At 34.8% G+C, this 72,089-nt stretch overlaps 5 protein-coding genes and 1 pseudogene across 5 annotated transcripts; 3 read left to right on the plus strand and 3 right to left on the minus strand.

Moving 5' to 3' along the window:
• Positions 1-6,384: 6,384 nt before the first annotated feature.
• Positions 6,385-10,206, minus strand: LOC18052065 (probable leucine-rich repeat receptor-like protein kinase At1g35710). Its single transcript, XM_024190672.1, has 3 exons — positions 8,712-10,206; positions 7,404-8,339; positions 6,385-6,677 (listed from the first exon to the last, which is right to left on the minus strand). Exons 1-3 carry the CDS (start codon positions 10,204-10,206, stop codon positions 6,385-6,387), a joined length of 2,724 nt encoding a protein of 907 aa, XP_024046440.1.
• A 21,122-nt stretch (positions 10,207-31,328) lies between these two features.
• LOC18052066 (MDIS1-interacting receptor like kinase 2) lies at positions 31,329-33,506 on the minus strand. Its single transcript, XM_006445921.2, has one exon. The coding sequence runs from the start codon at positions 33,504-33,506 to the stop codon at positions 31,329-31,331; it is 2,178 nt and encodes a 725-aa protein (XP_006445984.1).
• An 8,853-nt stretch (positions 33,507-42,359) lies between these two features.
• Positions 42,360-45,893, plus strand: LOC112100831. The gene is made up of 3 exons (XM_024190673.1): positions 42,360-42,791; positions 43,017-43,073; positions 43,251-45,893. Exons 1-3 carry the CDS (start codon positions 42,360-42,362, stop codon positions 45,891-45,893), a joined length of 3,132 nt encoding a protein of 1,043 aa, XP_024046441.1.
• A 6,893-nt stretch (positions 45,894-52,786) lies between these two features.
• On the minus strand, positions 52,787-56,143 carry LOC18052067 (annotated as a pseudogene).
• A 4,962-nt stretch (positions 56,144-61,105) lies between these two features.
• On the plus strand, positions 61,106-63,276 carry LOC112100832 (the record flags this gene model as incomplete). The annotated part of the gene is made up of 3 exons (XM_024190674.1): positions 61,106-61,708; positions 62,108-63,153; positions 63,273-63,276. Coding segments are annotated over 3 exons (1,653 nt in total), but the record flags the coding sequence as incomplete, so codon positions are not given.
• Positions 63,277-67,151: 3,875 nt separating this feature from the next.
• Positions 67,152-69,392, plus strand: LOC112100833. Its single transcript, XM_024190676.1, has 3 exons — positions 67,152-67,325; positions 67,404-68,006; positions 68,406-69,392. The coding sequence occupies exons 1-3, from the start codon at positions 67,152-67,154 to the stop codon at positions 69,390-69,392; spliced, it is 1,764 nt and encodes a 587-aa protein (XP_024046444.1).
• The last annotated feature ends 2,697 nt before the right edge of the window (positions 69,393-72,089 follow it).

Consider the following 72,089-nt stretch of genomic DNA (forward strand, 5'->3'; position numbering starts at 1 on the left):
AGAAATATAATAATTAACAAATATTTCATTAGAAAGGCCAACACTAATTTTGGTAATTTTCATTTATTAGTGCATCGTCAATAAAAATAATAAAGGTATTAAGTGTTGACATAAATGCTTTTATAACATTGATTTTGATGATAACAAACCATTGTGTCATTTATGAATATTTGAGTTTTTAAAATTAGTTAAGTTCTTAACAGGCAAGTGTAAGTTTCTAGAAACAAATGGATAACCATTAATATTAAAATTGCAAACCAATTATAGAAGGCTTAAATGAAACTTTGATTCTAGATGAAAGCGGTGAACTGTTTATCACAATGGTTAACCGACAAATTCCGAAAAGGAATTTGATTGCAAATCATGAACCGTTTAGCATAAAAGGCTGGTCAATAAATTCTTGCGGGATCTTTAGAAATACACAGCAAACATACATCCTCTAACGGTTATTCGACAAAAATTTCTGCATAATAGTAACTTACACAAAGTCAAAACAGTACTCTAATAGTAGTTAATAGTGATCTGATTATGCCCAAAAAGTCAACAACAACTAGTTTTATTCTCTAAGTATAAAAAAGCTCAATTACATTCAAATTAAAGAGGATTATACAATCATCATTGAGCTTAGTATTGTGTATTCAACATTTCTTGTACTTGTAGCTTGTTATTCCTTCATCAAACTAAATTTTAGGCTTTTATTTGTAAATACATACATTGTGTGAGGAAAAGTTTGTGTAATTTGCATTTGAATATCATAATTGAGAGGTTGCTGCTACCTGCATTAAAAATAAAAGACAATTAAGTTACAAGAAACTCAAGTAAATGCATAACAAATAGATAGTACGGTGTCCTACACATTCCACAAGTTTCATACCGTCAACAAAAAGGCCTAACTGGACAAGAATCAAAACCATACTTTGTAAATGAATCGTGAATTTTTAACTCCTCCAGTACACCCTTCCATAACTCAAAGATAGCATTCCATCATCGCCATTATCACATTCTTCTGCCAGTTCATACTTAAACATGCACGCCAAAATAGAGAAAATATAACACTAGCTGACAAGGTGCTAAACCCCCTAACTCTAAATACAGGTGCTAAAAACAAATATGTTTCCTGATGCTTATATTATATCCTGATTTAAGCTTTAGAAATTGAAACTCATCCACAATCAACTAAGTGGATTATCCCCATAAAAGTTCAGCTTAGCTTCGATTCTAAATCGCTTACAAATATATTCTATATGTAGATCCTACAATGGGAACAAAATCCTAACACCAACCAGGTAAAAGAAGAAGCCAGATTTAATAATCACTTTATTTTCCCCTTACATACAGTCTTGAATCGATAACATTACTTCATCCCTTTCCAACAATCTTTCAGCAAGCACTTGGCATTCACCCACCAATGCTAGCCCCATAAAACATTTATACAATTAGTGAGTGCTATATAAAAGGCAAAGCAATAAAAAACAAAGTATCAAGTACAAACATCCACTAACAATAATTATCTAGCACTAGAAAAAAAAAAAGGCAAGAATGGATAGGAACTATAAAATTTCAGTAAATATATGAAGAGAAAACTTTGAACGAGCAAGCCAGAACTTACTTGATAAGCTAACTTAACAATACATAGCATATAATGTAAAATCTGTATCAAACTCTTAAACCAAAAAAAAATGTTGTTTACTAATTAACAATTTTTCTCAAATCAGTCCAAAACATTGAACTCAAGCTAGAAATTATAGATATTTAAAAAAAAAAATTACTCCATAAAAGCTGAATTGATAGAAGTAGGTGGCTTTCCAATTCAATGAACGGTAGCTCCACTGCAGAAAAATAGCCTCGTGTCTCCAGAAAATTCAATTAAACTGAACCAAAATGTTCATCAAATATCTTTCATTTTATTCAACTCAAAAGCAATTGAATTTCATAAGAAAAAAAAAAATTGTAATTTAAGCATACATGAGCAACATCTAATCAACAGCCAAACAATGAACAAAAACGAAAAGACAATGTGGCTTACAAAAGAGCGTCCATTAAAACGCCAGTTATATATCAAATTGTACCAAACACAAGTAAGGAAATAAGTTATCCTATTAGATTAGAAATAAATTGAATCTACATATAATCCATAAGACTATCATGGAAAATCATCTACGTGCATTGAAGGATTTAGGATTTAGAGAATTACTGAACATTGAAACAATTAAAATTTGTAGAAAGCAAGGACTTCGGTCCAGCGGAGAATTGAAAATTCTTCTTAAATTAGAAAAAAGTTTATTAAAACTAAACTAAATTAATTTTATTAAATCTACTAGTAATTGCTATTAAAAAGAGTTGGATATTATTTTGAGGAGTCTAGTGTATATAATTTTCTTATGAATTTACTAAACTATCACTTAGATATTATATATAAACCTAAAATGGAAGAAAATTTGCATAAATCTTGAGATAAGATGGAAATAAAATTGAGAATGGGAAAATATCATTCTCGAAAACTTGAAGGTATAAAATCTTTCTTTTAGGAATCCAAAATATTTTGTCAAAAAAAAAAATCACATGTATCGTTTTGCACTACTTGGAATATATTAGGAAATTGGGAATCAAAATTAGGTAGCTGACTTTACCTTTTTACCATATCAAAAAGCTTTTCCTTATATTCTTGGCGGAAAACAGAAACTTTGGTACGCAGCGGAGGATAACAGCTTCAATGCACGGCAGATAAGAGAGATTGCAGTGCGCGGTGGAGAAGAAAGGCTGCAGCGAATGGCGCAGACAGAGCCCACAGTGAGCGGCAATTTGTGTTCTTCAACAACATTCGACTTAGAGTTTACTAAGAGTGTGGGTTCTGATTGATGGTTAGTTGGGAGTGTGGTTTCGATTTACTTTCAGTTTCTTCAGTCAATATTTCCTTGGCTCTTGTTTTGTTTTGTTATGTTAATTTTAGTTTTAGGGTTTCGGTAGAAATAAAGCTGGGAATTGAATTTGAAAAGAGAAAGAAATGAGAACTCAAAACATTTCCACTTGTTTAATTTATAGTGATAACATTTTAATCATAAGAATGACACCGTTTAGATTTAGTGAAATTGAAAGAAAATAAAGGTAAAATTAAAATTATTTCTCTAATTTTTCAGTCAATCAAGCTCATATTATTGATAACAAATCGAGACCCTTCAAAAGTCCGTCCAATTTTGGATAGGCCGGGCCTAGATGAGCTTGAGCCGAGCTTGTGCCGGAACTAAGCTTTTCTATTAAATATGAGATAATTTTTTAATAAAATAAAAAATTAAATTAAAGTTAATTATTTAATACATAATAGAATAATAATCTAATATACAAAATATTAGTAACATAATGTAATCACAAATACTAATATAAAAATATTAATTCAATATTTTGAGTTTTTTTATTTAAATTGTATTTATTTTTATTTATAAATTAAAAAGCTTACTAGACCTTTATCTAAACCTAATTAGTGCGGGATTTGAAACTTTCGGCCCATATTTAAACCCAACTCATGTGGCCCAGACTTCAAACCCACAGGCCAGCCTGTACTTTTTGGCTTATCCTATCAATATTTGATTAATTATAATATCAACAATTACTAACAATTATACGTAAAAGGTGCCAAAAACCGCTTAAGTTATCAAATATTGTTATGGTTTTATTTAGTATAAAAAACTTAGTATAGCGTTTTTTTATTTTTCTATAAGTGATTGATGGTCCTTTTAACAGTAGTTTTGGAGATTCTACTTGTGGGGCTATCTTTAGGGATGCTCATGGCTTTTATCTTGGATGATATGGGCAACCTTTGGTCATTATACTGTTTATTATGCTGAGATGCTGCGATCTTAGCCATTCAAGTAGCGGCCGATCAAGGCCAGAATAAGTTATGGCTTGAAACTTACTCTATGTTGGTGCTTCATGTTTTTTAGCAATCCAAAGCTGGATCCTCCTCCGGTTCTAAGAAATCGTTATATTATTTGTCATTCTTTGATTGATTCGTTTATTTCGGATTCCTCTTACTCTACATCAAATTGCTAGTCTCTTGTCCAAATCTGTCTATGGCTTCTTGCTACCGTTTTGTATAATGCATGCTTATGTCAACTTGGTAGGCAGGTTATACGTAAAGGACTTTTGATCTTCTCCTATTTTCATTTCTTCTAATCTTTTGAGGATCTTACAGTATGAGACAATAAGTAAATTGAAAGGTTTAAGTTTTTTTTCTTTTTTATTTTTATAGTGACAGATTATTTGAATAGATCTGTCTTTTGGTTTTCCAATTGTAGAACCCAAAAGCTTAAAAATTAGAAATAAACATCATACAAGATTAATAATTAAAAGATTTGAGTGATGATCTTTTTGATATTTTAAAGAGTGTGTGAAGCAAAATTAAATTTTTTTAAAAAAATTTAAGATGAGTACTCATGAAGTCTCTATCTCCTTCTCATTTTTCCTAATACTGTTGGTTGTCCTACTAAGTGAAATTCCACGCATCTTATGATTTCGTCGGCATTGCAGTATAAGATACTTTGGCTTGATTAAAGTAACTTGATGGACAAAATTTTGGCCAAAAGAGTCATCCACGAAGAGTCAAGTCCACCATTTTACACTTGTTGCCATTATCATCATGCTTTTTATCATTGTCACCATCTGACCTATCTGGTTAAGAAGTGGTTAGGTGAGGCTCAGGCTGATATGCTTGCAATCGATCAATCAATTCATTCGTAATGTTGGCATGGACAAAGATTGTGCGTAACGAGGAAGAAAGAAAACCATGCCATACCGCATCAACAAGAAATGTCTTCAAATGACCATAGAAATTATTTATCTTTTTATGGATGAATTTAAATTTTATGCTTTACTATAGGATAATTTTATAGACTATGAGTTGACTTAATTTGATAGACATATTTTTGATTGGCTTTAATTTATTTTAATATGTTTGGGTTGGTAAAATAATTTTATACTTCAATTATAATGTGAATATATCATGTTCGAGAAATAAAATCATTAGTTAGTCAAAAATTGAGTACCCTCGGGGATTTCTATTTATCATAGAGATGGGGCGGATATGGGATACAAGTAATTATGACGGGGCGAAGATAGTATAAAGACGTAAGCAAAGTGCTGAGAATGAGGTATGGGGATGTGAATCTCCTCTTCTCTCCTCCCCCCTGCCGTTCTTATTGGTGTATTATGTCATAGAGCAATTATTCATGCATCATAGTCCTAGCGGACACAAAAGAAAGTCAGAAGTGGCGTGTTGGAAAGATGCTAAACATCCATTTTTTGAGAAAGACTTGCATTGGTGCTAAAGTAATGCACCCAACCAACGGAGACATGTCATATTGTAGGCAATGAGATTCATTTATGAATAAAAAATAATTTATAATATTAAATTAGGTGGGTCCTATTGTGGGACTCAATTGACTTGTTTAAATGGCACGTTTCCAATACCGAGCTGGTGTGCGTGAAGTATGCAATTTTTTCTCCCATTTCTAGTCTTCCATTTTTTTTCCCAAAAGAAAGTGATTTGGCACCCATTTTTCTAGTAAAAATAATTTTTTAATAAACAGTAATCAGTGATGGAGCCAGAAATTTAATTCAATGAGGCCAACTTTTTAGCCTATTAAAGACAAAAAATAAAGAAAAAAAATTAGATACTTCAATACTAATATAGATTATTAATATTTCAGAATATAGATATTATAAAATATTTTAGACCTAATTTATTGTGTTTGTGTTGGTCTGGGAAATTGAAAGTTTGAAACCACCATTTAATGTAGTTATCTCTCATTTAGAGTAAAACATAATAGTATATTTATCACTTACACAAAAAATGGTAGGAACGAATATCCATATTTAGAGCATCATGGAACAAAAAATCCCCATACTACTATTGCACCAATCATGTTGTTTGCAGAATTGTTTGAGAAAGTTTTTAAGGTGGCAGAAGGGTAGAGAAATTCTGATCCTCACAGGGGACATAGAGATGTCTGAACGCGGAAGAATAATGCAGAAGTTTGAGGACTCCAGTGGGCCTTCAAGGATATTTGCTGCATCAATGACCGCATGCGCTGACGGCGTTAGTTTGAAAGCTCGCGGGTGATTCAGAGTGGAACCCTTCCAAGAAAAAGCAAGACTTCGGGCGTGCTTATGGGCCCGGTCAGCAAAAGATGGTTCATGTGTATCAGCTCTTGGCGTCAGGCACACTCGAAGAAGACAACGTCAGTGGACGTAATAAATTCTCTCTAAATTTAAATCCATATTTATTTCAACTGTAAAATATTTACGTTCATCACAAGTTTCAAAGCGGTAATATGAACAGTAATAAATAATCAGAAAAACAGGCTGGAAAAAAAAAATGACTTGGCTGATTTATTTGCATAATAAGTTACAAACTTTTTTCATGGTTGGTCTAGCTTCTGGACTCTCAACTAAGCATAAAATGGCAACCTCCATAATTGACATCAGTTTGTCCATAACATCACGAGACGGAGTTGGAAGCCGATGGTCCAAATTTTGATTAATCTCTGTGATCATATTCGAAAATGAAGAAAAATTTGTGGAAACATAATCTCTTGGATGATTCCCCTTGATCACTTCCAAAGCTAAAACTCCAAAACTATGCACATCGTACTTTTCAGTAGCCCTCATCATGTGAGCAATCTCTGCAAGTTGATAGAAAAATATCATAGACTATACAGGTAGCATCAATAACTAATAAATGGTTCATCTCAAATAAGCAATAGTATATGCTTGGGTAGAGCCACACGATGGAAAGCTGGGTATATGTCCAGTATATATATATATATATATATATATATATATATCATTCTTAGATGCAAATGTCGGCATTTTTTTTTAATGCGGACACACTTTTAAACAATGCGGTTTAAAAGAATTAGTATTTAAATGTACAATAAAACCGTGCGGTTTAAAAGAGTTAAAATTTAATTCTTTTAAATTTCGCGGTTTTAAAGTGTCTGCATGAAAAAAAAAAAGAACGCCTGCACTACAGAAGGACTATATATATATATATATAAGATGTTTAAATATAAATAAAACTGTAATTCACAAAATACATTAACATATAAATCTTTAATTAAAAAAGGGAAAGGGGCAGTGATATCCTCCATTATTTGACAAAATGATTAAAGAGACCTTTTTATTTTTATAAATGTCACATAGACCCCTTTTTAGAATATATTATAGCCCTATTTTGTGTTCAAAACTAGTGAAGCAAACCTTCTTTAATAGTTTGTTAGGTCTCATAAGAGGTATGCGCGACCAATTTTAAAAATAATTGGTTCGCTATTATCATTTTGCCTAACCATGAGATGTCCATTCTTTTTTCCCAAAGAAGTATATATAAGGGCTGAAAAATACATATATACCTGGAGCAGCATATCCAAATGTGCCTGCAAATGCAGTCCAGTTAGATGAGTGTGGGTTTAGAAACTTTGCGATCCCAAAATCTGAAACATGAGCTTCGTGTTCTGAATCAAGCAAAACATTCTTGCTTGATATGTCTCCATGTACAATTGGTGGCAAACAATCATGGTGCAAGTACGACAAAGCATTAGCTACACCTTTGATCACATTCATTCTCTGATTCCAGCCGAATTCTTTTGCTGCTGCATCATCTTTAAGGATTGTGGTCAAGCTACCCCTATCAAGATATTCAGAAACTATAAATGAGTGTTGGGCATTAGAACAAAATCCGTGAAATTTTATAATATTTCGATGTCGTATCTCAGTCAATGCTAAAACTTCATTCAAGAATTCATCCTGGTCCGCCATCTCATCGAAAAGTAGCTGCGAGTTGAATTTCTTAACTGCAAAGATAATCCCAGAAGGCAACTCCGCTTTATACACACTTCCTTGTCTGCCTTTTCCAATGCAATACTTCTCGCCAAAATCATCTGTTGCTTTAATGATTTCTTCATATAAAAATTTCCCATTGAAATTTAGGACCGAAGAAAATCCGAAAGGGTCGCCAAAATCATCTGTTGCTTTAGGACCGAAAAACGTTCTCCGTTTTTCCTGTGAATCCCTCTTTCTTTGCCCAAAAAATAAGAAAAATCCAAACAGACCTATCAAAAGCACAACCATTCCTAGAATAGGGAACACAATTACAACCCATTTCTTTCTCGAAGTTTGTTCGTGAGACATGAAAGCATCACAAGATGGTAATGCCTTAAAATTGCCACACAATCCTTTATTCCCTTCCATTAGACCGTCTTTGAACGCGGTGCTGTTAGGAATTGGTCCCTGTAACTCATTATAGGCTATGTCAATGCGTGACAAGCTGCGCATTTCTTCAAAGCATCCTGGAATTAAATCAAAGAGGTTATTGTGGGACAAATTCAGCTCCTCCAAGCTTTCCATATTACAGATTTGAGGTGGTATCTCTCCCTGGAGAAAGTTATGACTCAAATCTAACTCTGAAAGATGAATCAACTTCTCAAATTCAGTTGGGATTTTATGGTTAAATTGATTGTTGCTCAGATTTAAGTAGTGCAGCTTCGACAAGTTGCCCATACTTTTTGGAATCGAGCTACTCAATTTGTTTGCAGACAGGTCGAGATATTGAAGTTCAGTTAATGAGCCAAATTCTAGAGGCACGCCTCCAGAGAGTTGATTCAAATTCAAAATTAGCTTGTTTAGAGAAAATAACTTTTCAAATTGCACTGGAATTTTACCAACAATGTGATTTGAAGAAAGGTCAAGAACTTGTAATTTGGATGAATCTCCAATCTCAGGTGGTATGCTCCCATAAATATTATTCATAGAAGCATTGAAAGTGCCTAATTTTGGAAAGTTTCTCCAATTAAATGAGATTTCACCATAAAGATTGTTTTGGCTGAGATCTAGGAAAGTTAGGTTTGGATGATCACCAAAAGCTTCATACACCTTTCCAAAGAGATTGTTTTGGTTAAAACGTAACCTTTCTAGACTTGTCAAATTTCTAAAACTTTTAGGGATTAGACCAAAAAGATGGTTTTCACACATGTTTACCAAAACCAACTTAGTGAGATTACCAATTGAATGAGGAATAACCCCACTAAGATGATTTCTGCAGAGCTCTAATTTAGAAAGAGACTTCAAGTATCCTATTTCGTTAGGAACAAGACCATAAAACCCATTGTCATAAAGATATAAAGTTCTTAGAGAGCTAAGATTGCCAATTGAAGGAGGAATAACACCATCGAGTTGATTTATGTACAACCCTAGTTCTGAAAGAGCCTCCAAGTTTCCTAGAGTAGGAGGGATGGAACCAGAAAGTGAATTATTAAAAAGAGACATTAAAGTCAAGCTACTCAAATTACTAAAAGAAAGGGGGATTGAACCAAAAAGCTGATTTTCACTCAAGTCTAACTCGAAAAGAGACTTCAAGTTTCCAATAACCGAAGGAATAAAACCAAAAAGTGAATTTTTATAAAGATACAAGATGCCCAAGTTGCTTAAGTTAGCTAAAGAAAATGGAATTGAACCACGAAGTTGATTTTGGCTCAAATCTAGAATTGAAAGAGAATTCAAATTTCCCATAACATTTGGAATAGAGCCAAAAAGGGAGTTATTGTTAAGATACAAATAAGCCAGGTTGCTTAAGTTGCCAAGAGAAGGAGGTATCCTACCAGAAAAATTGTTGTGACACAAGGTGAGCACATTAATAAGACTCAACTTACCTATTTCTAGTGGAATTGAGCCATGCAAATGATTCACATCAAAATAAAGCATCCTCAAGCAAGTTAGATGGCCAATTTCTTGTGGTATTACCCCAGATAATTGATTATTGCCTAAATCAAGAGCTCGAAGCTTGGAGAGGTTACTGATTTGAGGGGGAATGTTACCGTACAACACATTGCAGCTTAGGTTAAGATACATAAGATGAGGAAACGATGAGAATGAAAAATCCTGAAACGTACCATTTAAACCCAAGGAGCTTAGGCTAATACTGATGACTCTTCCTACAAGGTTGCAGAAAATTCCGAACCAAGTACATGGGCTTATTTTGGTTGCATTAGCAGGATAAAGTGTCCATGATGACAACAAAGAGGAGTTAGGGTTTTGATTCTGAAGGCTTGTTTTCCAATTGAGAAGAGCATACGATTCTTTGGTAGAATCAGAAGAAACGTTATATGAAAAAGTTAACAAAAGAAATAGGATCAAAATGTTCAAGATTGGCAATCCCATGTTGTTTATGCTATTGTGTTTTGCGTGCATGTCATGAACGAGAACTTGACGTGTGTGTATATATACACACACACACAACAGCAATCAAGAGTCAAAAAGACCCTTAATCCTTTGACATGAGTTTAACGTGGAAATATTTTTCCAAATTGTTGACGTAAATATGGTGGAAAAAAGAATTTATTTGATTAGAGACCTTTAGAATCTTTCCAACACTCTCAGAAAATTTCCAACGACTCGGGACTAATGCGCTAAAATTATCAAATTATTAATTTTAGCGTTTTGGTCCCATGTTAAAATTTGTAAGGTAATATCTAATGCATTTAAATTTGTAAGACAATTCTTTCTTTATATTCTCAGTTCTCATGCATTTTTTCTGTCATTTATAAGATTTTTACTCTCTTTTACTTTATCGCTTTGAATATGTTGATGGATAAAGCTCATTTCGTCTCTCCTAAGTCTGTCTTATTTTTAATTAATAACTCCCCTCGTTCGTCGATGTTCGTGAAATGCAAAATTATAAGATAATATGTTATGGCAAAATCCTTGTTGTTTTACATAGGCACCAGTTACCGTGTGACAAATATTTCTGGAACTGTATTCAGCTTGGCTCTCAATCCTAGGTGGCTAGGAGGATGATTAAGAAAATCATGAGCTGCAAACATACAGGCAGATCCAAAAACCATTAACGTTTTGGCTGTGGAATTGTATAATTATCATTTTTCCAGCAAGTCTTACTCCAGCTTAATTTCAAAGTCCACAACGTTATTAATACGACTACAGCTGTGATATATCCGATCGGAAATTTTGGTTCTAAATTTATTTAACCATTTATTGAATAAGGGGAACTCATCAGAATACACTTCATGATCAATCTCCGCAGCATCACTAATCCATCAAATTGCACGTCCACTTTCTTATCAAGCCTTATCAGAAGGATTGAGGAAGAAATTAATTTACCATGCGTTATAATCTTAACCCCGATTAAATGAACAAATTAAAAAAAAAGATTTGTAAATATATAACCAACAATTAATTTTTTATGATAAATTTTTATTTACTTTTTATAAATTGCTCTTAACATATTCATGGAGTCATGGACTTTCTAGTCAATTTATTTCTGCATCTGGATTAAGACACTTAGGTCCCCATTGCTTTTGGCTCTTGACATTCAGCTTTGCTTTTGGCCTAGACATTCAGCTTTCTAGTGAATGATTATTATTTTCCATGTACTTTTATTTCTCCTTTTCCCATTTCATGAGATAAAAGCTCATTACAATCGGTCTAAGTCCAAAGTACTTGAACAATAAATCAATTTCCATGTACTTTCTAGTGAATGATTATTATTTTCCATGTACTTTTATTTCTCCTTTTCCCATTTCATGAGATAAAAGCTCATTACAATCGGTCTAAGTCCAAAATACTTGAACAATAAATTAAGTTCTTAATTGTTTGTTCAGCAGGAATTTGCACTAAAATCGGTCTAAGTCCAAAATACTTGAACAATAAATTAAGTTCTTAATTGTTTGTTCAGCAGGAATTTGCGCTAAAATACCTCAAGAATTAGGTACTTTAGATTTATCTATATATGCAAGCGCTATTCAAAATGCCTGAGCATGAAATCGAGGGAATATCCATGTAAAATAATTGAATAGAGGGTATAGACATAAAATAGCAAACCTCTTGACGAACTTGTAATTAAAATTCTCTCCAACGGACTAGACATTTCTGTTTGTAATTCATTAGAGAAAATAAATGTTTGATTGAGCATTTCTCTTATTAATTCATGAAGGAAAATTCGAAGCCAGGTTGATGGACCAAGAAATTGAATTAAGAATTAAGATAAAAATTACATGAGAATCAAACACCAGGTCGTAGTTCTAATACAAATATGTGTGTTATTGGTAAATAAATAATATATTTTAGTGTATGTACTGATTTTTTAGAATCTTGTGACTGGTAGTTATCGAATAAGAATATTTGAGTAATTAAATTTTAATTATACATTATTATAACTATACACATGATAGAAAATTATGAAGAGATAATTAAAAAAAAATCAGAATATGATACTATTGACTAACAAGATGAGATGACATGATCATGCAGTAAATAAGATGACGGGATCTGAAGGGCGCAAGCATCCTTCGTTATCAGAGAATTGGAAAGGAATCTTTGACCTGCAGTAGTTTTCTGTGGAACACTGATAAAGAATTGTGTTCCCATGTTACTAAACTCCTCAAATTTTGAATTTGCCACTATTAATGGAGCAAGCGCCATATTCTCCAATTCCAAGTCACAAATAAAAGTCGAAGCTGAACAACTTTTTCTTTAACGTAACTGCTAAGTTGGATTCAACTTAGGTGGCGTTTGGGATTATTTTTGAAATAGTTAAAAGTGATTTTAAAAATTTAAAAGTTAATTTTAATATTTGATAAAAAAATTAAAATCACTTTTTTCAAAATCAGTACGTCTTATAGCTCTTCTAACCGATTTTGAAAAGTAAGGAATGAGTAGTTTTTAAATTCTAATTTTGAAAATCAATTTTTTCTTTAATATAGTTCCATAAATATTCCTAAAATTATTACATGAATCCAAAATTATCTTTATTCAAATTGGAAATAAAATCAATAATTTAATAAATTTTTATTACAATTCGTTCAATATAAATTTATTAATATCAATTTATTGGTCGAATTATTATTAAATTTGTTTCACTATATTATAAATTTAATTATCAATTGTTTTGAGATAAAAATAAAAAAATAAAATCAATATATTATAAATTTATTTTAGTAAAAATTATTATAATACACAGTTAAAAATATTATAGTACATATTTTTATATGTATAAATAAATTTTATCATACATTATGTATATTTTAGTCATTTGCTTTCTCTCAGTAGTTGAGCAATAAAATTTACTAAATGTCTATAATTGCTTTCAAAACTCACAATAATTCTAAAAATAAAATTTACTAAACACTTACATGATTCTCTTCATAGTTGATTGTTTTACAACACAACTAACAACAATTATTTTAAAAATTATAGCATTCCCAAACTGGTCCTTAGAATAATTAAAGTTGTTATCATTTGTCTTCGTATTTTATATTTTTAATCTTCTATTATTTAATTATTGGATTAGAATTCTTTTTTGTTCTGTGTAAATACAATTATGCAATTGGCAATTAATAATTGAAAATTTAATTAAGAAGTAAATCTAATCATATATGAATAAAAACACAGTTGTTTTAAAAATCTTTTAAAACTCAGATAAATTCAAATCACGAGAAAATCCATGTCCTTTACTATAACTGCTGAAACAATCACTAGTAGGATCTAGTACTAGCTAAAATACTTGCTTTATATTAAAGATGCTCCCCGTAGCTGGACCTTTAAATTAACCCTAAACAAACTCCTACTGCTAACCATAGTAATTCTTTATTTTTAAGCAGTCTTTAACCTAGCTGGCTTCTATAGCTGCTTCCATAGGCTACCAAATGAACAAGAGCAATTAAGCTATATTTGCCTTTGATGTGATGTTGAGAATGAATAAGTCAGAGATGTTAAATATATTGCTGAATTGCTCTGTTCTTTGTTATTATTGTTTTTCGCTTTCTTGTCACTTTGATGATTCAATTCATTGTTATTGGAAGAAATATATTGCTGCCTCATAACATTGAGCTGTAGGATTCTATTTGGCTACAAATTTCTGTGATTTTCAAATTCTGAATTATTCAATTTTGTTGGTTGCTGCGGAGTTTGCGTCTGACGGGTAATTATCAACTACGAGTTTTTAATTTGTTTTAGAACTTATTTTATTCAACACTAAAAAACATATTAGCAACGAAAGAAGATCACATCAGGAGACACAGATGTGATCGATATAAAACGATGGGTTTTATTTTGAGAGGAAGCCATGGGCATTACATGCTGAAAATAGTTGGTGGTGAACGGTAGTAATGCGTAGAGAGAGTACAGATGAGAGAGGAAAAAAATAGTATTTTTATAATTTTTACAAAGTAATTTTGGAAATTAAAGATTTAATAGAAAAGTGTGGGATGAAGAGATAATTGGGGGATCAAATATCACCACTCTTGTTTGAAAAGGTAAGAGCGTGGGTAAAAGACAAACTAAGGTCATGTTTAGTATTGAGGTACTGTAACTTTTAAGCTGTAAATGCTGTAGAAAAAATTTATAATTATAAAATAAAAATTAATAATGTGTAGTAAACATAGCTCTTAAATAATAATTTGATAAAAATATTAAAGATATTATAAGTTTTTATCATAAAAGTGGATGATTAAATGAACTTAGCTTCCAAACTACCGCAGTTAGTATTTACCAAACACTTTAGTATTGTACCTTTTAAGGTAGAGTTGCCTAACCTTAATACCAAATAGAGCCTAATTTTTGGGTTCCTAACTCCTCTAAAATTAAATGGAAATGGACTAAATAAAAATCACTTGATGATGAGATCAAAACAGCATGTGTTTTGAGTAGCACTAGTTTCTTAAGAAAGTTTTTTTCAGATCGATTAAATACTCTATAAAGCACTTCATTAGAACTATTTTCCTTGTTTCTTCCCCTTGACAATATGATTGAAATATCTAGCTGCTTGATTGTCTCTTGTTCATCTTTTCTATGTCTGACTCTGAATGTATTGTTCGTCTTTACAGGATGATGATTTACGTATAGTCCTATTACTCTCATGCTGTGCACTTAAAGTAGCAAGCAACTTAAAATAGTGATTTATCGGAACCATTTTAAACTCAAGTATATAATAAGGTATTAAAAATATATGGAATAAGTTGTGATCTTTAATTAAATCAAATAGTGAGATGACTGCTGATTTTACAGGAAATAGTCTCATGGCCCTGTCCCATAGCAGCCCGAAGTCCAACTCAAAAACCAAAGTGGAGAGGCCCGATATTGTGCCATTGCTGTTGCAAACAAATAAGCTACTGCTCTTTGTTTTTGCTGCTGTTAATACTCTCTGTTTTAGCTTTTCTTTGGCTTATGATTTTTGTTTCTTTATGGCTTCTTGGCTGCTTGACTTCTTTATAACTTCTTGCTTTACTTCTTTATGGCTTCTTGTTTGACGACTTCTTTTTTTCCCCCCTGTTCTCTTCATCCTTAGCCTTTTATAGTGATTCTAAATGGAGGTGTCAACCTTCTCAAAAAAAATAAAAAATAAAAAATGGAGGTGTCAACCAATAGTCCAATACAGGTGTCAAGCAACAATAGCTATATATATTACACCTGTCCAGCAACTAGTTTTAATTGATATTATCCATTTCACTACTAGCCTCACTTATTTTATTCAGCAACAGCCATTACCACTTGTACTGAAGAAAATTTTGAGATAAGTTAGGGCTGACTTGTTGACGATGAAAACGTAGCTTGATCCTTGATGTTTAATCTTAAAAGCTAATTATAAGTACTTCAAATTCCACCTCTAAAAAATTTAATACCATCTACTTTATTTTACAATCACAATTTCCCACACCAAAATCTTAATAATTTAATATATTAATTTCAATGGTCAAGACGAAGGCTGACTTAGATTTTTTAATTGAAAAAAAATAAATAGAGAACCTATCCATTATTTTAATTATTCTATTCGCTCTCTCTAAAATTCGTTACTCCTTCAGATCCAACGAACCTGCAACTACCGCAACTTTGTCCTTTTCTAGTGGAATAAATAAATCTCATGGAAAAGTTGTTCAATGGCTAGTGTTGTGTTTATCGTAGTCGTAACTCTTCGTTGCAAAATCATAACAGTCAAAAGTTTTAAAATATTTACATATATAAGTTTATATTATTTTATAGTTTCGACCTTTGATCCATTAACCTAATTCAATTATAAACATGAGTGATAGTAAAAGGATAATTATGTAATCTTACATAAAATTTTATAAAAATATGAAAAAATGATGTGTAAACACTACTTTTTTGTATAATATACATATAATATAGAATAATAAATTGAATATGTACTAAAAATATAGGTCATTAAAATTTTAATAAATCAGAAAAGTTTTAGAGTAAAAAAAGGGTAAAATGTCAAATAAAAAATGGGAAAAAGTATTAGCTGAAATAATCAATTATTTTATCAGCACAAAACTTTATTTTTTACTTTATATTTCTATTTCTAGTATTAGATGACATATTAGTTCATCTGTACATAAATATGTTAGTTTACCTATAAAATATCAACATTACCCTTTAAATTTAAGGGAGCCATCCTAAATTTTTAAATGTAGCCCAACAAAATCATATAGAAATATTTAAAAAAGGAATAATATAAATGGAATTTGGTTTAATTTTTTTAAAATCAAAAGCTTTTGAGCTTTATGTTTCTTGGGAATTATCTATGTTTTCGGCCTTGTGAATCCTAGATTTTATAATAATTTATAATTTATTCTTGATTAAAAATGATTGAATAGTAAATTTATTAGTTTCTAAATAATTTTTTAGATCTATGGTGGCTGCTTAATTTCTTTTGCTTTGCCCTAAATTTTTTGAAACGGCTCATATGTAAAAATTTAAACATGAAATGTAAGAGGAACTATTATTGTCCTTGTGGCCGTGGTTTTTCTCCAATATAGGAGCTTTCTACGTAAATATTCTTACAATACAAAGTAAATATGTTAGCAATGCAGTTTTTAAACATGTGAAGGTAGAAATGGAAAATTTTGATGGAAGAATCAATTTTAGCTTGTAGCAAATTCAAGTCAAGAATATATTGATTTAATTTAGTTACACAAGTTAAGCAAAGGCAACATCAACCTGGTTCCACTAGTGAAAAATTTTAAAGGTGTATAAACAATCAAGACCCTGTAAAGAAGATTGTTAGAGTGGAACATGTGCGGCAAGTAGCTCAAAATCAGAAGATGGAGATACTGATAATGTCAGCTAGTGATTTGTCTCGTTTTTCCATGAGAGACTAGTTTATCCTCTTTGGTGGCCATGGAATAGGATGAGTTACTACTAACAGACACAAAGTAAAGTTTGGCATTTATGCAAGATGTGTTGTAGAATTTTACATGTTAATGGATGGGGACTTTCAAGGAAGCCAAATAAAAAAGTGGATATTGTCAACAAGATGATCGACATATGTCAAATATTTATAATTTGGTTAAGGTAGAGTATGTTGATTCTCGGTATAGAAAATTATAACTGCATGGATAGAAAATGAGGTTTTACCTATGGTGGAGTGATTTTAATAAGTCCTATGTGAGTGTAGTTTTGGTGGAGCAAAAAAGACAGAGACAACATGATTTTGTGTGTACATGGTAAATAATTTTTTTTTTTTTGCCCAATTGAAAAACTCGTCAAAATGGAGATTGTTAGAAAATATGTCTCTTTGTTTAATAACGATATCTTATGATATTTTCTTTTTTAGAAGTATTCCTATTTAAGAAGTAAGTAATTTTTCCACCAAGACTTATTCACGAAGAGATATAACTTTTATAAGGAAATGAATACTTTTTCCACAAGCCACTCGGCCAGGTTGTGAGGGCAGAAGTATGAGCCCCCTATAAAGCCTTTGTGGGGGTTAAAATTCCTTCCCAATTATGAAAAACAATTGAGTGAAGGCAATGTTTTTCCTCTCGAAATGAGAGTGAAGTAGACGTCTCTCGAATATTAGAAAAAGTTAAAATCTAGACTCTAATCTTAGGAATTGTCTTATTATTGTAAATATGTCAGCAATAGTCTCATATAATATGAGTTGTATATTGACATTAGCCCTATGTAATTAAAAAGAAAAGAAAACTATTCTTACAAGAAATAATCATTATGTATAGAGAGGTTGGGTTCACTCATCTGTATAACACAACAATCAATTTCTCTATAAGTATGTTAGCCTAAAGGGCTACATAATGTAATTTTGATGACAACAAACATGTGTTTTAAGTGATTTAATAAATATTATATTTCACATTTTCACTAGTTTTTGAAGGATAATATTTATTCAAGTGAATCAAGTTCAAAACACTTAACGGACAACGACGAAATTAAGAATAAAGTTTAGAGCTCAACGGACAATTTATTACGATAAATTCTTATAAAACCGATATGATTTAATCGATGCATGATTTAGCATTTGAGAAGCTCAATAGTTTATTTAAATAATTACTATTCATAAACTAAAAGGTTTTATATTTATAAGATAAAGTATTCTGTGGATTTGAGTAATTTGGACTAAAATGAAAAGTTTTGCAATCTTTAAATCTAAATAAGTATTATTTTGAATTCTGGAGTTGGACCTATTTGTAAATATTTGAAATATTTTGAGTTATATTATAATTTATAAAAGTTTGAGGATCCTGATGTAATTCAAATATTTGAAATCCAAAATTGAAGAGAGAGAGAGCGGCTAACCGCCTGAGGAAAATCTCATATTTTCAAACTTTGGACTAAAATGAAAGATTTTGAGAACTTTAAAAATTATGGGTATTATGTTAAATTTTGAAAAGGATTTCTTTGAAAAATACTAATATATTTGGGGGCCATATGATATTTTGAGAAAGTTTTGGAATGAGAAGTATTATTTAAAAGTTATGAAATTGGATATATTTGTAAAGTTTTATAACTTTTTAGATTATATTATAATTATAGAAAGTTTTCAGCCAGAGTGTAATTTTGTGAACAATGTTACTATAGCAATTCAATTTTAATGGTAATATCACTCTTATGAGCAGCTGGCCGGATAAATCAAGCGGCTAACCACTTGGTTTCGGGAATTTACCTATAACGGTTAGTTTTCAGGCTTTAACTATAAAAACTCAACTCCAGCTTTATTTTAGAGACTAATGCAAGTATAAACAAGATCATATAACACATATTGAGCTTCCATTTCGCAAATCATCATTTATTGAATCATTTTTGTGCTATTATTTGCATATCCACTCTTAAAGAGAGTTTTTGTTGTAATTTTCATTTGTTATCAAACTGTGAGTGTACAAGTGTGAGAAACACTTGGGGTGAAGAGATTGGGGAGATAATCTCTTGATTGTAAAGGTTCATTGACACTTTAAAAGTCAATTGTAAGAACTTGAAGCCTTGGGAGGCTTGGATAGTGAAATCCTCGAGCTTGGTTGGCTTAGAGACGTGGACGTAGGCGGGGATTGCCGAACCACGTAAAAATTCTTGTGTTTGTTTTCTTTTCCTTTACTTTTTTTTATTATTGTACTATATTAAATTTATTGTTTTCAATTCCATTAGGGTATTAGATTGAATTGTTGCGCAAATTGTTTAGCATAAAATTTAAAATCTCAATTCACCCCCCTCTTAGGTTGCGTAACTTGCATTTCAAAGAAGACATTTTCTAATGAGTAATGATATAGTCACAAACTCTTGTACAAACTTATTTTGTACAAACTGATGTGGCATGATAAGATTGGTTGAATTAAATATCATTTGGCTCACATGATTTATTTTTATTAGTTTATATTTTCATTCAACCAATGAATTAATGCCACATCAGTTTGTACAAGATAAATTTGTACAAGAGTTTGTGGTTGTATCATTACTCTTTTCTAATATGAGAAAAATAGTAGGTCTATTGAGAGATTGGCATGATTAGGGTTTCAGGTGTAAGGAAAATACTAGAATGGTTGTAAAAAACTTTCAGATAGTAAATTTTTCTCTTGAGTATATAAAATTTTCAAGTAAATTCTTATGTTGTGTGATTGATTTTATTATTCTCTTTTTTTTATTTACTTGATATTTTCGTTTGTGAGATCTTGGGTGAGATTAAAATTTCTAACAGGAATATTTTCATAATTTCAAAATGCAAATGTAGTATTTTCACAAAATTCAAAAGAAAAAAAATCTTATTTTAAAATTTTTTGAAAGTCAGCTAGTCAAGTCCCATTCCTTACGCCCTTACCTTAATGTCAGATAAAGATACAACCACAACCAATTTATCTTTAGTTGAAGGAAGGTGACTTTTCTAGTGATACAAAGAAATGGCAACAATTTTAAGGTCCGGTTTAAACTTAAAAAGTGAAGAACATTGGATAATGACTTGTGCCATAACATGGAACACAAATTAATAAAATAATGAGACTCAACATTAGGTGAGGGCAAATAACTCTATTCGACCCAGTGTTATATGGAAAATCAGGTTTGGATTGGATTAAATTATTCATCAAATTCAATCGGATGGCATTATAATCGATCCGATCGAATTGTGATTACTTGATCTAATCTAAAAATTCGATCAGACAGGCTAAAAAAATTAAATTAAAAATTGAAAACATATAAAAAAACGAAATTAAAACACACATGCACACACATCATGACTAACTTGTCTTTCACACTATCTCACACTCTCACTCTCTTCTTCTCTTCACAGCCTCATAGTTCACGGTTCATAGTTTCACGGTTCATAGTTTCACATAAACACACATTACAAAAGCAAAGCAGTAGCCAGAAGCACACTAACTGTCCATCGGTGCAAACGTAGATGCAGACACAGATGCAGCGCAACCTACAGATGTAGAGGCAAACATAGACATTGACACAGCCACTCAGTCACCGCTGACCGGATCGACTTTTTCACAATTGGATCTACTGCTTCATGACAAATCGAGGTATTGAAGTTCAGTTAATGAGCCAAATTCTAGAGGCACACCTCTATAGAGTTGATTCAAACTCAGAATTAGTTTGTTTAGAGAAAATAACTTTTTCAATTGCACTTGAATTTTACCAATAATGTGATTTGAAGAAATGTCAAGAACTTGTAATTTGGATGAGTCTCCAATCTCAAGCAGTATGCTCCCAGAAATATTATTCATGGAAACAATGAAGGTACGTAAGTTTGGAAGATTTCTCTCCAATTAAATGAGATTTCACCATAAAAATTATTTTGGCTAAGATCTAGGAAGGTTAGATTTGGATGATCACCAAAAGCTTCATACACTTTTCCAACAAGATTGTTTTGATTAAAGCGTACTCTCTTTAGGCTTGTCAAAATTTTCAAACTTTTAGGGATTTGACCAAAAAGATGGTTTTCACACATGTTAAATAAAACCAACCCAGTGAGATTACCAACTGAATAAGGAATAACCCCACTAAAATTATTGTGCAGAGCTCTAATTCAGAAACAGACATCAAGTATCCTATTTCCTCAGGAATAGAACTGTAAAGCCCATTGTTGAAAAGGGATAAATTTCTTAGAGAGCTAAGATTACCGATTGAAGGAGGAATGACACCATTGAGTTGATTTACGTGCAACCGTAGTGTCGAAAGAGACTTCAAGTTTCCTAGAATGGGAGGGATGGAACCAGAAAGTGAATTACTAAAAGGAGACTTCATAGTCAAGCTGCTTAAATTACCAAAGGAAAGGGGGATTGAACCACTAAGTTGATTTTCACTCAAGTCTAGTTGGAGAAGAGACTTCAAGTTTCCCATAATTGAAGGAATAGAACCAGAAATGAATTTGAATAAAGATACAATATATCCAAGTTGCTTAAGTTGCTTAAAGAAAATGGGATTGAGCCACTGAGTTGATTTTTGCTCAGATCTAAAGTGGAAAGAGACTTTAAATTTCCCAAAATAGAAGGAATAGAGCCAATGCGGGAGAAAACTTAGGCACAAGTCAGCCACAGAATCGCAATCTGCATGTTTCCTAATTTAACGCATGCACGCTCATGGGCTTTTGTTTACCCTAATTTTCAATATAAAAGGGAGGCGTGCACGACATAGAGAGGCGGCAAGGGAATTATCATTAGAATAATTATAAAGGAAAGAGAAGAAGTTCAGAATTGAAGGGTGTTGTTTCGACAACATTGAAGAATCGTGCAGAATTATTTGGATTTGTCTTTCACCGTGCTCAACTTATATTTATCTTCTTCCTTTAATTGTTTTGATGTATCTCGTGATCAATATATTTATGTTTATTTTTCTCATTTAGAATATGAACTAGATTTGTTTGTAGTTGAGTGACAAACAATCCAATGGGTTCTTGACTATTCTTATGTGTTGTTATGTCATTACTGTAGCATTTTACTTTATTAGCTTTTATGAATACAACTGTTATTTCGGTTGACCACCCATTTAATAGTTCCAGTTAAGATAGAGCAGTAAAATGACATGTCTTAGCAGATATTATTAGAGTATTACTTGATCTTAAGTTAAGTTTCCTAGATTAAGTTATCTTGAATCTCATAAGGGCAATACTTGAAGTTAAGATTTGTGACACACTAGACATAGGTGTTCACCTTGTAGGGTGGAGAGACTAAAGATCATAATGCCATACTATAAGTAGATTAGCAACTGGTCATTATTAATAGATTTACGGATATGAGACTTCCAATATGCGATAGCTGAGGATGCAAATTAATTCTGCCTAATGCTGCAGCACTTGCAGTAACAACTGGTGCTAACTTGATGAAAAACAGTCAGCACATAAGGAGAGTTTGATCATTCAACTACCATAATCTCAATTGAATCTTAGACATACTTTATTTAGTATTTCGTTGCGGTATTGTTTTATTTAATTCTTTCACAATCATCAATTACGATAGAACTTAATTTACGATTGTTAACTTTGGCATTAAGTTGATTTGCACTATTGTGATTGCTATATCATTTCGAGTAACATCAATCCATGTAGAGACGATCTTGAATATTCATCACTTTATTACTTGTTGTGTATACTTGCACATTGGCATTGGTAGCAATTGATTATAAAATTAAACAATAAGTTTTTGGCGCCGTTGCCGGGGATCGAACCTGGGTCGCCTGCGTGACAGGCGGGAATATTTATCAATCTTAAAAGGGAAAATATCCACCGTCTACCCGTTTTTTACACCTTTTTCAAAAATACACAATTCCTTCATTTTTTGGCTCGAATCCACCTAAAGTTACATTTTGTTTCACTTTTCCACTTCCGTTTGGAATCCGTTAAGAAAACTAACAGAAACTTAAAAAATGACAATTTTACCCCCAAAACGAAAATTACAATTTCACCCTAAAAATACCAAAAATAATAAGATTTAATGATGAATATCATTATTGGTACGTTAATGAAGTACAAAAAAATCTTAACTACTAGAGATTATAACTCAATGAATAATAAAACTCTATTTATCTTAAATTCAATTAATGGTTTGCGAGATTTGGCTATTTTTAATACTACTGTTATAATTTAGCATTCTAATTACATAAATATTTTTTAAAAAAACCTGCATTTGATGGTTGTGGAATTAATTTCTTTATTGACCGATGGAGAAAATAATTAGATTTAATTTGATTATTTTTGGTAATTTTTTAGGTGAAATTGTAATTTTCGTTTTGGGGGTAAAATAGTCATTTTTTTAAGTTTCCGTTAGTTTTCTTAACGGATTTCAAATGGAAGTGGAAAAGTCAAACAAAATGTAACTTTAGGTGGATTCGAGCCAAAAAATGAAGGAATTGTGTATTTTTAAAAAATGTGTAAAAAACAGGTGGACGGTGAATATTTTCCGATCTTAAAATCATCACAGTTTGAGTATGTGAAATGTATACTACCCCATTTATGAATGAAGTGTTAACACTACTGAAATTCATGCAATCCCTTGGTGATGCTATAGCATCTTTGGAGTTCAATCAAAGGACCACACACACACTATGGACAGAATCTAACGATTATTCATTGGACTTGGGCAACATCCGCCAACGCATTGTTATTTTTTATATTTCAAAAAGTCGGTCTATTTATTACTGTTATTATTATTTATTAATATAATTCAAAATCTATTAACATTTACAGTAAAAAATCTCATCGAGTGACATCTAAGCAAACGTGCTTACAAATTACAACTAGTAAATCACGCAAAATTGCACTGAATATCCCTCTGCCTCCATCTACCTCCACAAAGTGCTTACCGCATTCAATGAATTATGTAGCAGCCCATGTCGTGGTATTGACAACTGACAGCTGAGGGAGCTTGCTGGCTAATAACAATCGTCTTTGAGGTGCTCGCGTTTTCACGCTATGCGTGACCTTTTCATGAGTTATCATTAACCCCTTTCGCATCACCAGTTCATCCTGACGTGAATTGCAGAAAAGCAGAAAAACATCATCCAACTAGGGATTCAGTTAAAGGCAACATATATTTTCTGGAAGCAAGTTTTTGGAGCCTTGGTTAATTGGTGGCCAGCAAGCAGCAGCTTTGCCACCTTTTCTTGAGCTTTCTTTGGGTGTTCGAGGGCTAAAGCCTTACCAGAGTCCTTACAAAGAGGTGGACGTAGACAACAAGGAGAACCCTGTCCCCTGGCCTTGTCAGCTGGTTTCCAGCTTGTCAAGAGCTTATGTGCAATGCAAAAAGCATTTGCAAGAAGTCCTTAATTAGTCCTCTGCATCATTACCGCCGCGTCTTCAATTATCCAAGTAAAGAGGGTTTTGTTTTAATAACCATAAAGCGTAGACAGTTCGGGAAACTCAACTCCTGGCAATTCTTCTAATTCTTTCAAATTCCTAGCCCAGTTATCTGATTACACATTAAAATGGGAGAGAACATGTTAGTGTTAGCTTTTGAGCAACCAAGACTGAACACAAATCATCTTGACACATTTATAACCTAAAAATTTTGAAAGTGAAATTACCTAACATGTGGAAACTCAGGTAAAGGATTGTTATTTGCAAAGTGCCTACGCATCAGAGCCAAGGAGTAGGATGAATTTCTCTTCATAAGCTCGAAGGCCATAAGTCCATCTACATTACATGGTAACTGTCCCTTTGAACGTGACGGTCATACTCCAATCTCTCATCAAATCCACCCTTCATATCTGTAGGTCAATTCAAAGAATTAGTTTAAAATCTGATTTGTGGCAGGAACTGGTGATGAATAGGTCATTGATCGTACCTTGGCTGCTAACGTGTGGGAAGTACTTAAATCTTCGTTGTAGCACCAATCACTCGCCCAACATTCTTAATTGTCTAGATTACAAGTTCAGTGGCAGTTGTCCCATAATATCAACAGAGTTGATATAAGAACAGAACAAGAAAATGTCAAGAGTATGCAAAGAGCCGTTGCAATGCAACAGGATGTCCAATTGTTGCAGGATCCTCCATGTATTTACCGAAATAATAAAAGCCAATTGGTAAATGCTCTGGTCCTGCTATCTTTAGAACAATGTAGTAGTCAAATTGTCTGTACTTTAGCTGAATAGCTCCTTTTCGAGCTCATCCACATCCATTACTTCAGTTTCCGATTCTGCATTCAGAAAAGTACAGTTAGACAAAACAGAAAGAAGAAAGAGTATTTAAGGATTTCTAAAAATAAGATCAACAAACCAGTAGAATTTGAACTGGTGATCTGTAAATTTTACCATTTTTTTTATTGGAAAGGCTCCAGCCTCCACAGATGATAATTTATAAAACTCCATAAACTAACATTCCCTAATAATTTTTTTTGACAACACTGGCACCAGTAGACTCGCGCCTGATTGCTTGTGCTTCAGCCTTCAGTGTTGCTACTTCTATTGGAAGATATTTGCCGAGCTCCTGCCTCAGACAGGCGTATCCACCTTTAAAATGTCAAATTTGTCCAGCAATGTATGTCTTGGTGAATTCATGAATGTAGGCACAAGGCATGTCTTTTGAACAAATCCATAGACAGAAGCGGTGTATCGATGAGCCACTGATTTGGGTACAGATTTTAATCCACAATCTTCAAAGAGAGTTAAATCATCCACTGGATGAACCCCAATTGACCTGACAAGAATAACAACGCCATCATCATCATTATTATTTTATTTTTTTGCATTTATAAAAAATTTAACAGCATACAACATGCAAGTCATGTAGACATGCTATACAAACTAATATCCTCATAGTATCAAGTTAACTCTATAGTGTTGCAGTTTTATACTTATCCACACGTTGTTTAATTTTCCATTTAATTGAATTATAAAATAAAAATGCTGGATTAGTTTATAAATTCTTGTGAATTAAAATTTAATATATATCAATCTGACTAATTAATTTTTATTTTCTTTATTTATTATTAAAAAAACTACATATCATTTTTAATTATTAGTAATTAAAATTCTTAATAATAATTCATAATTTTTATTTATAAATTTATATTTTAATTAGATTGATCATATCAGATCAGATTGAACTAAAATTGAACCTTTAATTAATTTGAATTATATAAGATTTCAATAACGGATTGGATCGAACTGAATCCAAAACATAAAATTTAATATATAATAAATTGGATTTTGAATTTAGCTCTCCGATAAAGCCCTTATTGTGAAGCAGGCCTGGGAAAGGAATTTGATCCATTAGACAGCATTTGGCAGCCCACACCAGCTGGATCAACATGGGCTAAAAGATCAATTTAAGCACTTTAAGTTTTAAATTTTTGTACCGTTTTATATTTATGTATACAGGGATTATTCGTTGCTATGCGAAATCTTAAGACCTTCTGCTGCTGCAAATCAATTACGAGTGCTTCTTTCCTAATGAATGCTGCATCCAATTTTAACGTTTAAATTTTCTAAGCCCAGATAAAAGCTAAAACTAAATCAAAACCTAGTGAAAAAACATTTACAATTTCAATTACACATAAAATAATAAGAGAGAAAGATAGGCGACAAACTTCAACTTGTAATAAAATGTCATGATATTCATCATCCTCAATTCCGTCCCTTTCCGTAGACTTTCGATTCAATGCAATTGTCATAAGTCAAGACGTTGAAATATGTGTGTTATAAAATTTTCCAAAAATTTTCCACGAAAATGGTACTAAATTCAAAAAAATTATTCTAAATAATATCACATTTGTCGGTTGGTGCCACTGGGAGGCAGCCGTCACTTCCGACTTATCTCAGCCGTCGCCGTTGTCACTCTGTTGTATCAACAATCACTCGATTTCACTGTTTAAGTTGATTTGTCCACCACATTATTGTTGACGAGAAAAAACATTGCCAAGTCACTTTCCAGCACGCCAATTTTGACTTTCTTTTCTCCGCCACTTTGGGAATTTTACAGTCTCCTTTATTGCTCTTTAATGATCTTATTACACATATGTCATGCAAGCGGGGAAAGGAGAAATAATAATTATATATGCCTCAAATTTTTAATAAAGTATAATAAATTTTTTAGATAAAAAGTAAAAAATTAATTTTTAAAGTTTTGATAAATATTAATATCATTTAAATAGTTTAATTTATTTAGTAGATTAATAATATTTAAATTTTATTAATATATATATATATATATATATAATTTTAAAATGTAAATTATTATTTGTATTTTAACAATATATATTTATTAAAAAAATTTAAATAAATCCTTTAGTGAAATAGATTTTACAATTAATAAAATATATTTCATGAATTAACAATATTAAAATTATTTTACATAATATTAAAAATAATTTAAATTTTATATATTTATTTTAATATTATATCTATTCATTATAAAATTTAATTTAATGTAATATAATATTGCCAAGTATTAAAATATTTTATAAATATTAAAATTATTTAAAATGTATATATTGTTATACTTATTTTAATATTATATTTTTATTTCTTACAAAATATTGAAATTAAGTTTTTTGAGTTAATAGAATTAAATGGTATTAGGAAATAGGAATGTCATTTACATAATATAAACTTGTAATGAGAGAGAAAGATAGACTTCGGACCTGTCATGAGTCACAAAGTTGAAGTATGCTTTAAACTATTCCACAATCGGCAACCACCGAAAAAGTGAATGATTTTTGTTAGATAATCTTTAGTTTCTGAAAATCAACCTAGAAATATATTGAGAGTAAATGGAAGATTTATTCCATAATATTGGAAAAAAAAATACACCTAAAAGAGTCTCCCTTTTAATATTACGTGCGATTGAGGTTAGACAACTGCAGTTTAAAAAATACAATATTAAAGTGTATACTACCTATTGTAACTTAAAAATTAAGTTGATTTGATTTTATAATTATATAATAAAAAAGTTGTTATATCTTTATTAATTTTATAAAAATTATTATCTAAAATTCATATTTATTATGTATTATTAATTTTTATTTCATAATTATAATTTTTTTCACGACAAATATAATTTAAATGCTACACCACGTACCACATCAATATCAAATAGGAGACACAAGTACACCATTCAGAGTATTCGACTAATCACAAGCAGAAAGGCCCTTGACGCCATCCAATGAAATATTATTTTATTATTCTTGTGGCCTAATTAGCCTGAATTTTGGGTGCAAGTCATTTATCAAATTCCCTTGAAGAGATGTGAGAATTAAAACCAAGAAACGGGAAAACATTAGCACCGCCAGTAGCAGCCATCACTTCCGATCCCTGCCATCTCCGTCGTCAATCTGTTGCAACAAGCCAACAATCACTCGAGGAAAAAAATCTTAATTTGAATTCTAAATAGACCTTACTGTTTGAACGAACCCCACGGCCCACAATATTATTTTTTTCCCATGGTTGATGAGGAAAACATGATCGTTGACGAAGAAATGCATTGCCAAATTACTTTCGTTAGTTTAACTGGAAATTGGAAATTGGAGCTTTAGCATATTGCCAACAAGCCACTTTTCACTTTCTTTTGTTGGCCGGAATTTAAGATCGTTGCGTGATAGACGGGCTAATTTGAAAAGAAGTTATGATAGTACAAATTCCTTAACATATATTTATTGGTAGGATAAAAATATAAATTAATAAAAATAAATCATATTAAAATTATAATATTTATTTAGAAATTTTTAGTCCCTTTTATATTAGCACGGCACGCAATAATATACGTTAGAGAACTTGACTTAAAATCTCTAAATATCCAACTAAAAGACTATCTTATTGAGTAGAATAACTCTTTTTTTCAATAACTTTGAATCATTAGATTTAAGAAAAATGAATAGTGAGGCTTTATTAATTTTGTTAATATTTTTTTCTCTTTCCTCATTAATACTCTATTCTATTTTCTCCTTCCACCGAAATTGTTATATCTCTCTCCTAGTTCTTCACATACCATGGAGAGAAATGAACAGCAACGCAAAATAACTGAATCAACTTTTCTTTTGAAATGATAAATCTTTTATCCAAAGAGCTCCTTCACAGCACAACACTTAAGTACTGATTAATTTGACTATCAAATCTAAGGCATAAGGAAAGCATGAGTAAGGGGAATGGCTAAAGAATTTGTCACCTCTTCTTCACGAATCCCATTCTTATGTATCATGACCATTAATTTGACATAAAATCAGCATTGGCTTTGCTGTTGCTTTTTCCAAGCAGTTAAAAGTGAAGAACTTGGTAAGTTGGTATGATTTTAAGATTTTGAATTAAAATCTGTGATTATTTTGAGTGGCAAATGGACGGATTAGCCTAGCTAAGCCTGGGCCAAACCCATATTTTATGGAACAAGCCTAAGTCCTACAACAAGAAAAACCAGTTTTAAAATACAAAATGCTGCAAAATATAATAATTAACAACGATTTCATTATTTTTATAACAAATAAAACAACGATTTAATATTGAAACGCCATAACTCTACTAATTGAAAAGAAAGACTGACATACACTACTTCGATAATTTTAATTTAGTAGTAAAGAAATGCTATTAACACAGAAAATACTTTTCGCTTGTTTCCACCATCAGTCTCGCGCCTTTATTATTTATTACCCGAAATTATGTCAAAATGTAACACCAATTTCACAATATTCTCTTTCCTAATTACTTTTACCTAATCTCTTAAATTTCTAATTACATAAACATTATAAATTTTCCCTAATCTTAGACCGATACCTCCATCAAAGCCCTTAATTTGCTTCAATGAGTAAGGGTGAATTTGGTATTGTCTTTGAGAGGTTTTTATACGTAATACAATCCTCTATATATTCTTATATATATATTATAAAAATAAAAAAGTATCCTTATTAATTGAAAAATTAAATTATTAATGTTAAAAAAATTATTATTACTAATTATATTAAGATAACAAAATAAATAACATAAATATTTATTTTAGTTATCGATTTTATATATATACAATAAAAAAATTTGATATACATGTTTATGAATGTGTGTTAATAAATTTTATTAAGCATTATGTTTAATTCGGTTATTTATATTTTTATCACAATTTAATAATAAAATTTAAACACATGCAACTTTTTTAAAAACTCATAGAATTTTTTAAAACAAATTTTACTGATTGTTTAAGATGTAACTGATTCTCCTTAATAATAATTATTTCAACGTAGATAACAACAATCATTCTAAAAGCGGTCTTAAGTCAAGGGAATCAATTGCCAATGATGTATATCGACGATGGCGATGAAGTATCCTGTACTAAATTCAAGCAGAAAACTTCATCCCACCGCCATAGGTCTAGGTGGTAAAGATTGGCGACGAGTCACTGGCTGGGTCCTTGACTGAGCCGCATCGAATTGTGATAACAATGAGTTGAACCGTGTGATGCAAGACGAGGACCGTAGCCGGTGTAGCTGATTCATCGAAGGCTGAGTTGTGACTCATCTTCGATTGAGAAGGCCTGGAAGTTAATAGCTTAAATCACCCAAGCTCTTTAAGTTTTGATTTTATCAAGTTGTCGATTCAAAGCATTTTTCTTTTGATAGGATGTGGAAAAAATAGAATTAACTCCTGATGTTATGTAGGCCATTTTAAAGCCTGGGTTTGATGAATAATTTATGTTCTAATAGTGTTTGCTGATTTTTCAGTGAGATTAAATGATACATAAAAGGCAGGGAAATGGTGATTCGTCTCAATGTCGACAATCTACAGATCAAAATTTATAGTTGATTAACTTAATAATATCTGTGCTTGGATTCAATATCATTGTTTTCGCCAGGAAAAAGGAGTTTTCATCATTCTTAGGTAAAATTTTTGGGTTCTTAATCAATAATCGCAGTAGTTCTAATATCCAATATTATAGAGAAAATTCGACTCTAAAAAAATTATAACAAACATTATTGTTTTTCTCTGCAAACAAGGCATGGTTGAAAAACAGAGCAACAAGGAAATCTAAGAAGAAGAGGACAACTTCTTAATGTTGAGCAACTATAGCTTCATTCTGGTCAAAGGTTAACATTGAAAGCAATTTTAGAGGGTTTCCAATTTACAAAGCTCCTCTATTGTTTTGCTGAGTCCTTCCTTTGTTGGAAAAGAACCTTGGAACCAATCAGACAGATTAAAAGAATAACCATCATTAGACTAGAGAACATAATAACAACCCATTTCTTTCTTGAAGCTTGTTTGCATGTCGTGAATGCTTTGCAAGATGGAAACCCATTAACGTTGCCACACAATCCTTTGTTCCCTTCCATGTGAGCATCTTTGAATACTGTGCTATTAGGAATTGGTCCTTGTAACTCATTATAGGATATGTCAATGTGTGACAAGTTATGCATTCCCTCAAAGCATCTTGGAATGAACCCAGAGAGATTATTATGACACAAATTTAACTTCTCCAAGCTTTTCATATTGCATATTTGGAACGGCATCTCTTCGTCAAGAAAGTTGTAACTCAAATCTAACTCTGAAAGATGAATCAACTTTTCCACTTCAATTGGAATTTTCTGACTAAACTGATTATTGCTCAGATTCAAGTAGTACAGCTTCAACAAGTTGGCTATACTTTTTGGAATCCAACTCCTCAGTTTGTTTGCAGACAAGTCGATGTATTGAAGTTCAGTTAGTGAGCCAAGTTCAAGAGGAATGCCTCCGGAAAGTTGATTAGAATTCAGAATTAGTTTAGTTAGAGAAAATAACTTCCCTAATTGCACCGGAATTTCACCAACAATGTGATTTGAAGAAAGGTCAAGAACTTGTAATTTGGATAAGTCTCCAATCTCAGTTGGTATGCTCCCATAAATATTATTCATAGAAGCATTGAAAGTGCATAATTTTGGAAAGTTTCTCCAATTAAATGAGATTTCACCGTAAAAATTATTTTGGCTGAAATCTAAAAAAGTTAGGTTTGGATGATAACCAAAAGCTTCATACACCTTTCCAGAGAGATTGTTTTGGTTAAAACGAACTCTTTCTAGGCTTGTTAAATTTCTCAAACTTTTAGGGATTGGACCAAAAAAATGGTTCTCACATATGTTTACCAAAACCAACTCAGTGAGATTGCTAATTGAATGAGGAATAGCCCCGCTAAGACGATTTGTGCAGAGCTCTAATTCAAAAATAGACTTCAAATATCCTATTTCTTTAGGAACAAAACCATAGAGCCCATTGTTGTAAAGATATAAAAGTCTTAGACTGCTAAGATTACCAATTGAAGAAGGAATCACACCATTGAGTTGATTTATGTGCAAACCTAGTGCCGAAAGAGACTTCAAATTTCCTAGAATGGGAGGGATGAAACCAGAAAGTGAATTACTAAAAAGAGACATCACAGTCAAGCTACTTAAATTACCCAAAGAAAGAGGGATTGAACCACTAAGCTGATTTTCACTCAAGTCTAGTTGGAGAAGAGACTTCAAATTTCCTATAACCGAAGGAATATGACCAGAAAGTGAATTCGAATAAAGATACAATATACCCAAGTTGCTTAAGTTGCCTAAAGAAAATGGGATTGAGCCACTGAGCTGATTTTTGCTCAAGTCCAAAGTGGAAAGAGATTTTAAATTTCCCAAAACTAAAGGAATGGAGTCAAAAAGTGAATTATTATTAAGATAAAAATTAGCCAAGTTGCTTAAGTTACCCAGAGAAGGAGGAATAGGACCATGTAAATTGTTATGACACAAGGCAAGCTCATTAATAAGATTTAACTGACCTATTTCTGGTGGAATTGAGCCATGCAACTGATTCACATCAAAGTAAAGGCTCCTCAACTGATTTAGATGACCAATTTCTTGTGGTATTACCCCAGTTAATTGATTACTACCTAGATCAAGATACTGAAGCTCGGAGAGGTTACCGACTTGAGGGGGGATGGTACCAAAGACTATATTAAAGCTAAGGTTAAGACGCACAAGATGAGGAAAGGACGAGAATGCAAATTCTTGAAGCGTACCATTTAAACCCATAGAGCTGAGGTTAATGCTGATGACTCTTTCAGCTTGGTTGCAAGAAATTCCAACCCAAGCACAAGGGCTAAGTTTGGCTTTTGAGTAGGAAGGAACATTGGTTGCATTAGCAGGATAAAGTGTCCATGACGTCAACAAAGAGCTGTTTTGGTTTTGAAGGCTTCTTTTCCATTTGAGAAGAGCTAATGCTTCTTTAGTAGAATCAGAAGAAATGCTATGGGAAAGATTTAACAGAAGAGAAAGGATTAGTATGTTCAAGATTGATATTCCCATTGTTTTTGTGGAAATGTGTTTTGCATACCATAGGCCAGAAGTTCATACATACATATAGACAAGACTTTCTTGTAAAGTGAAAGTCTCCTGGCTAGTCAATTGTAAATTTCTCAGCAGGTCCCATGACTTCCAAGGAAAAAGCATTGAAGGTTGGCACCTCAAATCTTTCGTTTTTTAATAAGATAAGAATATAAAATTTATATTAATTTCTAACCCTTATTTTTTCTTTATACTTAAATTTAGATGATCAGTCAAAAAAAATTTTAAATGTTCAGAATAAAAATGAATATTTTTTAAAAATTTATGCAAAACAATACAGCTCCTATTTTTATAATTCTAAAGATTTATCATCTACGTAGGCTGATTAGCCTAACTTTTATTTGAATTAAATAAAAAATTTCACTTTTCGCAATAAATTAACCAGTTGGTTAAATTCAAACTACTGCTGCAAATCATTTTAGATGAAATATCAAATGAAGTATTAGAAAAATCATAGCACCGCCGGCAGCAGCCATGTCCGTCGTCAATCTGTCGCTACGCGTCACCGCCAGGAATCATCGCATCCGCCGGCTGGCACACTTTTTTTTAATTAAAACGCTTTGCTTGGTATAGATTGAAGTTTGCTCATCTCGTGCATCTTAACCTAGGCTTCAATTCATTTAATAATTTTGAAACCTTTAATTATTATTTCATATATTCATCAATTACATTAATTGTGTTTATATATTTTTTTCCTCAGTTTGCAAATCAAATGTATTTAAAACCCAAATTAAAGATTTCAATAAAATAAATGTTGTACAACAATTTTTCTATTCATTTAACAAGGATTGGTTGAGAATTTTGAGATGAGTGGATCAATATGCCGATGGAGACGAGTGTAGGAAGAACTAAAAATAATGGTATCGGGCTATCGGCAATTCTTTTTAAATAATGGAATACAATATTTTCAAATACTGATTTAGTTGTGCATTCTGATCATCTTAATATAAATATTTAAGAGATATTTTGTTTCAATATTGGGGGAGATGGGGAGGGATATAACTATAAATATTCTCAAACCATTCTGCAAACAACATGATTGGTGCAAAGCAGTATTGTTGGGGGGACTTATCATAAGATTTCTAGGTATCCAACCCAAAAGATTAGTCTTTTAGGTGGAGTGACCTACCACTTTATAAACCCAAGCATCTCGTCTTTACTAGTCAATGTGGGACACAACTCAACAAGTATGTACTCTCTTTTTTTTTGTCTTTATTTTTATTGTGATAGGTTATTTGAATAAATCGGCTTTTGAATTTTCCAATTCTAAAACCAAAGGCTTTAAAAGTATAAACAAACATCAGATAAGAAAACAAACCTAAAACTCCCACAAATCAAAATCTCAGCATCTTCATTGAACAAATTTTATGAGCCAAGTTTGGGAATAAATTTCATGCTTTGATGGAATGTAAGGTAGCCCAAAAACTTGGAGACTCACTACATTTGCAGAGGGACTTAGAGGATTGGCAGGTCCAGACATGCTTACTGTTTTCTTAAGAGTTAGAAAAGAAGATGAGCAGAACAGAATTTGAATTGATGGCTATAACTGGCTGGATTATTTCGAAAGCAAGGAACAAGTGCTTGTTTGAATCTAAGACGCTGGATCCGCAGATGTCAGTGGTAAAGGAGGAATCATTGATAGAGGCTTATCAGAGAATAAAAGTTACAGGATTGATTCTTAGAGACCCTAAGGAGAAGAAGAAACCCAAAGCGTCGCAACCCCCACCACAAAACTGGTTCAAAGTGAATGTTGATGCTGCCATAAATAGTGAAAAACAAATGTCAGGCCTGCGAGTATTGATCAGGGATTCAACTGGAAATGTCATGGCTGCTGCTATCAAGACCTCAAAGTTTTTTAGGGATGTAGCATATGCATAAGCAGAAGCTGAAAGCTGGGGATTACAGGTGGCCAAAAATGCAGCTCTAGCTTCATTAATTATTGAAACTGATTCTCAAATGGTGGCTGATTTAATTTACAACAGGAAGGGCAGGAAGAATGAGATTTGTTGGGTCCTTTCAGAGATTCAAGATAAAACTAAAGATCTCCGCAACGTTAAATTTCAACATATTCCAAGATCTTGTAATGCAATTGCCAATTCTTTAGCTAAATTAACTTTAGATAATTTTGAAATTGTTGTTTGGTTGGTTTCATTTCCAATAAAAATCATGAATGTATTCACTTCATTGACTGATTAAAAGTTATAATTTCTTATAAAAAAAAATTATGAAGTAAAAATTATGTGATGATATTAACCTAAAATGCACTTAAATTATTTGGCATTGGAGAAAATTATCCTGTACCAGATTCAACTCGAAAACTTCGTCCCACCGCCGTTGGTCTGGCTAGTAAATATTGGCAACTAGTCATCAGCCGGGTCCTTGACTGAGCCGGCATCGAACTGCGATACGAATGAGTCGAATCGTGTAATGCAAGACGAGGACCTGTAGGCCATTTTAAAGCCTGGGCATGAATATTAAAGGCTACATTCCTCAGGCATTGAGTATTAATATTGTTCCCAGTAACTCAACGATATGAAATTGTTTCTGCTCATATAATGTCGGTTGATTCTGGTGAGACTGAATGATCCATAAAAGGAAGGGAAATGATGATTTGTCCCAGCGTCGACATTCTACAGGTGAAAACTTTTTGTTGATTGGCCTAATAACATATGTGATTGGATTCAATATCATTGTTTTCGCTAGGGAAAAGGAGTTTTCATCTTCCACTTGGTGATGCAAAATTATGGCTTCTGCAGTATAAGTTGTGCATATCGGTATCGTGTCATCTATGTTTCACAAGCTTTAATGTTTATGTTAAAATCTCTATTGATCTTTTTATGTTTTTCCTTTTTTGTATAATGTTTGGAGTGTAGCTTAGCTGCCATGATGCTTCACTCATTACTAAGCCTGTATTTTGTTTTTTTTTTTTACCGGTTCCAGTAATTTGTGATTACATATGGAAGTCTGAGCCCAATTGACCTCTATCTATATCTTTTTATTTTGCATCCAGCTGTAACTTGGAGTTTTAATATGTCCGTGACAAGAGATTGCATTCGTCCAACGGTTCTCACTCGTGGAAGACGTAAGATTAAGCTTCAATGTGCCTCCGTATATTACAGCACAAAAAATGTGACCTGTACATGAGAAATTTGTTTTGTGATCTGATTTTGGTTTGTTATATATTTAATTCATTCTGGCTTGTTATTGAGTGACCGACTTCCAGTGAGTACCAAAGTGGATATGAGAAATGATACTGGTGTTGCAAGTAAATTATGGAAAGCTCTTGGTGGAGATGGTCTCTGTTGTCCCTGATGGGATTTCGTATGATTTTCTGTCAGTTACTCGTGCATGGATGAAATAATTGCCACTTGGAATGATAGTGGAATCCTAAAGGTAAAAATAACGTTTGTTGTCTCCTTTTAGTTTATCAGTTCATCTTCAACATTTTAGCATCTTTTCTTTGTTTCCTCTGTTATGACCTATTATAGTATTCTAACATGATAATTAATTCATATTTCAGTTCTAGAATGGTATATAAGTCCTTTATTGAGGGGGAAACCTGGTAATCTTCTTCTTGCAGGAAGTAACGCAGCAAAAAGACTACACCATCAAAATCAAAAGGAAACCCTTTTTGCATTGTAAGAGGTCGCAGAAAACTAAAAGCTAATGCTGCAAAAATCTTTTTTACAGCGATTTTCCAATAATCTTCTTGTAGTGCGGCCTCTATAGGCTTGTCCATTTTGGACGGGATGGACCGGGCAAGCCTGGGCTTTCAAAATGTTTTTTAAATAAAGTTTTAATAATTTAACATTTAACAGTTTTTTAAAAAAAAACTGAGCAGCAATATATGCCTAATATTTGATTCTATAAAATTGAATAATTTTGTAGAGTAGTGGTTACTTAATTATCAGATAGATCATCTTTTATTATAGTATATTAATTAGAGAATTAACAAATATTTTAAAGAGGGTAGTACGAACATCATCATTAGGCCCTTTATTTATAAGAGACCTCAGTTCTTCCAAGCGTGAATCTATTCCCACTAGCTTCTTAAGAGTCTCTGATTTTACAAGAATTTTACTTGATATCACCTTGACAATATCCCAAATAAATTATGACTCATTCCTGCAGTTAAAGAACAAAGAAAGTTCACTATGGTTAAATTACAGTGAGTCTGAATGTGGTATTAAATAAATTTAGTAATAGAAAAAAACCCAAAATATGCAATATTTGTTGGACAAAATTGAAGTAATGTAAGATGTTGTTACATATGGCCAATCTTTAGGTGCGTTCATGTAAATATCTGCATCCATCTGTACCACTTTTGTTTGCAAATATTCATATATGGGGCTATTATTTCAATTAGTGTACATCATATCATACACATATTGAATAAAAGTTGTTTAATTGACAATAGTATGCTGATTAAAGCTATTTAAAATGATATACATAATAATAAGAATGGCTACCTGTACTCTTTCAATTCCCAACCAGAAATATTAGCCACATTTCTCCACTTTTTCACCTTTTCTAGGTTCTCCTCAGTATGCTTGCGGACAAATCGAGGTATGGAAGTTCAGTTAGTGAGCCAAGTTCAAGAGGAATGCCTCTGAAAAGTTGATTAGAATTTAGAATTAGTTTAGTTAGAGAAAATAACGTCCCTAATTGCACCGGAATTTCACCAACAATGTGATTTGAAAAAAAGTCAAGAACTTGTAATTTGAATTAGTCTCCAATCTCATGTGGTATGCTCCCATAAATATTATTCATCGAAGCATTGGAAGTGCCTAATTTTGGAAAGTTTCTCCAATTAAATGAGATTTCACCATAAAAATTATTTTGGTTAAGATCCAGGAAAGTTAGATTTGGATGATCACCGAAAGCTTCATACACCTTTCCAGAGAGATTGTTTTGGTTAAAACGTACTCTTTCTAGGCTTGTTCAATTTCTCAAACTTTCCGGGATTGGACCAAAAAGATGGTTCTCACACATGTTTACCAAAACCAACTCAGTGAGATTACTAATTGAATAAGGAATAACCCCACTAAGATTATTTGAGCAGAGTTCTAATTTGGAAAGAGACTTCAAGCATCCTATTTCCTCAGGAACAAAACCGTAAAGCACATTGTTGTAAAGGAATAAAGTTCTTAGAGAGCTAAGATTAGCAATTGAAGGAGAAATGACACCATTGAGTTGATTTATGTGCAACCGTAGTGTCGAAAGAGACTTCAAGTTTCCTAAAATGGGAGGGATGGAACCGGAAAGTGAATCACTAAAAAGAGACATCATAGTCAAGTTGTTTAAATTACCAAAGGAAAGGGGGATTGAACCATTGAGTTGATTTTCACTCAAGTCTAGTTGGAGAAGAGACTTAAAGTTTCCTATAATCGAAGGAATAGAACCAGAAAATGAATTCGAATAAAGATACAATATATCCAAGCTGCTTAATTTACCTAAAGAAAATGAGATTGAGCCACTGAGTTGATTTTGGCTCAAGTCCAGAGTGGAAAGATACTTTAAATTTTCCAAAACTAAAGGAATGGAGTCAAAAGGGGAATTATTATTAAGATAAAAAATTAGCCAAGTTGCTTAGGTTACCTAAAGAAGAAGGAATAGAACCATACAAATTATTATGACACAAGACAAACACATTAATAAGACTTAATTGACCTATTTCTGTGGAATTGATCCATGCAACTGATTTACATCAAAGTAAAGTGTCTTTAATTGATTTAGATGTCCAATTTCTGGTGGTATTACCCCAGATAATTAATTATTGCCTAGATCAAGATGAAGAAGCTCGGAGAGGTTGCCGACTTGAGGAGGGATGATACCAAAGAATAAATTGAAGCTAAGGTTAAAATGCATAAGATGAGGAAAAGATGAGAATGCAAATTTTTGAAGCGCGCCATTTAAACCCATAGAGCTGAGGTCAATGCTGATGACTCGTCCAACTTGGTTGCAAGAAATTCCAACCCAAGCACAAGGGCTAATTTTGGGTTTTGAGTGTGAAGGTACATTGCTTGCATTATCAAAATGAAGTGTCCATGATGACAACAAAGAGATATTTTTGTTTTGAAGGCTTCTTTTCCATTTTAGAAGAGCAAATGCTTCTTTAGAAGAATCTGAAGCCATGTTGTGGGTGAAAATTAACAGAATATAAAGAAGGATCAATGTATTATGGATTGGCAGTCCCATTGTTTTTGTGGAAATATGTTTTGCATATCATAACCAGGACTTGACCTATATACAGCCGAGGAAATAAGACTTTTTATGGTCAACCGCTGGAAGAAACATTTGGAATCCAAAATAGAACAATAACAATTCATACACCAACACAGTTTGAGGAGTCCAATTTTTAAGAGCAAGGAACTGATTTTTTTTTTAAATAAAGAATGGTTACAGTCCACCTATAAATTAACGTATCTTTGTAGTATAGTTCGGATGCGGAGCCCCACCCTTATGGACTTCTGAGGTATAAATCCAATGTAATGCAGTGATGTCAGATGCTATGTAAAACCAAACCATTAGGATTTGGTTCTCTAAATTGCCATGCAATTATCCTATATATATATATATATAGAGAAATGTTCCAATGTGAAATTTTAAAGCATAGAAAAATTTGGAAAAATACAAAAACCGTACAGTTTAAATACTTTAAATTTTAAATGTCTAAAACTTCACGGTTTCATATGTATGTATACAGGGATTATTCGTTGCTACATGAATTCTTTAGGCTTTCTGCTGCTGCAAATCAATCACGAGTGCTTCTTTCCTAATGAATGCTACATCCAATTTTAACGTTTAAATTTTCTATGCCAAGATAAAAGCCAAGACTAAATCAAAACCTAGTGGAAAAACATTTGCAATTTCAATTACACATAAAATAACAAGAGAGAAAGATAGATGACAAACTTCAACTTGTAATAAAATGTCATGATATTTGTCGTCCTCAGTTCGGTCCTTTTCCGTAGACTTTCGATTTAATGTAATTGTCATAAGTCATGATGTTGAAATATGTATGTTATAAAATTTTCCAAAAATTTTCCATGAGAATAGTACTAAATTCAAAAAATTTAGCCTAAATAATATGACATTTATTAGTTGGTACCACCGGAGGCAGCCATCACTCCCGACTTATCTCAGCCATCTCTTCTGACTTATCTCAGCTATCGTCATCTTCACTCTATCATATCAACAATAACTCAATTTCACTGTTTAAGTTGACCTGTCCCATCACATTATTGTTGAGGATTCCTTTACCTTACATCCATGTAAGATACATCACTCTCACGTGAACAATACATATATGGGATCCACGTATTGTTCATGTGAGAAAAATGTATCTTACATACATATAAGATAAGAATTGCCTATTGTTGACGAGAAAAACATTGCCAAGTCACTTTCAAGCATGCCAATTTTGACTTTCTTTTGTCGGCCACTTTGGGAATTTTACATCTGATTTAGTCATCTTACATTATGCAACTTACATAAAAATATAATGTAAGAAGTTCCTTCCTTTATTGCTCTTTAAGGATCGTATTATACGTATATCATGTATGGGGAAATGAGAAATAATAATTATATAGATCTCAAATTTTTAATAATATATTTTTTAGATAATAATTAAAAAATCAATTTTTAAATTTTTTAAAAAATATTAATATAATTTAAATAGCTTAATTTATTTAATAGATTAATAATATTTAAATTTTATTAATATATATAATAATTCGAAAATGTAAATTATTATAGGTATTTTACCAATATATTTATATTTATTATAAATATTTTAAACAAATCCTTTGGTTAAATAGATTTTACAATTAATAAAATATATTTCATGAATTAACAATGTTGACACAGATTTCTGGTCAACTTAGAAAATTAATTTACGCGGGGGTGATGTAATGAAAAGACACAGAAAATTAACGTGGTTCGGCCTTTGGCCAATGTCCATGGGCAGAGAAAGACAAATATTTGGCCTACCTCTACTCCCATTCTTGGGGAACATACTTTCTGGGACCCATTTATGGAGGTAGAACCTCTATTCCCCATTCTTGGGGGAGCACACTGTTTGAGGGAAATACTTCGGTGAGACCAGGCGTGATGAGCAGATGTTTGGTGGCAGAATTCTGCGAGCAGGTGTCTCCTGTAAGAGCCAGGTAGCAAGGGAACAGGAGCAGGAATATTCTGCTCGTCCACGAATATGCCATTCGCGAGGCGGAACCCTTGATAGAGGCATAGGGTCACTCCCGCTACGGTTCGAGGCGAGGAGACCCGGTCAACGGCAGTTGGCGAGACGTGCCTTCCTATCCGAGAATCAAGGCACGAGGTTCATCTCCATTCGCCCATCATGAAGATAATGGGACACCTACATCCGAGCGTGGGGAGAACAACGGGCGTAAACTGCGGAAGACCGAGACTCAGAGGAATCCTATAAAAAGGTAGCTAACGAAGGTAAAATGGTTAGACTTTTTGCTATTTGAACTAAGAAAAGAGAGAAAACAACCTAACAGCCATAAGATTTGTGGCAAGCGGTCCCCGAACCTTCATATCTAACTTGAGCGTCGGAGGGTTTGCGCCGGGAAAACAACCGGCGTACTCTGATCTGTCTGTGTGCGCAGGAACCTCTGGAGAAGAAGCTTTACGAGGAGAGATCCTGGTCGTGGTGAAGTTGATCGAGCAGAGACCCTGGTCGTAGAACGAGGAGAACCAGAATCTCGCATCAACATTTTGGCGCCGTCTGTGGGGAGCTGAGCAAAAAGCTTCTGTTGATAGCAAGAAGTGAGGGGAAGTAACTGAAAAGTAATGGAGGCAGGAGGAAGTAGTGCACAAGGGGGTGATATGAGGCTTAACGATTCCGTGACACTGAGGGAGATAGCCAGTGAGGCACGGGAAAAAGCCATGTTCGACCGGATGGAACGGATGGAAAAGCAGATGGAGTCCTTGACAACCATTCTGCATGAGCGGCGGAGCGAACGAAGGGTAACCCAGGAAGAAAGGGTGAGAGGAGGTGGAGTGGCACCAGATCCCGGTAGTACGAGGAGAAGTCAAACCACCGGGAGACTTGGTGGTGAGAGAGGTAACATACCCCTGCGGGGAGAATTCCATAGAGAGGAAGAGCAGTCCCCAGCAAGGCAGATTTTTGACGAGGACGACGGGGTGGCGAATGCAGAGGAAACAGTGCTGTCCAACCACTATCTGGCTCTGAAGTACCGGGTAAATGGGGTAGTTGGAGTGGTACGAGGAGACCAGAGGATCGCAAGAAGCTGCTACTCCTCGGCAGCAAGGGAAGCAATGCAGATAACATCCCTCGATACCCGAGTGGAAAACAAGAACGGCAGATAAGAACCTGTAGAGGATCTGGAAACAGTAAGCCTGGGACCAGAGAATCCGGGAAAGACGATCAGAATCGGGTCGAGACTTAAGGGAGAGCAAAAGCAGGAGTTGGTGAAATGCTTACAGGCTCATGCAGATGTGTTTGCTTGGATACACGAAGACATGCCTGGGATTGACCCTGAGGTAGCATGTCATAAGTTGGCAATAAAGAAAGGCGCTCGGGCAGTAAGGCAGAAGAGGAGGTGCTTCAACCAGGAGAGGTATGAGGCCATAAATGGCGAGGTGGAGAAGCTCTTGAGAGCAGGGTTCATTCAGGAAGTCAATTACCCTGAATGGATATCGAATGTGGTGTTGGTAAAGAAAACAAATGGCAAGTGGAGGATGTGTGTGGATTTCACAGACCTGAATAAGGTGTGCCCAAAAGACAGCTTCCCTTTACCAAAGATCGATCAGCTCGTAGATTCAACGGCTGGACACGGTCTGCTTAGTTTCATGGACGCGTTCTCGGGATACAACCAGATCCCCATGTACGAGCAGGATGAGGAGAGCACGGCTTTCATCACTAACCATGGTTTGTTCTGTTACAGGGTAATGCCATTTGGTCTCAAAAATGCTGGGGCCACCTATCAGAGGCTGGTGAACAAAGTCTTTAAGCCGTTGATCGGGAAAACCATTGAGGTGTACATGGATGACATGATCACCAAATCCAAAATCCCGATGAAACATGTCAGACACCTCGAGGAGACCTTCGGGCTTTTGAGGAAGTATAAGATGAAGCTTAACCCGGAGAAGTGCGCTTTTGGGGTCGAGTCAGGGAAATTCCTTGGATTCATGGTGAGCCATAGAGGGATTCAGGCAAATCCCGAGAAAATCCAGGCGATTGTGCAGATGAGGTCTCCTCGTAACCTGAAGGAAATGCAGAGCCTCACGGGGAGGTTGGCGGCGTTGAGCAGATTCATATCCAAGGCTACAGATAAGTGTCAGCCATTCTTTCAAGTGATAAGGAGGGGGAAGAAAACCGAATGGACACCAGAATGCGAGGAAGCCTTCCAGAACCTGAAGCAGTACTTGCAGCAAGCTCCACTGCTGTCCACACCGAGGGATGGGGACAAGTTATATCTGTATTTGGCGATATCGGATCGAGCCGCCAGTTCTGTTCTGGTGAGAGAGGGAGAAGGAGTTCAGCATCCGATATACTACACCAGCAAGGCCCTGTTTGACGCTGAGACCAGATACCCACCGTTGGAGAAATGGGCACTTGCCCTTGTAGTTGCGGCTCGAAAGTTGAGACCATATTTTCAAGCATTCCCAGTCTCGGTAATAACAAACCAGCTATTGCGTCAAACTCTGCACAAGCCAGATGCTTCTGGTCGGCTCGTCAAGTGGGCTATAGAGCTGAGCGAGTTCGACATAGACTACAAACCCCGAGCAGCAGTAAAGGCTCAGGCAATGGCCGACTTTGTAGCAGAATTCACAGAGCCTGAAGTATGTTTAGACCAGCAAGATGTAGTTACAGACAGTGGCGAAGCTCAAGTATGGCAGATGTCTGTGGATGGGTCGTCAGGGGAGCAGGGTTCAGGAGCAGGGATTGTATTGGAAGGCCCTGAGGGAGGGGAGATCTCTTATGCTGTAAAGTTGGAATTTACAGCCACAAATAACCAGGCAGAGTATGAAGCCTTGATCGCAGGTTTGGAATTGGCTAAGGCCGTGAAAGCAGACAGAGTTAAGATTAAGACTGATTCCCAGCTGGTTGCGAACCATGTCAGTGAAAGATTTCAACCAAGAGAGGAGAAGATGGAACAGTACCTGAAGATAGTCAGGCAGATGATGGGGAAATTTGAAGCAGTGAAGGTGATACAAATCCCCAGGGAGCAGAATAGTCGAGCAGACATTTTGGCCAGGATGGCAGCAGTAGCCGACCCAAAAATATCAAAGTCGGTCCCTTTAGAGGTGAAGTCCAGCCCTAGCATCGAGCAGAATTTGGGGGTGCTGCGGATAGAGCAAAAATGCTCATGGATGGACCCGATAATTTCATACCTCAGAGACGGGGTATTACCACCAGATAAGCTGCGAGCTCGGAAGGTTAGAGCCCAGGCCTCGAGATACACGATGATTGATGGGGTACTGTATCGGCGAGGGTATACACTACCTTTCCTTCGATGTTTGGATGAGGACGACGCGGATTACGTACTGAGAGAAGTACATGAAGGAATTTGCGGGAATCATTCTGGTGGGAGGTCACTGGCCCACAAGGTTCTAAGGCAGGAATATTTCTGGCCAACGATGCACCAGGATGCACAGGAGAAGACCAGGAGCTGTGTAAGCTGCCAGAATTTTGTAAGTTTCTCCAACCAACCCCCAGAGAAACTCACTTCAATAGCCTCCCCTTGGCCATTTGCTCAATGGGGGATTGATCTGATCGGCCCGCTGCCAAAGGGACGAGGAGCAGCAACGCATGCAATAGTTGCTATAGATTACTTCACGAAGTGGATAGAGGTCGAAACCCTTAGCAGGATTACAGAGAAGAAAACGACAGACTTCGTGTGGAGAAACCTGGTCTGTCGGTACGAGATCCCTTATGCCTTGGTAACGGATAATGGCAGGCAGTTCGATAATCACAGCTTCAGGGATTTCTGCCGGAACCTCGGGATAGAACTGAAGTATTGCTCGCCTGCTCACCCCCAATCGAATGGACAAGTAGAAGCAGCCAACAAAACCATCAAGAGGCTTTTGAAAACCAGGCTTGGAGCAAAGAAATGTGCTTGGGTTGATGAGCTATCAGGCGTACTATGGGCATACAGGACAACCCATAAGATAGCAACGGGAGAGACACCGTTCGCCTTGGCTTTCAGACATGAAGCGGTCATACCAGCTGAGATAGGAACGACCACACACCGAACAGATCATTTCAACGAGCAAGAAAACGACGAGCAGATGTGTTTGAATTTGGACTTGCTGACGGAAAAAAGGGAGCAAGCAGCCGAGCGATCAGTTATTTACTAGCAGAGGGTTGCCCGGTATTATAACCAGAAGGTGACTATACGGCAGTTCAAGGTCGGAGATTGGGTGTTAAGGAGAGTAAATCAGAACACCAAAGACTCGACTCAAGGAGTGCTCGGTCCGAATTAGGAGGGACCATATAGAGTCAAGCAGCTAGTTGGACCAGGAGCGTACAAGCTGGTTCGCATGGACGGCCACGAGGTGAAGCGCCCATGGAACGCAGCACATCTCAGGAAATATTTTCAGTAAGAGTCGTTGATATTTTCAAGTTCTTTCTGTTAGTATTTGCCGTTATTTATTTTATGAAGAAACAATTCCATGTAAGTTGAATCCTGCAATTGATAGAATGTCGAGGAAATTCAGTCACTGGGGACCGAAAAAATTTCTAAGGCATGCAAAGGCTCGACAAGTCTCAAAGCCATTTTATGGCGAGACAGAAGCCAAGCATGCCAGGATCTGCTCGGCCATGAGAAGGCTAGCAGAATCCCAAGCTTTGAAGAAATCATCTAAGGCATGCAAAGGCTCGTCAAATCTCAAAGCCTGTTTATGGCGAGACAGAAGCCAAGCATGCCAGGATCTGCTCGGCCACGAGAAGGCTAGCAGAATCCCAAGCTTTGAAGAAATCATCTAAGGCATGCAAAGGCTCGACAAGTCTCAAAGCCTGTTTATGGCGAGACAGAAGCCAAGCATGCCAGGATCTGCTCGGCCACGAGAAGGCTAGCAGAATCCTAAGCTTTGAAGAAATCATCTAAGGCATGCAAAGGCTCGTCAAGTCTCAAAGCCTGTTTTATGGCGAGACAGAAGCCAAGCATGTCAGGATCTACTCGACCACGTGAAGGCTAGCAGAGTCCCCAAGCATCGAAGAAGTCACTAAGGCATGCAAAGGCTCGTCAAGTCTCAAAGCCTGTTTTATGGCGAGACAGAAGCCAAGCATGCCAGGATCTGCTCGACCACGTGAAGGCGAGCAGAATCCCCAAGCATCGAAGAAGTCACTAAGGCATGCAAAGGCTCGTCAAGTCTCAAAGCCTGTTTTATGGCGAGACAGAAGCCAAGCATGCCAGGATCTGCTCGACCACGTGAAGGCGAGCAGAATCCCCAAGCATCGAAGAAGTCACTAAGGCATGCAAAGGCTCGTCAAGTCTCAAAGCCTGTTTTATGGCGAGACAGAAGCCAAGCATGCCAGGATCTGCTCGGCCACGAGAAGGCTAGCAGAATCCCAAGCTTTGAAGAAATTACCTAAGGCATGCAAAGGCTCGACAAAGTCTCAAAGCCTGTTTTATGGCGAGACAGAAGCCAAGCCTGCCAGGATCTACTCGGCCGCGAGAAGGCTAGCAGAATCCCCAAGCTTTGAAGAAATTACCTAAGGCATGCAAAGGCTCACCAAGTCTCAAAGCCTGTTTTATGGCGAGACAGAAGCCAAGCGTGCCAGGATCTGCTCGGCCGCGAGAAGGCTAGCAGAATCCCAAGCTTTGAAGAAATTACCTAAGGCATGCAAAGGCTCACCAAGTCTCAAAGCCTGTTTTATGGCGAGACAGAAACCAAGCGTGTCAGGATCTGCTCGGCCGCGAGAAGGCTAGCAGAATCCCAAGCTTTGAAGGAATTACCTAAGGCATGCAAAGGCTCACCAAGTCTCAAAGCCTGTTTTATGGCGAGACAGAAGCCAAGCGTGCCAGGATCTGCTCGACCATGAGAAGGCGAGCAGAATCCCAATCCTTGAAGAATCAAAGGCATGCAAAGGCTCGTCAAGTCTCAAAGCCTGTTTTATGGCGAGACAGAAGCCAAGCGTGCCAGGATCTGCTCGACCACGAGAAGGCGAGCAGAATCCCAATCCTTGAAGAATCAAAGGCATGCAAAGGCTCGTCAAGTCTCAAAGCCTGTTTTATGGCGAGACAGAAGCCAAGCGTGCCAGGATCTGCTCGACCACGAGAAGGCGAGTAGAATCCCAATCCTTGAAGAATCAAAGGCAGGCAAAGGCTCATCAAGTCTCAAAGCCTGTCTTATGGCGAGACCCGAAGCCGAGCATGCCAGGATCTGCTCGACCACGCGAAGGCGAGCAGAATCCCAAGCATTGAAGAATTTTCAAAGGCATGTGGCAAAACCATATACCAAGCCAGAGCCAGCTCGACCAGAGGAAGACGAGCAGACTCTCGTAAGTACAACACAAGAGAGTAATAAAAAACATTTCTATTAATTTGTTAATAATTAACAAAGCAGATAATCTTCACAAACATTGTTCGTTACAATACAAGAAACATGTTTAAGAAGACAGTGGGTCCGCAAGCCAAGCAGCCTCAGTCAGCTGGTCCACCTCAGGTGCTGGGGGAGTATCTCCAGTTGCGTCTGGGGGGGGTACTCGCCTCACCAGCATCAGCAGGGATTACACGGGGAGGAGAGTTTTCCTCCTCTATCACCATTGGCGCCACCTCTTTGGCATCCTCCTTTGCAGCCTCCTCGTCCATATGTTCGGCGACACCGGCTGCAAGGTCGTCCATCTTTAGATCAGGATGCTGCTTCCCGAGGACGGCCATGATGCAGCGATAGGAATGCCGAAGTCCCTGGTCGTACTAGTTGTCAGCCTCCTTCTCCAAGTTCTCGACCTGAACCCGATGGGAGTCGCGGAGGGATTCGAGCTGAGCCTCGTACATAGCCTTCTGCCTTTGAAGATCCTCCTTGACCTTGGTCAGCTCCTCCTCGAGGCCTTTTCCAGTCCCACGCGACTAAGAACCGCTAAGTTTCTACTGCTGGTCCATTACATTACCCAACACCAGAAACTGGGGGACCGGTGTTTGAGGGAAATACTTCGGTGAGACCAGACGTGATGAGCAGATGTTTGGTGGCAGAATTCTGCGAGCAGGTGTCTCCTGTAAGAGCCAGGTAGCAAGGGAATAGGAGCATGAATATTCTGCTCGTCCATGAATATGCCATTCGCGAGGCGGAACCCTTGCTAGAGGCATAGGGTCACTCCCGCTACGGTTCGAGGCGAGGAGACCCGGTCAACGGCAGTTGGCGAGACGTGCCTTCCTATCCGAGAATCAAGGCACGAGGTTCATCTCCATTCGCCCATCATGAAGATAATGGGACATCCACATCCGAGCGTGGGGAGAACAACGGGCATAAACTGCGGAAGACCGGGACTCAGAGGAAGCCTATAAAAAGGTAGCCAACGAAGGTAAAAGGGTTAGACTTTTTGCTATTTGAACTAAGAAAAGAGAGAAAACAACCTAACAGCCATAAGATTTGTGGCAAGCGTTCCCCGAACCTTCATATCTAACTTGAGCGTCGGAGGGTTTGCGCCGGGAAAACAACCGGCGTACTCTGACCTGTCTGTGTGCACAGGAACCTCTGGAGAAGAAGCTTTACGAGGAGAGATCCTGGTCGTGGTAAAGTTGATCGAGCAGAGACCCTGGTCGTAGAACGAGGAGAACCAGAATCTCGCATCAACACACACTTTCTGGGGTATATTCTTGAAGGTAGAACCTCTGCTCCCATTCTTAGGGGAGCATATTTTCTGGAACCCCAATCCTAAGGGTAGAATCTCTGCTCCCCATTCTTGGGGGAGCATATTTTCTAGAACCCCAATCCTGGGGGTGGAACCTTGGGGGTAGAATTTAGAATCTCTACTCCCAATTCTTGAAGCACACTTGTAGGGTCCATTCCTGGAGGTAAAACCTCTGCTCCCCATTCTTGGGGGAGCATATTTTCTAGGGCCCCAATCTTGGGAATGGAATCCTGTGGTAGAATCTCTGCTCCTTATTCTTGAGAAAGCACACTTGCTGGGGCCCATTCCTGGAGATAAAACCTTTGCTCCCCATTTGGAGCATATTTTCTGGGCCCCAATCTTGGAAGTAAAATCTAGAATCTCCGCTCCTCATTCTTGGGAAAGCACACTTGTTGGGGACAACACCTCGTGCTTTATTAACTACTTTATATTTTCTTCAACAAATAATATTAAAATTATTTTACATAATATTAAAAATCATTTAAATCTTTATATATTTATTTTATTATTAAATCTATTCATTAAAAAATTTAATTTAATATTACATACAAATAAGCACATGTGAAATTCAGAATTGAATTTTAAATATTGAGCAAAATAATTGGACGTTCAATAGTTGGATATTGGTCGTACTCTTTCGGTAGACTTCGGACTTGTCGTGAGTCACGAAGTTGAAATATGCTTTAAACTATTCCACAATCGGCAACCACGGAGAAAGTGAATGACTTTTGTTCGATATTCTTTAGTTTCTGAAAATCAACCTAGAAATATATTGAGAGTAAATGGAAGATTTATTCCATAATATTGAAAAAAATTAACCTACTCTTATTTCATATCTTGTGAAAGAGAGATAAAAAATTCACTCTTTCAATCCTATTTGAAATTGAAGTTAGGCAACTGTATCTTAAAAAATACAACACTAAAATATACACTAATTATCGTAACTTGAAAGATAAGTTGATTTGATTTTATAATTATATAATAAAAAATTTATTATTTAAAATTGATATTTATCATATATATTATTAATTTATATTTTATAATTATAATTTTTTCACAACAAGTATAACTTAAATGCTACACCACGTCAATATCAAATAGGAGAGACAAGTACACCATTTAGAGTATTGGACTAATCACAAGCAGAAAGGCCCTTGACGCCATCCAATGAAATATTATTTTATAATTCTTGTGGCCTGATTAGCCTGAATTTTGGGTGCAAGTCATTTATCAAATTCCCTTGAAGAGATGTGAGAATTAAAACCTAGAAACGGGAAAACATTAGCACCGCCAGTAGCAGCCATCACTTCCAATCCCTGCCGTCTCCGTCGTCAATCTGTTGCAACAAGCCAACAATCACTCGAGGAAAAAAAATCTTAATTTGAATTCTAAATAGACCTTACTGTTATCCCCACGGCCCACAACATTATTGTTTTCCCATAGTTGATGAGGAAAACATGATCGTTGACGAAGAAATGCATTGCCAAATTACTTTCGTTAGTTTATGCCAAATTACTTTCGTTAGTTTAACGGGAAATTGGAAATTGGAGCTTTAGCATATTGCCAACACGCCACTTTTGACTTTCTTTTGTTGGCCGGAATTTAAGATCGTTGCATGATAGACGGGCTAATTTGAAAAGAAGTTATTATAGTACAAATTGATTCCGCATAAATTTATTGGTCGGATAAAAATATCAATTAATAAAAATAAATCATGTCAAAATTATAATATTTATTTAGAAATTTTCAGTCCGTTTTATTACTAACGGGTGGGTTATTTCTATAATAGCATGGCACACAATAATATATGTTGGAGAACTTGACCTAAAATCTCTATATATCCAACCAAAAGATTATCTTATTGAGTGGAGTAACTCCTTTTTATAACAACTTTGAATCATTATATTTAACAAAAATGAATACTGAGGCTTTATTAATTTCGTTAATATTTTTTTCTCTTTTCTCATTAATACTCTATTCTCTTTTCTCCTTCCACCGAATTTGTTCTCTCTCTCTCTCCCTCCCTCCTAGTTCTTCACTTCCCATGGAGAGAAATGAACAGCAACGCCAAATAACTGAATCACTTTTTCTTTTGAAATGACAAATCTTTTATCCAAAGAGCTCCTTCACAGCACAACACTTAAGTACTGATTAATTTGACTATCAAGTCTAAGGCATACAGATGGTATGAGTAAGGGGAATAGCTAAAGAATTTGTCACCTCTTCTTCACGAATACCATTCTTATATATTATGACCATTAATGTGACTTTACAAAATCAGCATTGGCTTTGCTGTTGTTTTTTCTAAGCAGTTAAAAGTGAAAAACTTGGTATGATTTTAATATTTTGAATTAAAATCTGTAATTATTTTGAGTGATATCAAATATATTGTTATAGAGAAAAATATAAATTGATTTGGATTTAATAATAAAGAGGATAGAGAGATGAGAAATTTGGTTGAGGGAGGAGAGAAGGATAGAGTTTTATGGACGAAAGAGAGAAAATTTTAATGAAATTAATAAAGTCATGTCATCTAATTTTCATCATTCATTTTTGTTAAATCAAATGATTTAAAATTGCTGTAAAAAGTGTCCCTTGAATCTGTCCCAATTATAAATAAGCGTGATTTTTATGGGAGTCCAAATAGTAATATTACATTTAATTATATTAAATTGTGCTTTAAATGTAAAATACAAATTATTTTTTTTTAAAAAAAAACTTAGCCGGCTCTTCTCCTCTATCTCTTGTTCTTCTACTCTCCACACTTATCTTTTCCGCTGGCAAAAGAGCCATCCCACGGACTCCTCTATTTCCTATATTTTTCTCATTTTTCTTATTTTTTAATTCTTCCAATACTTCTCATAGATTCTCTTCAATTAAGATCCTTCGATTTCGATTTGTGGGACTTTTAGGTTTGTTTTCTTATGTGATTTTTATTTCTAATTTCCATGCTTTCGGGTTTTAGAATTGGAAAATAAAAAAGCCTATCTATCACTATTTTAAAAAAAAATCATTCAATTTACTTATTGCCACATACCACAAAATCCTCAGAAGGTTTGCAAAAACAAAAATAAGGAGACGACCAAAGTCCTTTATGCATAACCAGCTAGGTGGACATAATGTTACCCCTTCAAATCTAAGACTTGAATTAATAAAAAAGAAAGCTCTAGCAACAAGCTAAACTAGCAAAAATACAAAAGCATGCGGTAGCAAACATCTTTACACATGAGACTAGCAATGTCATTGTAGAGTAAGACAAATCCAAGTCAAAATCCACAGAATCAATCAAGGAATGAAAATTAATAAAACGATTTCTTAGAACCGAAGGAGGATCCAGCTTTGGATTGTCAAATAAATGAAGAACCAACATAGAGTAAGTTTCAAGACATAACGTAGTCTAACCATAATCAGCTGATGCTTCAATGGCCAAGATCACAGCAAGTATCTCATCACAATAACCAATATGATGACCAAAGCCCTCCAATTTGAAAGCCATGAGCGTCCCTAAAGATAGTCAGACAAGCAGAATCCCCAAAACAACTTTTTAAAAGACCATCAGCATTCACCTTAATCAACTAGCCTGAGGTGGACGCCAATTCATCTCATGAAAATTTTTAGAGCACCGGCATAGTTAGCAGCCACAATGAGAGAGCATAAGATCTCTCTAATTCAAATTATCAAATCCATATTTATTTCAACTATAAAATATTTTACATTCACTACAGGTTTCAAAGCTGTCATACGAATAGTAACAAATAATCAGAAACAGACTAAGAAAAAAAAATGACTTGGCTGATTTATTTGCATAATAAATTGCAGACTTTTTCCATGGTTGGTCTAGCTTCTGGACTCTCATCTAAGCATAAAATGGCAACCTCCATAATCGATATCAGCGTGTCCATAACACCAGGGGACGGAGTTGAAAGCCGAGGATCCAAAATTTGATTAACTTCTATGATCATATTGGAAAATGAAGAAAAGTTTATGGAAAAAAAATCTCTTGGATGATTTCCCTTGATCACTTCGAATACTAACACTCCAAAACTATACACATCGTATTTTTCAGTAGCCCTCATTGTGTAAGCAATCTCTGCAAGTTGATAGACAATAATATCATAAAGTGTAGCATCAATAACTAATTAATAATTGTTTATCTCAAATAAGCGAATAATATATGCTTGGGCAAGACCACAGGATAGCAAGATGGAACTAGGCTTTCTTTGCATTCTTTCTTTCTTTCTTTCTTTCTTTTTTTTTTTTTTTTGTTCTCCACATGTTATAAGATGTTTCTAATTAAAATTGTAGTTCACAAAATATTCTAACATGTTAATCTTTTATTAAAAAAGAAAAGAAAAAAGATATTGATACCTTCCATGATTTTGATTATAGAGTGGTCGCGAAGACCTTCTTATTTTCATAAATGGTCATGCAAATCTCTGTTTAGGATGTATAACCCTGTTTTGTGTTTCAAACTAGTAAAGCAGACCTCCTTATGGGTTGTAGGTCTGAAAAGAGTATGTGCGACCAATTTTAAAAATAATGGGGTTTCCATGATTACTTTGTCAAACCACGAGATGTTCATATTTTTTTCCTAAAGAAATATATACAAGGGCTGAAAAACACATACCTGGAGCAGCATATCCAAATGTGCCTACAAATTCAGTCCGGTTGGATGAGTATGGCTCGACAAACTTGGCAATTCCAAAATCTGAGACATGGGCTTCAAATTCTAAATCAAGCAACACATTCTTACTTGATATGTCTCGATGAATAATCGATGGGAGACAATCATGATGCAAGTAGGACAAAGCATTAGCTACTCCTTTAATCACATTTATTCTCCGATTCCAGCTCAATTCTTTTGCTGTTGCATCATTACCAAGGATTCTAGCCAAGCTACCCCTATGAAGATATTCACAAACTAAAAATGAGTGTCGGGCGTTAGAACAAAATCCATGAAATTTTACAATATTTCGATGTCGTATCTCATTCAATGCCAAAACTACATTCAAGAATTCATCCTGATCGGCCATATTACCGGAAAGCAATTGCGAGTTGAATTTTTTAACTGCTACGATATCCCCAGAGGGTAGCTCAGCTTTATACACACTTCCTTGTCCACCTTTTCCAATGCAAAACTTCTCATCAAAATCATCTGTTGCTTTAATGATTTCTTCTGCATAATTTTCCCGTCAAAATTTAATACCGAAAGCAATCTCAAAGGATTCATAGAGATAGTTTGTTCTTCTTGTGAGTCCTTCTTCCTTTGTCGAAAAAAGAAGAAGAATCCAATCAAACTAATCAAAAGCAAAACCATTCCTAGGATAGGGAACACAATTACAATCCATTTCTTTCTCGAAGTTTGTTTGTGAGACATGAAAGCATCACAAGATGAAAACGCCTCAAAATTGCCACACAATCCTTTATTCCCTTCCATTAAACCGTCTTTGAACACTGTGCTATTAGGAATTGGTCCCTGTAACTCATTATAGCATATGTCAATGCATGACAAGCTGCCCATTTTTTCAAAGCATCTTGGAATGAAACCAGAGAGGTTATTGTGGGAGAGATTCAGCTTCTCCAGGCTTTCCATATTACAGACTTGAGGTGGTATCTCTTCCTGGAGAATGTTATGACTCAAATCTAACTTTGAAAGATGAATCAACTTCTCAAATTCAATTGGAATTGTATGGCTAAATTGATTGTTGCTCAGATTCAAGTAGTAAAGCTTCAACAAGTTGCCTATACTTTTTGGAATCGAGCTGCTCAATTTGTTTGCAGACAAATCGAGGTATTGAAGTTCAGTTAATGAGCCAAATTCTAGAGGCACACTTCCAGAGAGTTGATTCAAACTCAGAATTAGTTTGTTTAGAGAAAATAACTTTTCCAATTGCACTGGAATTTTACCAACAATGTGATTTGAAGAAAGATCAAGAAATTGTAATTTGGATGAGTCTCCAATCTCAAGCGGTATGCTCCCAAAAATATTATTCATGGAAACAATGAAGGTATATAATTTTGGAAGATTTCTCCAATTAAATGAGATTTCACCATCAAAATTATTTTGGCTAAGATCCAGGAAAGTTAGATTTGGATGATCACCAAAAGCTTCATACACTTTTCCAACAAGATTGTTTTGATTAAAGCGTACTCTCTTTAGGCTTGTCAAACTTTTCAAACTTTTAGGGATTGGACCAAAAAGATGGTTTTCACACATGTTTAATAAAACCAACCCAGTGAGATTACCAACTGAATGAGGAATAACCCCATTAAAATTATTTTTGCAGAGCTTTAATTCAGAAAGAGACTTCAAGTATCCTATTTCCTCAGGAATAGAACCGTAAAGCCCATTGTTGAAAAGGGATAAATTTCTTAGAGAGCTAAGATTACCGATTGAAGGAGGAATGACACCATTGAGTTGATTTAGGTACAACCCCAGTGTCGAAAGAGACTTCAAGTTTCCTAGAATGGGAGGGATGGAACCAGAAAGTGAATTACTAAAAAGAGACATTAGAGTCCAGCTGCTTAAATTACCAAAGGAAAGGGGGATTGAACCACTGAGTTGATTTTCAATCAAGTCTAGTTGGTGAAGAGACTTCAAGTTTCCTATAATCGAAGGAATAGAACCAGAAAGTGAATTTTTATAAAGAAACAAGGTGTCCAAGTTACTTAAGTTATCTAAAGTACATGGAATCAAACCATTGAGTTGATTTTGGCTCAAATCTAGAGTTGAAAGAGACTTCAAGTTTCCCATAACAGTAGGAATATAGCCAAAAAGGGAGTTATTATTAAGATACAAAAGAGCCAATTTGCTTAAGTTACCCAAAGACGAAGGGATCCTACCAGAAACATGTTATGACAAAAGGAAAACTCATGAATAAGACTTAACTGACCTATTACTGGTGGAATTGTGCCATGCAACTGATTCATGTCAAGGTAAAGTCTCCTCAACTGATTTAGCTTGCCAATTTCTGGTGATATTACCCCAGATAATTGATTATTGCCAAGATCAAGATTCTGAAGCTTGGAGAGGTTACCGATTTGAGGGGGGATGTTTCCGAAGAATAAATTGAAGCTTAGGTTAAGATTCACAAGATGAGGAAATGATGAGAATGAAAAATCCTGAAACGTACCATTTAAACACAAAGTGCTTAGGTTTATACTGATGACTCTGCTTCCTGCATGGTTACAAGAAATTCCAAACCAAGAACATGGGCTTATTTTGGATGCATTAGTAGGATAAAGTGTCCATGATGACAACAAAGAGGAGTTAAGGTTTTGATTTTGAAGGCTTGTTTTCCAGTTGAGAAGAGCACACGCTTCTGCACTAGAATCAGAAGTCACGTTATGTGAAAAATTTAACAAAAGAAATAGGATCAGAATAATGAAGATTGGCAATCTCATGTTGTTTATGTTATTGTCTTTTGCATGCATATCATGAACGAGAACTTGACATATATATACACACATACACACACCAGCAACCGAGACTCCAGGAAGACTTTTAATTCCTTAGTATGAGTTTAACGTAGGAATATCTTTCGAAATTGTTGACCAGAAAAATGCTGGAAAGAAGAAATACATTTAAGTCGAGAATGACTGTCTTTTGAATCTTTCCAACGCTTCATGAGAAAATTTCCAACAGGTTGGGGCTAAGTAATTTATCGAATTATTAACATTAGAATGTTGGTTCCAAGTTAAATTTATAAGATAATATCTTATGCATTAATTTAAATTTATAAGAGAATAATCCTACTTAGACAGAAAAATTAAACAGAAGGAAAGCAAAGTTATTAATTTTTACACCACACAGGTAAAAGAGAAAAAGATAAAATAATCAATTAACATAATAACGCCATATGGTGTTACAGTTCTCCATGTCTCCCTTTTGTATCTTTAACAATTTTTCTTTATAAGATAATTCTTTCTTTATGTTCTAATTCTTTCTAGAATTTATCCTCTCTTTATTTTAGTGCTTCGCATATATATGTTGAAGGGTAAAGTTCACTCTTCCCTACCAACTAGGTTTATTTTTTATTTCTTTTAATTAATAAACTCCTCTCATACCGTCAGGGATCGTCAAAAAAAAATTTATAAGATAACATGCTATGGAAAAATATTTGTTGTTTTACGTAGGCACCACTTAGTGACAAATATTTCTGGAAATATATGCAACTAGCTAGGCTCCCAGTCTCAGAAGAATGATTAAGAAAATCATAAGCTGTAAAATGCAGGCAGATCCAAAGGCATTCATTTACGTATTGGCTGTGGCATTGAATAAAAATATTTTTCCCCGTCAAGTTTTAGTCTAGCTTGATTAATCTCTATCAAAACTGCGGAAAAGGGGAATAGTCCACAACGTCATTAGCACGAGTACGACTGTGATATACTCGGAGATTTTCGTTCTAAATTTATTTATTTTTGAAAATAAGAAGAACTCGTCTGAATACACAGCATGATCAATCAATCACGATTGCATGTCCACTTTCTTGTCAAGCCTTATAAGAAGGATTGAGGAAGAAATTAATTTACCACGTCTTATAACCTTAACCTGGATCAAATGAAGAATTAATTTTTAAGAAATTAGATCTGTAAATATATAACCCATAATTAATTTTTGATGATATATGTCTATTTACTTTTTATAAATTGCTATTAATATTCATGGACTTTATAGTCAATGATTATGGTTTTCAATTTGGAGTACAGCTTCGTTTAGTAATAAAGCTTATTTTTTACGAGAAGAGCTTTTGTTAAAAAGAAGCTTAATTGATTGGTTGGTTGTCGATGAGAGTTTTTATCAAAAATTGTAAAGTTACTTTAATAAACAAGTATTTTAAAGTTATGTTATGAAATGTGTGAAATAATGTTAAAGCATTTTAGATAATTTAAATTTAAAAAAAAAAAAACACTGCAATCTCTATTCCCAAAGGTTTAAAATTTGAGTTTTCACTAGTAAAGACAAAATAACTTATTTAATCACCAAAAGTTCTACTTAAAAACACAACCAAACAATATGAAAATTATTTTTAAAAAAAAATTAAGAATCAAATAAATACTTTTAGTTATTAAATAAGTCGTACCAAACAAAAATTAAGACACGTCTTAGGTCCTCATTCCTTTTTGCTCTTGACATTCATGGACTTTCTAGTCAGTGATTATTTTTTTCCATATAGAACACTTATGTCCTATTATTCATGGACTTTTTACACTCTTCTTTGGAATATTCATGTAAAATAATTCAATATACGGTATAGCTACATAATTATGAAACTATTAGGGGACTTGTAATTAAAAATCCCTCTGGGGGACCAGAGTTGCTCCGATTTTTTTTCTCATTAGAGGAAAGAAATGTTTGGTTGAGCATTTCTGTGTTGAAAAGGAAATTCCGAACGGAAGTTAATTATAGGTAGAAAGCCAAGTTCTCAGAAATGGGCCAAAAGAATTGGAATAAAAATTAAAGTTGAATGAGAATCAAACAACAGGTCGTAGTTCTAATAGAATATATATTTGTGTGTTATTGGAAAATAAATAATATTTATAATCTTATTTGTCCCACGTGCAGTGATGCGTCTTATTTATGTATTGATTTTTTAAAAAATTATGATTAGTAATTATTGAATAAAAATATATTGATAATTAAATTTTAACTGTGTATTGAGAGCCTGTATTTTTGCATAACCTTAAACAAACACATACTGCCAATCATAGTAATTTTTTTCATTAATTTTTTTCTCCAAAGAGAGTCTTTTAACGTATCTGGCTTCTAATTTCTATAGCTTCCACAGGCTACCATGAACAATAGAAATTTAGCTAGTAGTTGCCTTTGATGTGATGTTGAGAACGGAAAAATCAGAGATGTGAAATGCAGCGTTTTAGGGTTGATTTTGATCACTTGAATAAGGATGCGATGGTATCCGCAAACCTACCCAAACTTGTCCGCCAAAACCCGTCCACTACAAATAATTTTGTGCGTTGTGGAAGGGTTTGGTAGTATAAATTGAAATCCGCACTAGATGGCAAGTGGGTTTGGTATTAGTCAAATATCCGAAGGATACCCGCATGTGTATATGCTAAGCTGTAGGTTTTTCTAAATATTTTTAATTTAATTTTAATAGAAAAATATTTAAATCTAAAAATATATAAAGTAAATAATGTAAAGTACAAATGTGTGTGCAAGTCGCAACATGCCTAATAGGCTTTGTTAGAGTGCAATTTATGCACTAGTTTTGCATTATTTACTTCCCTTAATATCAATGTTTTGCACTTAATAATAGTGATTTACTTATGTTTTACTTTTGTAGGTGCAATTCTATTGATTGATGATAAAATTGAGCTATAAGATGATGTTTAAGGATGATTGTTCTCTTGGAGAAATTATGAGCGTCAGAAGAACTTTGTTGATAAGGCGTGGGCGCGTGCTGTCAACTGCGGACCTGTAGTTTTTAGTTTAACGTGTTTTGTATTTTTGGTTATTTTTGTAATTACGAATTTAATATTTCAGATATTAGTATTTTATTTTAAATAGAATTCTAAAAGAGAGGAGAGAGAGAGTATTTAAGGGAGGAATCTATTGTGAAAAGGGGGGATTTTTGGATTGGAGAAAAAGAAAGAAACCCTAGATCTAATTTTTCTCTTCTCTCTATGAAGAACTAAACCTATTTTTCTGGTTGAAGGATAACGAAGCTTTGATTCATCACTACTGTGAGATCTTTCTTGTGCTTTAATTGTTTTATTGCTTTTTGGATATTTGTTTATTCTCTGTATTATTTTCATGATTATGTTTGTTAATTAGGTAATTGGCCACTATTTAATTATCAACTCAATCTATTGTCAATTAAAGGATTCATCGTATGAAGAATTTAATGTTTGTGACAAATAACATAGCAGAGAGTTGTGTTGTGAGAATAAACAATCTAATTTAAATGAATCATCATATGTGTTGATTAGGATTTGGGTCTCTCTGGTTTTTCAGGCTGTCAATTGATTAAATTCTATGATCGTATCTAGGGTTGTCTATTGATTAGGGAAATAACCAACGGTCGTACCTTGGTTATCGACTAGTTAAGGAGAGATTGGCTATTAGAGGGTCTCAGTAGCTATAACCGGTCTATTCATAAGTAATAATAATAATCTATATTTGAATCAATGATCAGTAGTCGAATCAAGCTGAGTTAATTCCTTCAACCAGAGCTTTCTCCAATTTGAATTACAACTTTAATTTGCATTCTTGTTATTTTAATTTGATTTTTATTATTGTCAACAATTCCCCCATTTTACGTTTTACGTTTCAAAAGGATTTAAATAATTACCGATCTCTGTGGACACGACCCTGCTCAATCACTATACACAATTTATTTAGAGTAGGAATTTATTTTTGTTGGCTTCGACAACCATCAAATTTTGGCGCCGTTGCCGGGGATTGGTGTCATTTATTTAATCCTTTTTACGTTTTACTTGGTGTATGGTTCGTTCTTCTCGTACAGGTACACTTTCGTTTGATCCTGAAATTGAGAAGACAGCTCGCCAGCTGAGACAGCAGACGAAGCGAGCTAAGCAACGATCCTCGTCGCCTTTGCTTTCTGAAACAGATACGGTGCCTGATTTAGTTGAATCATCTAGCGATTCAGAAGAACAAGTGATGGATAGACCTGCACCTGTAGAAAGAACTCTTAGAGAGTTAGCTGAACCAGACTTGAATCAACAACCACTCTGCATTCAATATGTAGACTTGGAGGTAAATTTTGAATTAAAGTCTGGTCTTATTCATTTATTACCCAAGTTTCATGGTTTTGCAGGTGAAGATCCTCATAAACATCTTAAGGAGTTTCATGTTGTGTGTTCAAGTATGAGACCACAAGGTGTGACTGAAGAGCAGATTAAGCTGCGTGCTTTTCCGTTCTCTGTAGATGGGCTAGCTAAAGATTGGTTGTACTACTTGCCTCCTGGATCAATTACAACGTGGAATGGTTTGAAGAAGCAGTTCCTTGAGAAGTACTTTCCTGCTTCAAGAGCTGCCAACATCAGAAAAGATATTTGTGGGATCAGACAACTTCCTAGGGAGACTTTATATGAGTATTGGGAGCGATTCAAACAATTGTGTGCCAGCTGTCCTCAGCATCAAATTTCTGATCAACTTCTTATTCAATATTTTTACGAAGGACTGTCATTGATGGATAGGAGTATGATAGATGCTGCTAGTGGAGGCGTGTTGGTGAACAAGACCCCTACTCAAGCAAGGGAGTTGATATCAAATATGGCTGCCAATGCACAACAATTTAGCAGCAGGCAAGAGCTCACTTCAAGGAAAGTGAATGAGGTAAATATTTCTTCTGTTGAACAACGTTTAGATAAACTTACTTCTCTTGTGGAAAAGTTTGTTGTAGGTAATGTGCAGCAGGTGAAGACTTGTGGTATTTGTTACAATATGGGTCATTCAACTGATATGTGTCCTACACTTCAAGAAGAACCCGTTGAACAAGCCAATGCAGTTGGAGGATTTCCAGGCATGCCTCAGAGGAGGTATGATCCTTATGCACAAACATACAATCCGGGATGGAAGGATCATCCCAACTTCAGCTATGGAGTTAGGCAGTCAGGATTCCCACAACAGTATCCACCAAGACAACCAGCACCTCCACAGTCAAACTCCAAGTCAGGTATATCTCTCGAAGAAATTGTTAAATCACTTGCGACTAACACACAACAATTTCAGCAGGCAACTACAGCAAGCATTCAGAACTTGGAGAACCAAATGAGTCAATTGGCGACTACAGTGAGCCGTCTGGAGTCTCAAGTATTAGGGAGATTGCCTTCACAATCTGAGGTGAATCCAAAGCAAAACGTTAGTGCTGTCATCCTTAGAAGTGGGAAAGAGTTGCAAGAGCCTAGTAAGAAAGTGACAAAGTATGTAGAAGATGAGCTTGAGAAGAATGAATTGATGCCTCAATCTCAAGATGCGCAACCCACAAGAGCGAAACCCCTACCTATTGTGATACCTCCTCCTTTTCCAAGCCGGTTTGCAAAATCCAAAAAGGAGGAACAAGAGAAAGACATCCTTGAGACATTTCGCAAGGTTGAGGTAAATATTCCTTTATTAGATGCTATAAAACAAATACCTCGATATGCTAAAGTCCTTAAGGAACTGTGCACCTCCAAGAGAAAATTAAGAGGAGATGAAAAAGTTCACATGGGGGAGAATGTTTCAGCAGTTCTCCAAAAGAAATTACCTCCTAAGTGCGAGGATCCAGGTATGTTTACTATCCCTTGTAAAATTGGTAGTGTTAGAGTTGAAAAGGCTTTGTTAGATCTAGGAGCTTCTATTAATGTCATGCCTCGTTCCATTTATTCATCTTTGAATATTGGTCCATTAAAAGAAACTGGTGTGATAATTCAACTAGCTGACAGGTCTAATGCATATCCTGATGGGGTATTAGAAGATGTCTTAGTACAAGTTAATGAGTTGGTTTTTCCTGCTGATTTTTATGTACTTGATATGGAAGATGATAACTCCTCTAATTCTGTCCCAATTTTGCTAGGAAGACCTTTTCTTAAGACTGCTAGGACTAAAATGGATATACATAAAGGGACTCTCACTATGGAGTTTGATGGAGAGGTTATAGAATTCAATATGAATGATGCCATGAAATATCCTAGTGAGGAACATTCGGTATTTTCTGTGGATGTTATTAACCCTATAGCGCAGGAAATTTTTTACAAGGAAAAGACGAAGACATTTCATGATAGAATGATTTTGAGAAAGGAGTTCTCTGCTGGTCAAAAAGTTCTTCTTTTTCATTCTAAACGTAAACTTTTTCCGGGTAAATTACGTTCTTGTTGGGTTGGACCTTTTATTGTTACTAATGTTTTTCCTCATGGTGCAGTTGAGATTCGGAGCCCGACCTCTGACAGAGTTCTTAAGGTTAATGGTCATCGCTTAAAACCTTTTTATGAAGGTTTTTCGGTGAATATTGTGGAGGATGTGGCTCTCGAAAGTCCAAATTATGGAGATTGATGCATAAATGTGTCTAGCCAAAGACATAAAACAAAGGCGCTTTTTGGGAGGCAACCCAAGTGATTTATTTATTTTGGTTTTTGTTATATCTTCTTTTAATTTTGATTCAAATTTTTTTTAAATAATGTGTTTGCTTATTTTGGTCAGAAGAAAATTTTTGATAAGGCGTGCCCACGTCTTAACTAATAAGTACTTCTGTAATTTTTAAAGTAAAATAGTTTTAAGGCGTGCCCACGTGCTTATTAGAAAAGTACTTCTGAAATTTTTAGTGTCTCAAAGTGATTCATCACTAAAAAAATAATAATAATAATAATAAATTAATTTTAATTGATTTTATTTCATTTTATTTTATTTATTTATTTCTTTTGTTCTTTCTTTTATATATATATATTTTTTTTTATTTAAAAAAAATCAAAAAAAAAATCATTGTTAAAAAAAAAAAAAAATTTTACTGTTCACAAAATCCCTAATTTTCCAGAAATTGTTTTCTTCTCCAGCCGTTTGCAGCACGCCAGCAGCAAACCAGCCAGCCGGAGAATGCAGCATCAGTCGCGCGCAACGCAGCCACGCAGACAGCATCCTGCACGCAACCAGCAGTGCGCAACCAGCCCCAAGCCGCGCAGCAAGCTCCAGCCGAGCACGCAACGCAACAAGCGTCACCAGCGCGCGCACCAGCAATCCCCCAGCGCGCAGCAACAGCCGCAGCACGCAGATCCAGCGTCACCAGTTCGCAGCATCAGTCCCATCCGCGCGCAACTGAACCACCAGCCGTGTACCCGCAAGCTCCAGTCGAGCAGCAATAGTCCGCAACCAGCCTACGACCTGTATTCCAGCCGCGTGAATCGAAATCCGTGACAAGATGGAGCAGAATTTGGCCGCATACTTCAAGAGTGTGGGATTTATCCCACCATTCCCGCCAAGCCCATAGACGTTATGAGGATCAAAGCTCACAATTCAGGGAAGTTTTTGCCTTTAATCTTTTATCCTTACGCTTTAATTTTTATGTGAGCTTTGATTATCTTACATTGGGGACAATGTAAGTTATTGGTGTGGGGGAGGGATTTTTGCATTATTGATGCCTGGAATTATTATTTTCACTCTACTCATCTATTTTCATTATACTCATCCTTAAATGATTTTGGAGTTAGTATGCTTCATATATTATTATTTTTCTTTTCTTTTCTTTCTCATTACTTTTTTCCCATCTATCTCAAATTATTTACATCTATTTTTATTCTATCATACTCTCTCATCACTCACATTTTATCTTTCACTTTTCATATTACTACATACATCTTTCTCACTTCTTATCATTTTTACCTTTCCTTCACTCATACCTTCTTCCCATTCTACACCACTATTGATGGTTGATTCATTTGAAGAGTGTACATGATTTGATGGCAAATTTACCAACTTTGTGAGGATTTGAGCCTATGAGCAACCACTTTGCTCTAATTATTTTTATTATGTGAATATCAATCTTAGTTTGTTTATTCTAGAACTTACTTTGTTATGCATGTTGAAGCCACATTACGGGATTTTTTTCATTAAAATGATAAGGGCAAACCATTTACCATTTTTCTATTCTTGCATTTTCTTTTTTTTTCTCTACCCGAAGACCTTGATTTACTATCTTTGTTTGAGCCTTAACCATTACCCATCTAATTCTCTCCGTCTACTTAACCATTTTTCTTCTTTTTGAGCCTCAATTTAAGGAGATTTTTGGACTCATTGTGTGGATATATTTTGTTGCTTTTTCTACCTTGTAATAAAGTTTCTCAATTAGATCAACAAGCATTATGCTTGAATTAAATTGTGCAAGGTTCGTTTCTTTTGTTTGATTCAAAAAAAAAACAACAAAAAAAAAACAAAAAAAAAGAAAAAAAAAGAAAAAAGAAAAAAAAAAGAAAAAAGAAAATTTGAAAAAAAAATCGAAATAAAAAATGTTTACATTCTTGGTGACTTGAGTAGAAATAAGCATTTTGATATCATAAGTTCATTCAATGAGTTCATTCTTCTCGTTTTGATCTCTTTTTCTTTCGTAAACCTTTCTTTTTCATTTAACACATTTAACCCCATTACAACCCTTTTAAGACCCTTAGATTTTTGCATTTTATTCATGTTTTGTGGATTGAGATGTGATATATGAGCAAGCTTATGGTAATAGCATTCTTTGATTTGATTTGAGTGGATAAATGACACCCTAAACACTTTGAGTGCATGGAGTGAAGTTATTGAGAGGGCTATTACATCTTGTTGCACTTGAATTTTGAACGAATCTTCTTGGTGGTTGAATGTTCTTATTCTATCTTATGAAATTCTATGCTTTAAAATCCTTGTCTCTCGAACGTTGAACGACTTAATTTCTTGAGGTATGCTTGCTTAAAATTATTTTTGGATGAGTTGAGATGAGAATTTAGTGGAGATTTGAGATTAGTCTTGAGTTATATGCTTGAGGACAAGCATCATCTTGGTGTGGGGGAATTTGTTAGAGTGCAATTTATGCACTAGTTTTGCATTATTTACTTCCCTTAATATCAATGTTTTGCACTTAATAATAGTGATTTACTTATGTTTTACTTTTGTAGGTGCAATTCTATTGATTGATGATAAAATTGAGCTATAAGATGATGTTTAAGGATGATTGTTCTCTTGGAGAAATTATGAGCGTCAGAAGAACTTTGTTGATAAGGCGTGGGCGCGTGCTGTCAACTGCGGACCTGTAGTTTTTAGTTTAACGTGTTTTGTATTTTTGGTTATTTTTGTAATTACGAATTTAATATTTCAGATATTAGTATTTTATTTTAAATAGAATTCTAAAAGAGAGGAGAGAGAGAGTATTTAAGGGAGGAATCTATTGTGAAAAGGGGGGATTTTTGGATTGGAGAAAAAGAAAGAAACCCTAGATCTAATTTTTCTCTTCTCTCTATGAAGAACTAAACCTATTTTTCTGGTTGAAGGATAACGAAGCTTTGATTCATCACTACTGTGAGATCTTTCTTGTGCTTTAATTGTTTTATTGCTTTTTGGATATTTGTTTATTCTCTGTATTATTTTCATGATTATGTTTGTTAATTAGGTAATTGGCCACTATTTAATTATCAACTCAATCTATTGTCAATTAAAGGATTCATCGTATGAAGAATTTAATGTTTGTGACAAATAACATAGCAGAGAGTTGTGTTGTGAGAATAAACAATCTAATTTAAATGAATCATCATATGTGTTGATTAGGATTTGGGTCTCTCTGGTTTTTCAGGCTGTCAATTGATTAAATTCTATGATCGTATCTAGGGTTGTCTATTGATTAGGGAAATAACCAACGGTCGTACCTTAGTTATCGACTAGTTAAGGAGAGATTGGCTATTAGAGGGTCTCAGTAGCTATAACCGGTCTATTCATAAGTAATAATAATAATCTATATTTGAATCAATGATCAGTAGTCGAATCAAGCTGAGTTAATTCCTTCAACCAGAGCTTTCTCCAATTTGAATTACAACTTTAATTTGCATTCTTGTTATTTTAATTTGATTTTTATTATTGTCAACAATTCCCCCATTTTACGTTTTACGTTTCAAAAGGATTTAAATAATTACCGATCTCTGTGGACACGACCCTGCTCAATCACTATACACAATTTATTTAGAGTAGGAATTTATTTTTGTTGGCTTCGACAACCATCAAATTTTGGCGCCGTTGCCGGGGATTGGTGTCATTTATTTAATCCTTTTTACGTTTTACTTGGTGTATGGTTCGTTCTTCTCGTACAGGTACACTTTCGTTTGATCCTGAAATCGAGAAGACAGCTCGCCAGCTGAGACAGCAGACGAAGCGAGCTAAGCAACGATCCTCGTCGCCTTTGCTTTCTGAAACAGATACGGTGCCTGATTTAGTTGAATCATCTAGCGATTCAGAAGAACAGGTGATGGATAGACCTGCACCTGTAGAAAGAACTCTTAGAGAGTTAGCTGAACCAGACTTGAATCAACAACCACTCTGCATTCAATATGTAGACTTGGAGGTAAATTTTGAATTAAAGTCTGGTCTTATTCATTTATTACCCAAGTTTCATGGTTTTGCAGGTGAAGATCCTCATAAACATCTTAAGGAGTTTCATGTTGTGTGTTCAAGTATGAGACCACAAGGTGTGACTGAAGAGCAGATTAAGCTGCGTGCTTTTCCGTTCTCTGTAGATGGGCTAGCTAAAGATTGGTTGTACTACTTGCCTCCTGGATCAATTACAACGTGGAATGGTTTGAAGAAGCAGTTCCTTGAGAAGTACTTTCCTGCTTCAAGAGCTGCCAACATCAGAAAAGATATTTGTGGGATCAGACAACTTCCTAGGGAGACTTTATATGAGTATTGGGAGCGATTCAAACAATTGTGTGCCAGCTGTCCTCAGCATCAAATTTCTGATCAACTTCTTATTCAATATTTTTACGAAGGACTGTCATTGATGGATAGGAGTATGATAGATGCTGCTAGTGGAGGCGTGTTGGTGAACAAGACCCCTACTCAAGCAAGGGAGTTGATATCAAATATGGCTGCCAATGCACAACAATTTAGCAGCAGGCAAGAGCTCACTTCAAGGAAAGTGAATGAGGTAAATATTTCTTCTGTTGAACAACGTTTAGATAAACTTACTTCTCTTGTGGAAAAGTTTGTTGTAGGTAATGTGCAGCAGGTGAAGACTTGTGGTATATGTTACAATATGGGTCATTCAACTGATATGTGTCCTACACTTCAAGAAGAACCCATTGAACAAGCCAATGCAGTTGGAGGATTTCCAGGCATGCCTCAGAGGAGGTATGATCCTTATGCACAAACATACAATCCGGGATGGAAGGATCATCCTAACTTCAGCTATGGAGTTAGGCCGTCAGGATTCCCACAACAGTATCCACCAAGACAACCAGCACCTCCACAGTCAAACTCCAAGTCAGGTATATCTCTTGAAGAAATTGTTAAATCACTTGCGACTAACACTCAACAATTTCAGCAGGCAACTACAGCAAGCATTCAGAACTTGGAGAACCAAATGAGTCAATTGGCGACTACAGTGAGCCGTCTGGAGTCTCAAGTATTAGGGAGATTGCCTTCACAATCTGAGGTGAATCCAAAGCAAAACGTTAGTGCTGTCATCCTTAGAAGTGGGAAAGAGTTGCAAGAGCCTAGTAAGAAAGTGACAAAGTATGTAGAAGATGAGCTTGAGAAGAATGAATTGATGCCTCAATCTCAAGATGCGCAACCCACAAGAGCGAAACCCCTACCTATTGTGATACCTCCTCCTTTTCCAAGCCGGTTTGCAAAATCCAAAAAGGAGGAACAAGAGAAAGACATCCTTGAGACATTTCGCAAGGTTGAGGTAAATATTCCTTTATTAGATGCTATAAAACAAATACCTCGATATGCTAAAGTCCTTAAGGAACTGTGCACCTCCAAGAGAAAATTAAGAGGAGATGAAAAAGTTCACATGGGGGAGAATGTTTCAGCAGTTCTCCAAAAGAAACTACCTCCTAAGTGCGAGGATCCAGGTATGTTTACTATCCCTTGTAAAATTGGTAGTGTTAGAGTTGAAAAGGCTTTGTTAGATCTAGGAGCTTCTATTAATGTCATGCCTCGTTCCATTTATTCATCTTTGAATATTGGTCCATTAAAAGAAACTGGTGTGATAATTCAACTAGCTGACAGGTCTAATGCATATCCTGATGGGGTATTAGAAGATGTCTTAGTACAAGTTAATGAGTTGGTTTTTCCTGCTGATTTTTATGTACTTGATATGGAAGATGATAACTCCTCTAATTCTGTCCCAATTTTGCTAGGAAGACCTTTTCTTAAGACTGCTAGGACTAAAATGGATATACATAAAGGGACTCTCACTATGGAGTTTGATGGAGAGGTTATAGAATTCAATATGAATGATGCCATGAAATATCCTAGTGAGGAACATTCGGTATTTTCTGTGGATGTTATTAACCTTATAGCGTAGGAAATTTTTTACAAGGAAAAGACGAAGACATTTCATGATAGAATGATTTTGAGAAAGGAGTTCTCTGCTGGTCAAAAAGTTCTTCTTTTTCATTCTAAACTTAAACTTTTTCCGGGTAAATTACGTTCTTGTTGGGTTGGACCTTTTATTGTTACTAATGTTTTTCCTCATGGTGCAGTTGAGATTCGGAGCCCGACCTCTGACAGAGTTCTTAAGGTTAATGGTCATCGCTTAAAACCTTTTTATGAAGGTTTTTCGGTGAATATTGTGGAGGATGTGGCTCTCGAAAGTCCAAATTATGGAGATTGATGCATAAATGTGTCTAGCCAAAGACATAAAACAAAGGCGCTTTTTGGGAGGCAACCCAAGTGATTTATTTATTTTGGTTTTTGTTATATCTTCTTTTAATTTTGATTCAAATTTTTTTAAATAATGTGTTTGCTTATTTTGGTCAGAAAAAAATTTTTGATAAGGCGTGCCCACGTCTTAACTAATAAGTACTTCTGTAATTTTTAAAGTAAAATAGTTTTAAGGCGTGCCCACGTGCTTATTAGAAAAGTACTTCTGAAATTTTTAGTGTCTCAAAGTGATTCATCACTAAAAAAAAAAAAAAAAAAAAATTTTTTTGATTTTATTTCATTTTATTTTATTTATTTATTTCTTTTGTTCTTTCTTTTATATATATATATATATATATATATATATATATATATATATATATATATATATATATATATATATATATATATTATTTAAAAAAAATATAAAAAAAATCATTGTTAAAAAAAAAAAATTTTTATTGTTCACAAAATCCCTAATTTTCCAGAAATTGTTTTCTTCTCCAGCCGTTTGCAGCACGCCAGCAGCAAACCAGCCAGCCGGAGAATGCAGCATCAGTCGCGCGCAACGCAAGCACCAGCAACGAGCACGCCCCGCAACGCAACAAGCGTCACCAGCGCGCGCAGCAACAGCCGCAGCACGCAGATCCAGCGTCACCAGTTCGCAGCATCAGTCCCATCCGCGCGCAACTGAACCACCAGCCGTGTACCCGCAAGCTCCAGTCGAGCAGCAATAGTCCGCAACCAGCCTACGACCTGCATTCCAGCCGCGTGAATCGAAATCCGTGACAAGATGGAGCAGAATTTGGCCGCATACTTCAAGAGTGTGGGATTTATCCCACCATTCCCGCCAAGCCCATAGACGTTATGAGGATCAAAGCTCACAATTCAGGGAAGTTTTTGCCTTTAATCTTTTATCCTTACGCTTTAATTTTTATGTGAGCTTTGATTATCTTACATTGGGGACAATGTAAGTTATTGGTGTGGGGGAGGGATTTTTGCATTATTGATGCCTGGAATTATTATTTTCACTCTACTCATCTATTTTCATTCTACTCATCCTTAAATGATTTTGGAGTTAGTATGCTTCATATATTATTATTTTTCTTTTCTTTTCTTTCTCATTACTTTTTTCCCATCTATCTCAAATTATTTACATCTATTTTTATTCTATCATACTCTCTCATCACTCACATTTTATCTTTCACTTTTCATATTACTACATACATCTTTCTCACTTCTTATCATTTTTACCTTTCCTTCACTCATACCTTCTTCCCATTCTACACCACTATTGATGGTTGATTCATTTGAAGAGTGTACATGATTTGATGGCAAATTTACCAACTTTGTGAGGATTTGAGCCTATGAGCAACCACTTTGCTCTAATTATTTTTATTATGTGAATATCAATCTTAGTTTGTTTATTCTAGAACTTACTTTGTTATGCATGTTGAAGCCACATTACGGGATTTTTTTCATTAAAATGATAAGGGCAAACCATTTACCATTTTTCTATTCTTGCATTTTCTTTTTTTTTTCTCTACCCGAAGACCTTGATTTACTATCTTTGTTTGAGCCTTAACCATTACCCATCTAATTCTCTCCGTCTACTTAACCATTTTTCTTCTTTTTGAGCCTCAATTTAAGGAGATTTTTGGACTCATTGTGTGGATATATTTTGTATATATTTTGTTGCTCTTTCTACCTTGTATTAAAGTTTCTCAATTAGATCAACAAGCATTATGCTTGAATTAAATTGTGCAAGGTTCATTTCTTTTGTTTGATTCAAAAAAAAAAAAAGGAAAAAGAGAAAAAAAAATAGAAAAAGAAAAATCGAAAAAAAAAATCAAAAAAAAAGAGAAAAAGAAGAAAAAAAAAATGTTTACATTCGTGGTGACTTGAGTAGAAATAAGCATTTTGATATCATAAGTTCATTCAATGAGTTCATTCTTCTCATTTTGATCTTTTTTTCTTTCATAGACCTTTCTTTTTCATTTAACCTATTTAACCCCATTACAACCCTTTTAAGACCCTTAGATTTTTGCATTTTATTTATGTTTTGTGGATTGAGATGTGATATATGAGCAAGCTTATGGTAATAGCATTCTTTGATTTGATTTGAGTGCATAAATGATACCCTAAACACTTTGAGTGCATGGAGTGAAGTCATTGAGAGGGTTATTAAATCTTGTTGCACTTGAATTTTGAATGGATCTTCTTGGTGGTTGAATGTTTTTATTCTATCTTATGAGATTCTATGCTTTAAAAATCCTTGTCTCTCGAATGTTGATCGACTTAATTTCTTGAGGTATGCTTGCTTAAAATTATTTTTGGATGAGTTGAGATGAGAATTTAG

The sequence above is a fragment of the Citrus clementina genome, unplaced genomic scaffold, assembly GCF_000493195.1.
Source record: "Citrus clementina cultivar Clemenules unplaced genomic scaffold, Citrus_clementina_v1.0 scaffold_2, whole genome shotgun sequence".
NCBI lineage: Eukaryota > Viridiplantae > Streptophyta > Magnoliopsida > Sapindales > Rutaceae > Citrus > Citrus x clementina.

Excerpts from the sequence above, each read along its gene's own strand:
- LOC18052065 (XM_024190672.1), bottom strand. The coding sequence starts at position 10,206 with ATGGGATTGCCAATCTTGAACATTTTGATCCTATTTCTTTTGTTAACT. Across the intron at positions 8,340-8,711 it reads TTCTTCAAATCACATTGTTG|GATGCTTTGAAGAAATGCGC; the intron begins GTAAAATTCCAG and ends ATTTAATTCCAG. Across the intron at positions 6,678-7,403 it reads ATTTGGATATGCTGCTCCAG|AGATTGCTCACATGATGAGG; the intron begins GTATATATGTAT and ends ATCAACTTGCAG.
- LOC18052066 (XM_006445921.2), bottom strand. The coding sequence starts at position 33,506 with ATGGGAATATCAATCTTGAACATACTAATCCTTTCTCTTCTGTTAAAT.
- LOC112100831 (XM_024190673.1), top strand. The coding sequence starts at position 42,360 with ATGGAGGCAGGAGGAAGTAGTGCACAAGGGGGTGATATGAGGCTTAAC. Across the intron at positions 42,792-43,016 it reads TAAATGGGGTAGTTGGAGTG|GCTCATGCAGATGTGTTTGC; the intron begins GTACGAGGAGAC and ends AAATGCTTACAG. Across the intron at positions 43,074-43,250 it reads TGCCTGGGATTGACCCTGAG|AAAACAAATGGCAAGTGGAG; the intron begins GTAGCATGTCAT and ends GTGTTGGTAAAG.
- LOC112100833 (XM_024190676.1), top strand. The coding sequence starts at position 67,152 with ATGGTTCGTTCTTCTCGTACAGGTACACTTTCGTTTGATCCTGAAATC. Across the intron at positions 67,326-67,403 it reads CTAGCGATTCAGAAGAACAG|ATTCAATATGTAGACTTGGA; the intron begins GTGATGGATAGA and ends CAACCACTCTGC. Across the intron at positions 68,007-68,405 it reads CTTCAAGGAAAGTGAATGAG|GCAACTACAGCAAGCATTCA; the intron begins GTAAATATTTCT and ends CAATTTCAGCAG.